The sequence below is a fragment of the Gordionus sp. m RMFG-2023 genome, chromosome 1 (genome assembly GCF_954871325.1).
Source record: "Gordionus sp. m RMFG-2023 chromosome 1, tfGorSpeb1-WG-v2, whole genome shotgun sequence".
Lineage (NCBI taxonomy): Eukaryota > Metazoa > Nematomorpha > Gordioida > Chordodea > Parachordodidae > Gordionus > Gordionus sp. m RMFG-2023.
Window position 1 is genome coordinate 92,696,561 of NC_088775.1, and position 72,089 is coordinate 92,768,649.

At 28.2% G+C, this 72,089-nt stretch overlaps 3 protein-coding genes across 3 annotated transcripts; 2 read left to right on the forward strand and 1 right to left on the reverse strand.

Moving 5' to 3' along the window:
• Nucleotides 1-8,110: 8,110 nt before the first annotated feature.
• On the forward strand, nt 8,111-9,870 carry LOC135930954 (uncharacterized). Its single transcript, XM_065467756.1, has 3 exons — nt 8,111-8,617; nt 8,821-8,980; nt 9,191-9,870. Exons 1-3 carry the CDS (start codon nt 8,111-8,113, stop codon nt 9,868-9,870), a joined length of 1,347 nt encoding a protein of 448 aa, XP_065323828.1.
• Nucleotides 9,871-23,895: 14,025 nt separating this feature from the next.
• Nucleotides 23,896-33,463, forward strand: LOC135922241 (uncharacterized). The gene is made up of 6 exons (XM_065456654.1): nt 23,896-23,980; nt 24,686-24,775; nt 28,257-28,335; nt 29,866-29,973; nt 32,598-32,658; nt 33,255-33,463. The coding sequence occupies exons 1-6, from the start codon at nt 23,966-23,968 to the stop codon at nt 33,379-33,381; spliced, it is 480 nt and encodes a 159-aa protein (XP_065312726.1). The 5' UTR covers nt 23,896-23,965; the 3' UTR covers nt 33,382-33,463.
• Nucleotides 33,464-37,540: 4,077 nt separating this feature from the next.
• On the reverse strand, nt 37,541-38,446 carry LOC135930955 (uncharacterized). The gene has a single exon (XM_065467758.1). It carries the CDS (start codon nt 38,444-38,446, stop codon nt 37,541-37,543), a length of 906 nt encoding a protein of 301 aa, XP_065323830.1.
• Nucleotides 38,447-72,089: the final 33,643 nt, after the last annotated feature.

Here is a 72,089-nt window from a genome sequence, read left to right on the forward strand (position 1 = left end):
GAGGAAGGTGCATCAAAATAATATAGGAATATAACTTATGGGGGTGTATCATTCCTTGACCTTACTTATTATTAAAAATGGACCAAATAAATTTTTTTTTATCAAACAAATTTAAACCAAAAAATATTAATCATATAAAATCTTATAAATATTAAATTTATATTGCTATATAAACGTTCTTAAAATATTATTAAAACATATGTCGTAATATATTTTTAAAGTACACTTGTTCAAAAATGATTGTAAAATATTTATTTCTATATATGTATGTATATTCAATATCCCATTATACCGTATTATAAATAAAATTGTGATTCATTGAAAAGTTAAAAGAATCTTATTTCAAATAGAAATTTTCAATTACCTTTTCTGCTTAACTCATACAAGTATAGTAAAAATAACCACTATACTTTTTTAAGTTACTTATCTAGATAGGTCTCATTCGCCATCCTACATGCCATAAAAATTTTCTTTATTTCTTTATATATAGAGAGAGAACACATTACTTTCAAATATATTATTAAAATATTTTGAATTAACAAATTATTAAATTTCTTTAAATTTACCCTTTTGTTTATCTCCCGAAATTAGATAGTTTGTAATATAAGTTTTTTCAAAAATTAATATACAAACTTAAAATTTGGGGGTTTTGTCCTTAGAAAACCATAATTATAATTAGCAATTTAAATTAAATGCTATTGAAACTGAAGCCTCGATTTTTTTTTATCATCAAAAACACCTTTTTTTTAAAAAAAAATTAAAAAACATTTACACATATTAATATGAATTTTTTTATTATCTTCAAACTTTTCGTTAAATTTTATGCCATTTATTCACAATTTTCATAAATATATATTACAATTAAGGGGGAAACTTATTGATATTGAACTGTTAAATTTCATGTATTTTTATGAATTTTTTTTTAATATAAAAATTGTTTAAACTATTATGAAATTGTTAATTTATATTACAGTATGTGACCATGCGGATTAGCCACATAGGGGCAAATGACCGAACCCACACGCCAATGTAAATTTTGACTTTAACGAAGGGATCAAACTGTCAACTCATTTGTTAAGGTAGGAATAGATGGTTTTAGTAATATATATATATATTTTTTTTAAATATGGGAAGAGGGGAAAAAAGGGGTTTTAAATTTTTTGTATATTAAAATTTAAAGTTATTTCTAACGGACACGTATTATCTTAAGCCCATACCAGACCACCTTGGGGTCAATTTAATTTACTTTACGCTACGTATGTGAATGGAAAAGGAAACGACTGGAAAGAAAAAACAACATTTTGTTTGTGTTAAATAAAATAATTCCTCTCAGGGTTGGGACTTTAGGCACAAGACATGAATTCCGATTCAAGACGTTATTAAAAGATTCGTTATAGGTTCTTGTTAAATAAGGTGTAGAGCGGTGTCGAACTACATAGCTTTAGTCAGCTATAAAACAACATAACCTTGTTTTTTAACCAAATATATTCCAATCATTCTTCAATTTGAGACTCAACTCAGAGACTTGATTCAATTTTTTTAGGGCTAAAATCTGGAGTAAGCCATAATCGTTAACAACACTAATAAGGTGTTCCTATAAAAAAAAAATAAGAATCGAATTATTCATATTTTTCTTCAATTTATTAATTGTTATAAAAACGGATTATTTTGTAAAAAAAAAAAATTATTTTTTTCTAAAAAAAAAAAAATATTGAATAAATAAGATAGGATAAATATATTTAAAAAAATTAAAGTTTCAAAGTTATTGTTGAATTTTGAACCGACCGGTTCCATCCGTCGGAGTGGGGAAAACCCGGTCCGAGATCGGAGGTCCGGGATGGTCGATAATGGGATCCGGGGGACCGGGTTTGGGTATCGATTTTGTCGTGGGATCACGCGGACAACGTAGTGTGACAAAGGTAACTCGAATTTATTTTTAAGAGTTAATCAAGAGTAAATACAACCGAACTAAGGTAAAACAAATTTATTTTTAATAGTTACAAAAAAAAAAGAAATTAATAAAATCATTCAATATTATTTACTATAAATTTATTTTGTCGTAAAAGAGAGATTAATTCCCTACAGCAAACTTCTTTGAACTGGATACTTAGATATTTGGGAAAAATATAATATTTCAATAATCTAAATTATTTTCCTAGAAAGTATTATTGGGCTATAATGATTTTAACCCTTAATATCCCTTGAAAGTGTTTAGTTATATTTTAGAGTGATTGTTTCAAATAAAATCACAATCGTGAATTTCATTTTTCGTGGTCTTTATATAGATAAATTAAATAATAATAAAAAAAGAATATTAATAATCCAGGCCCATCATCGAAAACTGGCTAGAAACCAGTTCTGAGGATGAAATTAAAACAAGCTTGGTTATACGTGAACAAAGAAAAAAATAGATATAAATGGTAATATAAAAACATGTCACTAGAACAAGGACATGATAAATATTATAAACTAGTTAAAACACAACAGTTATGAAAAACTTTAAAAGAATTAAATTTTAGAGATCCGTACAATACATTGGGATGAAATAGTAGCTTTATTACTAATGAGGCCTAGCTAAGCCTAACATGGTCTATAGTATATAGCACATATGGAATTTAATTAATAAAATTTATAATCTTAAGCATTCAAGGACACTTATTTTAAAAAAAATCTATTCTACCTTATATTCTGTTCTGTAGTTTTAAAAGTTACCACAGGGACACGCTATTACTCAAAAAAAATAAAATGGGCAAAATTAATTGATGGTACATATGATGTTTCGAAATTAGAAGCGATAACTTTGCTAGTACGATATATTGAAAAGAGTGAAACGCCTATGCCCGTTAAAGAAATGGATATATATTATATCGGTAACACGACTTGTCTTGATATTCATCTTGGATGGAACGAAATGTCTAAATGCGTTTGGGAGAATCTCGAACCAAAGATAACACAGGGTTTCCATTCAAAAAAGGAAAAGTGTCAATCGAAAAAGGAAAATTCCCAAAAGGAAAGGAAAAGTGTCAATCAAAAAAGGAAAATTCCCATTCAAAAAAGGAAAATCGTAATTTTTCTTAAATTTTTACTTATTTTTGTTATTCCTTTTTAATTTATTTCTAAATTTTTGCGATTTCTTTACGTTTTTTTTTCTTACTGATCTTTTCTCAATCTATTTCTAACTTTTTGCGATTTTCTTTACATCTATTTTTCTTACTATATCTTCTCTCAATTTATTTTTCTTCTCATTTTTAATAATTCTTTTGTATTTTTAAAAATAATTTATAAATTTAGGTTTATTTTTTTAACAATTCTTTACGTTTTTTTTTCATCATAAAAAATATTCTTTTTATGATTTTTTCATTGTAATCTTTTACATACATTTCTAACCTTTTCAATCTCTTTAAGTCATTTTTAATCTTTATTTTTTTGAGCATTTCTTAATTTTTTTCTTCTCATTTTTGATAATTATTTTTTAAAATTATATTTAATTTTTTTGGTAGACAATATAATTACAATTGCTAAATTAAATTAATCGTTTGGTTATAATGTACCTTTTAAAATAAAATTAGTTTGAACTGTAAAACCAAACGATATGTAAATTAATTAAATATAATCATTTAAATTCTTATTTGCAGTACATATATGCTCGGCAATTATCTTAGAATAATTTGTATATTTAAAATTATATTCTTAACGACATTTTTTTATAATTTGTTATATCCTTCTTCCTATTTTTATAGTCAAAAATTTGAAATAAAATCGTTTGTTACAAATATATTGTAACATGTGTTCTGCAATAGTATCATTAGATATACAAGCATAATTAAATATGCAAACTATAGTTTCAAGCCATAAATAGAATGGACAATGTTTTTATCGCTTTTTAATTTTGAATCTTTATAGGAAAAGTATAATTTGACAATTCTAATAATTAAAATATCTTCTTTAAGTTTTTACCGAAGTTCTGATGGTAGAAATTTTTACTTTTTATTACATTACAATTACAAATAGTATAACCTTAAAAATTTTTTGTTTATTTTATATCGAAAGTATATATTTTTTTTTGTTGGCAATTTTATTTTCTTATTAATTAGTATTATTTTTTCCCGTAAGTCGAGATTTTCACGTTTTTATAAATGTGATAAACAACATTTATAATCCATCGTATTATGTCTAAATTAATATTGTACTATTAATAAATATGAACTTTATAATAATTTTACCGTTTTATATGCGATATAATAAAGTTTATGATTAATCAATTGAATTACGTCTAAATAAATATTAATCACCGTAACAGTTAGTTCTATATCATTAAAAATCTATAATAAAATTGATAAAAATTATTAAAATATAATATTCCAATTTTTATAAAACACCACCTGATTAATTACCACGTGTGATTCCCTTATCATTTATGACGAGCTATGCTAATATTTACGTAAATATGAAATATATTTTTTGAAAATCAATGTTGTAATTTTCATTATTTATTTTGTCGTCTTAAATAAAATTTTAACTTTACCACTATTTCTTTTGTAATCGTTTACATAATGCTTTTAATTTTACTTTGAAATTTTAATATTAATTTTACTAGGTATTATCATTAACCCTAAACTAGAGAATAGTAAATAAAGAAAATATAACGTGCATATAATAAAATCTTTACATTCTATTTTTTTTACAAACAAATGAAAACTATATTCAAATTCATGTATTATGTGATACCCTTTATGGCTATTCATAACATTGTTGCCGAACCTCAGCAAGTAAAAAATGATTCCAATGAAGAACCGGTATTTTTTGATTCTTACAACTTTACGGGCTCAAAAATTAATCAATGCGAGTTCGTCAATGACATTCCATATTTCGGTATAAAATGCACTGATGCAGAATATTTTGATCAAATCGCTAACATCTCGAGATTAATTTTCAAAAATTTATTGAGGGCATTCCCAAATTTTACGTTAATTTTTATGGAAAGTGCTAAATCGTTCGAATTTTATAATCAATATCAGCTGTTGTACTGCATAAAATTCATTTTGGGCGCCCCGAGATTATTTCGACAATTGGTATGTCCTCTCCCCGACCTATTTCCGGACTTGGCCAGTTTAACTAGCTATAATTTTACTAATGGGACATTCTTGGAAGGGCTCCCTCTCACATTTCTCGACTTGTCATTTAGCGAGATCACGTACTTGTGTGACACCACCTTTATTTCACCCTTTTATTCCAAACTAAAAATGCTGATATTGAGCGATAACAAGCTCAAATTTTTGCCCTTGAATCTATTTTCCAGTCTGAACAACTTGGTGGCCCTGTACATTAATCGCAATTATATACAGAGTTTCGAATCTAACGTGATGCGGAAATTGGTTAACCTCGAGATTTTTAGCCTGAATACCAATCCCATCAAATTTATCAGCATGCGCAAAGAGGATCTTGGATCGATGAATAAATTTATTTCCTTATCTTTGTGCAACATAAGCCTGAAGGTGGAACAATTAGAGGCGCTGTACATTCCCCCATCGGTTAAATTGTTCAAATTTAGTCATAATAAGATTGCACTCGTACCAGAGCCACTACTCGCATTTCTGACTACACATGAAAATTCAACTATCCAATTACAGGGTAACCCCATCATGTGTTTAAACATGAATGGGAAGTATTTTGATTGGTTCGCCAAGAATAAGAATCGTCAATTACTTTTTTTGTTATTAGGAGACATCGGTTCTTTCACTAACGATGCCCGATGTTACATTCCGCAATTGTACAAAGGCGCGTTCTTAGTAAATATGTCTCTGGATAAGATTTCTAATAACGATGTATCTACGTGTTACGTAGAGATTCCTTGTGCTTGCTATGTCGATAACAATATCCCGGTTATTTACTGCGCCTTCGCTACTTACTCTTATTTAAGGAATAATTCGAAACTAAATAATGGAAGATGGAGTAATCCTATAATTTTAGGATCCTCCTGGCTTTTACATATAATTCAAATTTTTTTAAGATTAATTATGTGCAAGAAATAAACCTTTTTATCTTGTTATGAAACTTTATGATGAGTTTTTCTATTTATCTTGATTTATTTTTATAAAATTAATAATTAATATGATTTTGTGGATTATTGCTATTTCTAATAGGCTTTAAAAATTTTAAAGCAAGTGTGGTAGTCTTGCACTGATAATTGGTAGATAAAAGTCTTGGAATTTGTAGTTGATAATCTGAGATACAAAAACGACGATAATAGTAATTATTTAAAGAATAAGTTTTATTATTTCTAAAGAAAAAGTTTTTACTATCTCTTTTTTTTCATTAAAAAAATATATATATATATATAAACATAATTTAATTTAACTAAATGTCCAATTTACGTATCACGATCTACAATTATTGCCTTAAACAGTAAACATTTAAATGGACATGTATATTAATGCTTTAGACAATAATATATAAAGAAATATATTATAATATGACATTAACACATTTATAAACATTAAACTTTAAATTGAAATAAAACTGTTGAATAATATAAATTATAATGTGTATTATTCATATTCTATCTTTATTTTAGTTTTATAAATCGTAACGTGTGTTATTCATATTATATCTTTATTTTAGTTTTACTTTCAAATTATATTTTCAGTTTTACTTTAAGTTAACCTTTTTATGTATATTCTAATTTTATTTTTGTAAAAATGTTATATATATCATATGAAAAAGAGAAATAAAACAGATAAAAAATTAACAGTTTTACTTTTCTTCATGATGCCTCGGTTGAGGATGGCAAAAAAAAACTCGCCACTTTGCTATACATTTTTTAAAAAATTTTTCTCTTTCATATCTTTTTATGGTGTGATGTAACATGCAAAAACATTAAAGAAAATAAAAATAAAAAAAATCCTATATAAGGAAGACAATTTAAGGTAAATATAATTTTCGATGTTTTCTTTCAAATTAATAAATATATCATACGAAGTCTCGGTTTATAACATACTTTGGGAATTTACTTACGATTGTGACATCCAATATACAAGAGAACCTACCAATGGTGATGTCTCTTTTGAATTTTTTTCAGTCTAAAAGAGATGCTACATTATTTTAAACAATTGGACGGAAAATATTTCGCTTATAACGATTTAGAGTTCGTACAACTCCGATGTATATTTACAAAAATATAAACGTGTCATTTTTATTTTTAAATGCTTATGTGATATGTTATAAAAATTATCAATAAATGGACATAAAATTACCTGATTTCACACCTTATAAGTTTCCAAAACTTATCATTAGAGTATCAAAGTTGCATAAAAAATGTGATTTTTAGATGATAATCGAATAAAAGAAAAATTAAGAACATCCACCTTAAATGATAAAATAAAATATAAATTTTGTAAAAATACTAATTTAACCTTGAACGAAATGGTTGAGATAGGAAGTAGATTAGATAGAATTAATGTTAAACCAGATATTGATAATATAAGTTATATGAATAACAATAAAAAGTCTGATAAAGATAAAAACTTTAACAATAGAAATAGAAATGACATTAATAATTATTTTAGACCTGATAAAAATTTTAGAAATAATTTTAGAAATAATTTTAGAAATAATTTTAGAAATAATTTTAGAAATAATTATGATAATATGGATAATAATTATAATAGGAATAAAAATAGGAATTATGACAATAATAATAATTCTAGATACTAAGATAGGAATTACGGTAATAATAATTCTAGATATCAAGATAATTATAATAACTATAACTACAACAACTATCGCTATAACAATAATAATCAATCTAATTATGGTAGAAATAATACATGGCATGATAATAATCAAAGAAAACAGATCCAATATGGTGATGGAAATCGTAAAAATTACCAATCCTATAGCAACAATTCAAATAATTATAGAGGTAGCGACAACAGTAATAGAAAGCAAATACAATACAATAACAATGATTATAATATGAATATTGAAGAAATTATTGAAGAGAAAATCGACTCTACAAAGAACAAAGATGATAACGATTTTAATATTAACAACTTATCTGAGGACATGCTTAATGATAAAGATAATGCATTTATGACTACTTTAAAAGTGAATGATATTTTTACAACTATGCAAGTCGACACAAGACACAAGTTCCAAACATACTATCATACCTTATGGTCTGGCTAAAATACTTGGTATTAGAGATGTTAAGAAATCCGAGTTACAACTTCCCGCTTATGACGGAAATTTAATTAAGATCATCGGCATCACACAAGTTAAAGGGACTTATGAAGGTATCTCAAAATATTTACAAGCGGTAGTCGTTGAATCAAGGAAAAATACCTTGTTGGGACGTACATGGATCAACGCTTTCAAAAATATTTTAAATAAATTTATAGCAAATATTGACACTAATTACAAAGATGAAGTAAAAAGATTGATTATAGAGTGTGAATCCAAATTGACTAATGGGCCAATCAACAAAGCAAGTGTCAATTTACATTTAAGAAGAGATGCCCAACCTAAAATTATACCGCCTAGATGTATTCCTTATTCAAAAATTGATCTTGTGAGCAATGAACTTAAAAAATGGATACATGATAAAATTTTTGAGCCGGTGAATGATGTCCGATAGGTAAGTACTATTACCGCCGTCTACAAAGATGATGAGAGCATTAGGCTTTGTGCTGATTTTAAGGACACTATAAACCCAGTTTTAGAAGATTTCAGATACCCTCTACCACGAATCAATGATCTAATAGCTAAACTTTTAGAAGGAAAGAAATTTACGAAGATTAACTTTAAAAATGCTTCTTACAGGTTCCGATAGATAAAAGTTGCAGAAATATTTTAACTATATATACGCATTACCGATTTACTAGACTTCCTTTTGGGCTTACCTCATCTGCAATCTTCCAACAGATCATGGACCAAATCTTCGGTGACATGGAAGACGTCATATTTTATATTGATAATTTACGTATAACTGGGAAAAAAGATGAAGCTCACCTTAATAACATAAAAAAAGTGTTTGATAGAATATCATCGTTTGGGCAAGTACCTAACTTCAACAAAAATGTGTTCTTTAAAAATAAAGGGAGGTTCCTGGGTCATGATATTGACGCCAAGGGGATTCATGCTAATCACGACAAAATTGAAGCAATAATTAATATGCCATAACCAAAATCAGCTGCTGAATTATCAACATTTCTGGGAATGGCTGGCTACTATAGAAAATTTTTGAACAATTTTGCAGAAATAGCCGATCCTCTATATAGAATTGTCAACAACGAAAAATGGGCTTGGAACTTAGAACACTTTAAAAGTTTTAATGATCTTAAGAAGTTGATTAGTCTTCCACCTGCTTTGACATATTTTAACCCTGAATTACCTATAGGGATAGCCACTGACACATCTAAATGTGGTTTAGGAGCTGTATTATTTCATACTGAAAAAGACGGTAAAGAAAAACCTATAGCTTTCGCGTCAAGAATTTTATTAAAATCCGAAATGAACTATACCAATATTGAGCGTGAGGCTCTCGCTATTATGCTCGAAATAAAGAGGTTCCAGGAATATTTAATCGGCACAAAATTTACAATTATTACTGACCATAAACCTCTAGTTCACATCTTTACCAAGGGTCTTAAGGATAATAGTACCATGTCCTTAAGACTCCAGAAGTGGAATATAACCTTAGGAGGATATGATTTTAACATAAAGTATAAAGCCGGTAAATATAATGTTGTTCCTGATTGTCTCTCGAGATTGCCACAAGAATGTCATGATGAAGTTGTTGAAAATATCACTATAATAAATGACTATGGGGATTTACCTATCAATTTAATCAAATTCGTGATGAAACTTTGAAAGATATTGAATTAAAACAAGTCATAAATGATATTAAGAACGACAGGCTTATAATGAACAATTCTATAAAAACATTGAATTGGAATTAAGTATAATTAAGGATTGTCTTTCTTTACATAAGCAACAAAATCATAATTCCGTCTTCTATGAGAAAAAATATAGTACAGTCATTACATGAAGGTCACTTGGGAGCAGAAAAAATCAAATCCTTAGCCAAAGATTACATGTGGTGGTCTGGTATAAATAATGACATAGAAATGGAAGTGAAAAGTTGTGATGATTGTAACATATATCATGACAATCCTAAAAAGATACAAAAGCCATGGATTTCGGCAACTAAACCGGTTGAAAGGATACACATAGATTATGCGGGTCCGTTCTTCACAAGAAATTGGTTGATAATAGTCGATGCCTACAGTAAATTTTCAATTATTGTTCCTGTTAAAAATATTACGACCGATGTTACTTTAAAAGAAATTTTTAAAACTATTTCGCTATATGGAATACCTGAAACTATAGTTACTGATACCGGCCCTAACTTCACAAGTAATAATTTTGAAAAATTTTGCAATGATTATGTTTATGGTATCAAACATGTGCTCACATCTGCTTATCACCAGCAATCCAATGGCCAGGTAGAACGCATGGTGAGAATGTTCAAAACACATATGAAAAGGAATATCAAAATTGACTTAGACATCGCACTTGATAAATTTTATTTAATTACAGAAATACGCGTTCGTAATGATACTCATCGTCTACAGACAGGATTTTCACTGGATGCAAACCCCCTTCAAAAACCTTTGCCTACCCCCCTAAAAAATTCTCGCCTCTTTATCATTATTTTCACCTATTTATTTATTGATACTCATTTCAAAGAATTTATAAAGGATAACTTAAATTAATCTATCTCTACTACCAACTATCGATATTTTGTGAATATAAAGAATTTATTTTTTTAGATAATAAATTCAATTAAAACCTCCATTATTTACAATGATATTATTATGGCATTATGAGCTTGCTGAAATATCTAAATCTTTTAAATTACATTTAAAAGGATAGTTAATAACAATGTGTATGATTGTTTGCAATATATAGATTTTGTCGATGAATTGTATTATAATAATACTATGATAAAAATACTAATTTTTACAGCAATAAATTTTGTCCTATTTCATCTAAAAATTTAATAGATAACCCCCCAAAAAATTTATCTTACCCCCATTAAAGAAGCTTACCCCATACACCCTCAGAGAAAATAGGATGCAAACTGTTCCTACCCCTCCCGCTCATGTAGACGCTGATGATACTGCAGGAGTTACACCTTCTAAGAGAATGTTCAATCGAGATATTAGAGTTAAATGGGACTTATTAAAACCGTTGGAGGAGAAGCAGAACAAAATAAACGTTATACCACGAAATAGAACCTTTAACGTCGGAGATTTTGTTTGGTATAAAGTACAAGATGATGACAAATGGTGTAAAGGCATGGTCACACACAAAGAAAGTGACATGATGTTCCAAATTAAGACTGATTAAGGTATCTTGAGGAGACACTTATAGATTAATTAAGATTAAGAAACTGTTTTAACACACTTATTAATTATGACTCTAAGGATTCTTTTAAGGAGGGGGGTGTGGACAAAAATATAATAATTACTGATAAAAATGATATAACACCGATTTCTAGACTAGTGCAAATTAAACAAAAACCTGCTTAGATTACATAACTTAAAATATAAAAATAAAGTAAATTAAATATTAAACGCTTACACTAAAACGCAAAAAATGAAAAAACGCTAAAAATATTATATAACAATCTTATTGATTTATCATTCTTCATTTATTCTTATATCCAACTTGATGAACTATTATTTTATTCGTAACTTACTGATGATAATAACAATTTTGAAAATTGATAATAATAATGATTGTATATTACAAGCAAGCTACATGACAAATTCACAATTTATAAGGACAACTTACGATAAGGTAACAGGCTTACGATTTAAACAAACTAACGATTAGGACAAGCCAACGATTACTATGACTTATGAAACAACTTGATGGTCAAAACGATAAACCACTTGGACAACAAATTAACTATGACAGCTTAATTGAAATTATGAGAAGGCTTCTTTTAGAAGAAGGAGAATGTTGAATAAAGTAAATTATAATGTGTATTATTCATATTCTATCTTTATTTTAGTTTTATAAATCGTAACGTGTGTTATTCATATTCTATCTTTATTTTAGTTTTATAAATCGTAACGTGTGTTATTCATACTTTATTTCAGTTTTATAAATCGTAACGTGTGTTATTCATATTATATCTTTAATTTAGTTTTACTTTCATATATTTTCATTTTAGTTTTACTTTAAGTTAACCTTTTTATGTATATTCTAATTTTATTTTTGTAAAAATGTTATGTATATGATATGAAAAAGAGAAATAAAACAGATAAAAAAATAATAGTTTTACTTTTCTTCAATTATATAGAATTGGTTATAAAATATTAGGTAAAATGCCACTTTTACAGACATATTTGACAGTTATAGAATATATTAAAGACAATTGTTAAATAAATTTTACTAATTAATGCTTTTAATAATAAATATAAGTAACAATTTGCATTATCTAATTAATTTTAACAAAAAATATTAAAAATTGAATGCAAATTAACCAATATCTATTATTTGTATGACTATGTAATTTAAGATTATTACTCCTGCTATTGAGAGCATTTGATGGCATAATTTAGGTGAGCAATAATGGTCAATTGTCTAGTTGTTTATCATTAAAAGTGGAAGATAATCTTTTAGAAATTTAATATCTCACTTTTTCTCAATTACTTATCTAGCTTCCATAATGTCATCTAAGAGTAACCTCTAATCATCACAGCGTCTACATTACAGGATTTTCACTGGATGCAACTTCCTTCAAAAACCTATTCCTTAAGGGCCTTTAAATTTTAATTGAAGTAAATTAGATTACCGATTAAAATAACAATTATAAAATTGTTGCTTTTATTTTTAAATGAGTCAAAAAATATAATCTTATTTTTTGAAAGTGTTAAAAAAAATGACTAAACTGAAAATGGGCATCATAACTCTAAAAATAATTATATAAACTTCAAATTTTTTTCGTTTATGTTTATATAAATTAGTTTACACAAAATAAGTCAAAAATAATAATATATTTTTTTTTTTAAATTCAAGAATAACTAACATGAGAATGGATAATCATTATACAATTTCTTTATTTAGTATGTATATGTAAATCAAGTATTCTATCACATGACAAATATTATAAAACTGAATTATTGATTTGTATATGACATTTATAACATTAATAATATATATAATATATCTCATTTATAACATATCTCCACACATATGATCTTACAACTCCTCAATCAGCCGATTTGTAGGTTTCCTAGCTCTTTGTGATTTCCGCGTTTCTAGTTTTCCGTTATCTTTCACATTTTCTAAAATCTCAGCTATATCCGACTCTCTATTTTTTTCCTCTCTCTCTGACTCCATATTTTCTCCATTTTCTTCCTCTCTCTCTGACTCCATATTTTCTTTATTTTCTTCCATTGGCCCAGACTTCTCCATTTCTTTAGCTACCTCCCTTTTTCGAAGTTGATCCGCATGCTTTCGTAACATTCTATCCTTGCTTTTTACCAAATAAGAATATCTACCAGTTCTGAATTTTATAACTCCTTCTCTCCAACCTGTTCATTATGCACCCATATCGCTTATGCAATCTCAAATTCCCTCATTTGACTATGTTCATCATGCGCTGCTTTTTGTCGTATATTCGATCCTTCCATTTCATACCAAACATTTGGATGTAACCAATTTAATCCCGTTTTTAAATTTCGCCCCAATAATAACTTTGCCGGTGAACGTCCATTTGATTGATGTTCACCCATTCTATATGCTATCAAAACTTCTCCCATGGCTTCCTCAGGTTCCCTGATGTCTTTCCTAGTTGCAAAATATCGACTCTTGAGGGTTCGTATCATTCTTTCCGCTAAACCGTTCGTTTTTGGATGGTACGGTGTTGTATGTATCAATTTAATATTTTTCTCGAAACAAATTTTTCGAAATTCTCCAGAAATAAATTGAGGTCCATTATCTGATACAATTTATTTTGGTGTACCAAACCGTGCGAATCATTTCCTTAAAGCCCTGATTATTGTCAGGACGTGGTCTCTCTCATTAACTCAACCTCAACCCATTTAGTATGTGGATCAACTCCAATTAACCATGAATACGAATCAATAGGCCCCGCGAAATCCAAATGAATTCGTTCCCATGGAATATTAGATATGTTCTACGAATATAAAGGAACCTCTATAATATTCGACCGGTTACTTTGACATGGCATACATTGACGAACATATTGTTCAATGTCTTTATCGCAATTAGGCCCCCAACAATACATTCTAAAAATTGATTTCATAGCATTTATTCCTGGATGTCCTCTGTGTATAATCATTAATATTGATTTCCTCAAAACGGTTGGAATTACCAACTTCCCATTCCATTCAATAACATCATGATCTACTGACAATTCCTCTCTACGATTATAAAAACAAAGTAACCGCATCAAACTCCACCCATCCACGCTCAATGTTTTTAATTATTTTTTTAAACAAGCTATCATTCCTTGTTTCCTTTTGGAGTTCAACTTGACTAATATTTATTTCGTGATATTTATAGCTCTGATTTTTAACGCATTTTTTCGATCGTTATTTGATTCTATGCCCTCTACTGGCAGTCTAGATAATGTATCAGCTACTTTATTATCTTTTCCAGGAACATATTCAATATCAAAATCATATGCGGACATTTTACAAGCCCAGCGTGTTAATCGACTATTGGATATTTTTGGTAGTTCCCGTTTATCACCAACTAATTTTTCCAAAGGTTTATGATCTGTTCGCAATATAAATTTTCGACCAAAAATGAAAGTACGAAATTTTTCCATTCCAAGCAAAAGTTCTCGTGCCTCTTTATCTATTGGTGCATAATTCTTCTCTGACTCCAATAATGTTCGCGAGGCAAATGCGATAGTTGCTAATACCTTTTTTTTACTAAATGACACAACACAGTTCCAAAACCAATGTTGGAGGCGTCACATTCCAATATAATTGGCAAGTTTGGCGAATATGGAATTCTCGTTTTATTTGTTGACAAAAGCTGTTATTTTATCAAATACCTCTTGTTCCCTGTCCGACCAACCCCAGCAACATTTAATGCTTGTTAATTTATGCAATGGAGCGACAAATCCATGCAGATGTGGCAAAAATCTCTCGTGATAATTCACAAGTCCTAAAAAAGATTGTAATTGGTGTATATTAATAGGAGTTGGTATCCTTCGAATAGCATCTATTTTTTCTTTCGCTGGGTATATTCCATTTTTGTCTATTACAAAACCTAGAAAAGAAACTGATTCATTTAAAAATCGTATTTGGCCCATTTTGCTATCATACCCACCTGTTTTAATTTCATTAATACTTTTTTTACGTTATTCAAATGTTCTACATCATTTTTCCCCGTTATGATAATATCGTCAAGATATACTCCGGTCATTTGGCAGTCTTGTAATAAATTAACCATATCTTTGGAAAATGGTAGGCACACTAGAAAAACCGAAAGGCATACATTGATATTGGAAATAACCAATATGGGTTGATATGGTTAAGTATTCTTTTAAACTCTCTTTTATTGGTAATTGTAAATATGCATCTTTCAAATCTATTACCGTAAATTTCAGCCCATCTTTTAATTTGGTTAAAAGGTCATCCACCGTTGGTATAATATGATAATCGTATAAAATATATGGGTTTAATGTTACCTTAAAATCCGCATAAATCCTGATTTCTCCAGTTTTGCGTACGTTTACTGTTGCAGTAGCCCATGTCAAGCGTTTTTTTGTTGTGTCAATCTCCTTCAATATTCCCGATTTAACCAATCTATCGAGTTCCATTTCAATTGGTTTTCGTAATGGAAAAGGTACTCTACGAGCTGGCCATGATTTCGGCCTTGTTGCCTCACTCAGATGTATGCTAACTTCTATATCATTCACCCATCCTGGCTTGTCATCAAAAACAATGAAAAATTCTGTCGTCATGCCAGCAATTTGTTTATCGGTTGTCATAACCTCTTTACTTGTAATACTACGTATAGTAACTTGTCGTGGGATAAACATATTAAATGCCAGTATCCATAGTAGTCCAAATAATGGTATGTCATTTGAACGGGTCACCACAATCGGTAGTGATCTGCTTATCTTTTCAAGACGAACCCTCACCATAGTCTCACTAAGTACATCTACCGGTTGGTTACCACTTACCATATGACAAAGGTTGTTGGTCCAAGCTTGGGTCGGCCAATTTCATTACAATATTGTTTCCCAATCACCGATACCTGTGCCCCCGTATCATAGTCAAATTCTATAGGTACTCCTTTATCCTAACAGATATCTTCGCACTATTTCTACCAATTTGGGAAATATTATTAATTGAATCTGATGAGTCATTGGCTATAACTAAAATTTCCTTTTTCTTTATTATTTATATATGGATACTTTTGATTAGAAAAATTGATTATTCTCTATCTGCTCCTTAGGTTTATTGACCTTTTTTACCATCATATTTGTCACTTCATTATCAGCCTTTCCATTGCCAAAGCCATATTTAAAACCTGTTGAAAACTCACTCTTTCTATGTCATTTATTCCATATGGAAATCTGGTGCGAATATCTTTCTCCAATGCACCCATTTTGATTCCAGCCACCATCTGATCCCTCAATCTCCCATCCAGGTCATTTTCAAATTTACACTCTTGTGCCAATTTTTTAAGTCGGTTTTCAAACTCAGCAACTGCTTAACCATCCCCTCTTTCTATCCGAATAAACTTAATTCTCGAGCTGAATAACATTAAAATAGGCTTAAATACTCTTTTACCCACTTAAATTATCTCCTCATAATTAAGTCCTTTCAAAATTTTTGGATGTACAAAAGACCTCATCTCTGCCAAATTACTAATCTCCATATAAGCAAATAATATTTTTTTCTTGGTTTCATGATTTATTAATATATCTCTTACCTCCAACACATCATCTATATATTCAATATAATCTTGAAAGTTGTTTTCTTTATCATAATTTTCAAATTTCATTTGTATAATATTATTTACTTGATTAATATTATTCGTTTCGTTTGATATATTCAATTCACCACTAGTAATTGGTTTATCTTCTTTATTCATAATAAGAACGTCGCCAATATACAATTTCTTTATTTAGTATGTATATGTAAATCAAGTATTCTAATCACATGACAAATATTATAAAACTGTATGATTGATTTGTATATGACATTTATAACATTAATAATATATATAATATATCTCATTTACAACAATCATAACTCCAAAAATGATGATGAAAACTTCAAATTTTATATGTACCAAATAAATTAATCCAGAGCAAAGAATAAAGCTCCTTATAATTCATAAAAAAATTAATTTTAAATCTATTACGCCTTCTAACCGAAATTTATTTATGCTTTTATATTTTTTATTATGGGGTGTTCTAAACACTATACATATTTAAATCTATGGATGAACCTTTTATTCCATACTTAATTTCTATTTATTTGTTAATTTTGGACATAAATTTGATTTAAATGACAAAAATATTTTATTTATATTTTCTAAAAATACAGATAAGCTATTAAATAAAGATAAATTTGTACATATATGCATCATAAGCCACAAAAAACGTGTGGAGCATTGATATTAATTTGGCAAAATTTTATGTGATGGAAAATCTAAATCTCCATTTTCAATCAATTTAGATAAAAAGGATTTGAGTATATATATGATATCTCCATCTGATTTACTTACATATTTGATAGCAATAGCAAATTACTATAAATCTACCCTTACCATCTACTAATGCTTGTAATATAATTGGAGAAATATTGTATGTAATTGTATGTAGTGAATAGAGGTGGGCACGGGGGTGGCAATAAAAAATATTCACGCTGAGCTCTAAGTAATTTTCGACCCACGAAAGGCAATATTTTGATTCACGCCCGAAAATTCACAGTGTTTGTAAATTTTTCAAAACTTTAAATGCTAAAATTTTTTACACTTTTTTTGATTTTGAATTTATTCTATTCATTTCTTTAATTTCCATAATCCATAATAACAAAAAAATAAATAACATATTTATAAATCCAAATTTTTACTTAGAAAAAAAAAGAATGTCTATCTATTTTTTTTTTAATTTCAATTGTGTACGCCTTTCTTCTAATAGGCAATTGACTACAGAAAATAACCTTTCACTAGAAGTTGAATTTGCCAGGGCTGACAAAATTTTACTCTCTAATTTTCTCAAATAAATTTTCCTGCTTCCAAAACTTCAAAATATTGCCATTGTTATTTGTTTTATGGGAATCTTTTAAATTCACATAGCTTTCATCGGTAGATGTTTATGCTTCATCAGAATCATCTAAAAATATGTTTCATTTAGAATATATGAAATGTAGGATGAATTAGGAAAGTTATAAATGACAGTTGACATTTACTTATGCATATCATCTAATTTTATATCATTTCACACTTTTAAGATTGTTTTGTAAATATCTTCCTTTATATATGCATATATATATATAGATTTTTGAAATCCTCCAATATTAAAAAATAGGTTTATTTATTCCGAAGGAAATGAAAAATTAAATTTATACATACATATTTTTAAAAGTAACTAGTTACTCTTGGCAGTTACATTGGTAAAAATATGACTAGTTACAGTTACTAACAGTTATTTTTTAGCTAAAATGTAACTAACAACACTGATATATACTATCATTGTTATATTTTAAAATAAAAATCAGTTCTATTTTCAACATTTAAATATTTTTTAGCCACAATTTCTAAATTTGAATCATGTTAAGATTTATAAATTTGAAGATGGTATATAATAAGATAAATCCCAAATAATTGAATTTAAAAACATTTAAAGGAAAATTTAATGTAAACTAAAGAAAAGAAGAAAAAAAATGGAAGATGCAAACATTATTGAAATCGCTTCTTATAAGTAGAAAGATTTTATAATCTAAGATATCTGGGATTGATCACTTCAATTCCACTTACCATACAATTATATATTTTTTTTTTACTATTCCAAACCATAGCGACATCTAGCATTATTAAATAGATAAATCAGAGCCCATTTGTTAAAATGGCGTCGGAAAAATATTACGCAATTGAAAACATCTGTTAGCGAAAACTAGAGGCAGTGTACTACTGGCTAAAATATTGAGTTAGTTGGTTTTTTTTAAAAGTCTGTTTCAAAACTTGAGCCATTTAAGCAACACTAGAGTGACATCTTCTCCTTCTCTCCTATAAATAATTTCTTATCTCCTTAAATTATCGAGACTCACCAATAAAATTATGTATTCTTTTTTTAAATAACATATTCTTCCATATTTAAATAATGAATAGGGAATCTGTAAGAATGTCAATCAAACACGAAGAACGCCAATCATATTATTGAATACCTGAAATAAAAATGGGATAAAATTTAGAAGGATATTTAGGATGCAGCAGCTTCAGAATTCCCACTGACGCCTGTTAATAATCAATCGTAGTTTATAAATTATGGGGAATATTGGGAAAATTTTTTTTATATTAAAATAAAAAAATAAATATTATTATAATTTGAAGAGGATTCAATAATTATGGGGAAAATATTTCAGATTTCTAATAAAAATATAATGTGATTTTATTTATTTTATTTTTAACGAATTTCAAAAAATATTTAATTTTTTTTTAGCTTTCACCTTTTTCAGGTTGTAATCTCCTTCAATGACTCTCTCCACTTTATGTTATTCATGCTGGATCTTATATTTTAATTTATAATTTTTGTATCTTTCATATGGCTTTATTGGACAAGTATCCTAGCACCCAGCTGTCCCAAGCCTGTCGGTGGATAGGGTTGACATTTCTAAGCTCGGAAATTTATCTTATCACATGTCTTTACATGTCAGTCATCGAATCAAAACCTAAAATAATTTTACAGATCATTATCAGGATCGAATCTGATGTCTTCGACCTCCAAGCATACCTCATTAACCAACTAGACCACTCCGACATTTTATTTTATCATTATAAGAAGTGCAAAAAAAAATAAATACTCAATGAAACTCTTAAAATAATTTTTTTTAAATATATTATAGAGGGAAAGGAAGATACTAGGATATGGGCCGGGCCGGGTTGTACTTACAAATGGTATACATCTGCAGGTATCCGATTATTTTCTACTTCTCCGCTTATTTATTATTTTTTGAAAGTCCGAATCGGATTTGTTTTTTTTTGGTGGGATTTCGATCATTTAAACCCACTCCTCCGTCTAAGATCGATGATTTTACTCTAGAACTCTATATTATCTTCTGATACAGAAAATAGTTTTTTAATAATAATGGCCGTATCGGATATCTACGTGTTAACATTCTTCCCCCCCCCCCAAAAAAAAACACACACATTTCATAAGCGATAGCATAAATTTTATTTTTTCAGACATAAAAAAAACTATATTTATATAAAATTTTATTAAATATAATATATTATTTCCTGATTTTTTATTTTATTATTAAAAACGTGAAAAACATGTATTTTTTTTATTGCTTGGATCAACATTATATTTTAAAGAAATATCCTTAATTTAATATATTTTTTTTTCCCCATTAGTTTTGAAATAAAAATATTCTTAAAATTATATTAACTTTCTAATCTTAAATTTTTATAATTTTGAAGTCTAGAGGCATGCCAAACTTGTTGATATAATGTCTAGAAAATAAAAAGAGAGTGAGTGATGACAGGACCGACACTCTTTATTGGACAAGGTGGTATGTTCAACAGAGAGATGGATATGCCAGGTTATGGAGGTTTCTTTCAATCAGGCCTATCACGTTTTTAGCCTTCAATCATTAAGCGTATAGGTTTATTGGGCAAATATTAGAAATGATGAAAGACACGTATAATCTTTGGGAAGTGAGAAAATAAAGGCTGGTAAGCAGAACAATAGAAAATGTTTCAAGTGGACATAATTTTTGAGTCATAGCTGACAAATAAAAATTATTACCCCTTATTTAAAAATTTGTAAAAAAATTTTTTTTGTATATAATAAAAATTGTATCTGTATCTACGTAGCCTTGTTAAACGGGTCAATTAACTCGATATCTTATCCAGAATAATATTGCGCATGCCCAAAGATCGTGCTCATAGTTGGCACACATAGGATTGATGATCCAATTGGCGAAATCTCGACGCTTAGGCATTATTTTTTCCTGGCTAAAGTCATCCATTTTTAAAAATCGGCACAAATGGAACCGTTATAATAAACACTAGTATCTGGATAACTTTTTGATGTATCTAGATCCATTTTAAAAGTATCTTTTTAACAAAATCTCTGTAAAATAGATATTATTATTTTTATTTATTTTTTGATAATTTTTATTATTTTCCTAATTTATTTTAAACAACATTATATTATATTACACTCCCCCCCCCAATATATTTTTTCAAAGGGTTACTATAATATAACAATTTTTTAAAAAAAAAGAAAAAAATTTATATTATTTAAAATTATAAGGTTCTATCTACAATAAATTATTAAAACTAATATACTTTTGTTTTTGCCGACTATCCAACAAATTTTATAAACATTTTGTTGTTGTTTGTTTTTTTCCACCTCCTACTAACTTCCTTCCCTCCTCCATGTTTTATTTTTTTTTTAAATATTACAAAAAAAAATTAATAATTTTGAATCGGCCATATTTAATAAAAAAAAATTATTTTTGAATGTTTTTCGTTTTTTACTAATTTACCCTTTGGTACCATTTTGCACGGCTCGGGTATAATTTTTTTCTAAAAATTTTTTTCCCACCCAGCCCGGATTTTACATTTTTAGGCCCGGCCCGGTTTTCTAATTTTCAAGCTAAACCCGGATTTGACATTTTTAGGCCCGGCCCGGTTTTCTAATTTTCAAGCTAAACCCGGATTTTACATTTTTAGGCCCGGCCCGGTTTTCTAATTTTCAAGCTAAACCCGGATTTTACATTTTTAGGCCCGGCCCGGTTTTCTAATTTTCAAGCTAATTCCCGGATTTTACATTTTTAGGCCCGGCCCGGTTTTCTAATTTTCAAGCTAATTCCCGGATTTTACATTTTTAGGCCCGGCCCGGTTTTCTAATTTTCAAGCTAAACCCGGATTTTACACTTTTAGGCCCGGCCCGGTTTTCTAATTTTCAAGCTAAACCCGGATTTTACATTTTTAGGCCCGGCCCGGTTTTTCTAATTTTCAAGCTAAACCCGGATTTTACATTTTTAGGCCCGGCCCGGTTTTCTAATTTTCAAGCTAAACCCGGATTTTACATTTTTAGGCCCGGCCCGGTTTTCTAATTTTCAAGCTAAACCCGGATTTTACATTTTTAGGCCCGGCCCGGTTTTCTAATTTTCAAGCTAAACCCGGATTTTTTTTTAAAAAAAAAAAGATTATATTTATATTAGGTTTTAATATCCGGCCAGGCCAGGCTCGGCCCGTGTATATTTAAAAAAATTAAAATACGGCCCGACCCGTGTGCCAGGTTCTGGCCGGTTCGGTCCTGCGGTCTCTGATATATGTTAAATATCGAAATAGATATATCATAGGCAGAACTATTTTATTTTATTTTTTGTTGATAATTTTTTAAAAAAAACATTTTTTTTTGTAGCGCGTTGATCAACATTTTATTATATTCACCATCCTAAATTTTTTTGGGGGTGTTGGCCCAGTGGTTTATGTTGTTGTCCTTGGAAACCGAAGGTTTCAGGTTTAATTCCTGGCAAGAGAACTGCATATTCACCCCTCCCCTCCTCCTCACTAATATCACATTATTAAAAGATGAAATTTTGTTATTAAAATTATAAGGTTCTATCTAAAAAAAATCTTAAATAAAAATGGAACCAAGTTTTAGAGTTAGAAAGAAAGAAAAATACTTTTTTTTAAGGAGCTAATCATATCCGCTACTGAAAGCGCCGCGTTTTTAGCGGGAAAAAAACGTTCATAAATATATACTTTTACACTATTTAAAATAAGCTATTTGAAAAAAAAAACGCAAAAAAAAAAGATAACGCCTCGATTTAAGTGATCTGCATCGGGCCAAATTTATCAAACCGGCGATTTATTTTAAAATTCTCCCGGATGACCCGACCGGAAATGAAAATATTGTCAGCCCGACCCTAGACACCAATTAATTTAAAAATATAAAATTTTTTTTTTTAAAGTTTTTTTTTATCTTATTTTCCTTCTTTCGACTAATTGACCCTTCAATTTGACTCGATTTTTAAAAACGGCCAACTCGATATTTTATCCAGAAAAATATTGCGCATGCGTAAAGATCGTGTTCATAGTGGGCACACAGGATTGGTCATCTATTTGGCGAAATATCGACGCTTGTAGGCATCATTTTTTACCTGGCTATAATGTTTGAGTCAGCCATTGTTTTACAAACACTAGTATCTGGCTAACATTTTAGACGATGTATCAAGATCCATTTTAAAAGTATCTTTCTAACAAAATCTCTGATAATTTTATATTATTTTCTTAATTTTATTTTAAATGTAGAGATGGTCAACATTATATTATATTTCACCCCCCCCCCTAATATTTTTCCAAAGGGTTACTATAATATAACAATTTTTAAAAAAAGAAAAAAATTTATATTATTTAAAATTATAAGGTTCTATCTACAATATATTATTAAAACTAATATACTAATGTTTTTGCTGACTATCTAACAAATTTTATAAACATTTTGTTGTTGTTTGTTTTTTCCACCTCCTACTAACTTCCTTCCCTCCTCCATATTTTATTTTTTTTAAATATTACAAAAAAAAATAAATAATTTTGGATCGGCCATATTTAAAATTTTTTTATTTTCATTAAAATAATTTCGACATTTTCTAAGAAAAAAAATAATATTTAATTCGGATATTAGAACATATACATTTTTTTGGAAGGAAAAACAATGACCATGTTACAGGTTTAATATATCATTTAAATATTAAAAACTTATTCCCCCCCCCCTTTCTCAGTCGGAATTTATCCCGAAATTCGCAGCGAATTATACAAAAATACGCTCCAATGTTATTCTTTCACCGAAAATTCGCGTTAAACTGCGAATAAGGGGAGGTTTTAATCATCGGAACTTTAATTTGGCTTACAATTAATGTTGCTAAACGGCTCGAAACTCGATATTTTATCCAGAATTCTATTACTCAATCCCTAAAGATGGTGCTCATAAGTGGCACATAGGATTGAACATCTAAGTGGCTAGATCTTTACTCTTAGACCCTATTTTTTCCTGGCATCTTGAGTCAGCCATTTTTTTTAAAAACCGGCTCGAATCGACCCGGTTAACAACACTTTCTTTCAATTAAATTGCGATGTTCGCCCAATGTATCTTCCTCTTAAATGTCGGTAAATTCCCTAACCTTGACCATCTCTATTGTGTCTTAGAGTCAAGCTTTTAGCCTAAAAAATTGAATTTAAGCTTCTAAGTTGAGTGTCTCAACTTGAAGATTGATTAGAATATTTCTGGATAAGGATGTCTACGCTGTTTTAACAACACTAGTTCTCCCAATGTATCTTCCCCTAAAATTTTATATGATTTTTTTTATTTATTTACAAACCAAAGTATTATATAAAATTATCATTTTTTTAAAAAAAAAATAAATAAATAATAAAGACATTTTTCTATTTTTTGATTGCCATGGTGTCATTGGGACACGTCGAAAGTAAGTATGATTGCTGCACGCCTCGGAAAAATTCTGAAAACGTAAAAATATATTTATTTACTTTTTTGTGTTAAACCAAAATTTAATATTTCCTTCTTTCAAAAGTATACAATAAATTAATTATTAACCGAACAATTTACTCTCTTAAAAAAATTTGACTATTCACCAAATGACATATTAATAATAATAACCTCTAGACTGACGAAGTCATTCATAATAGGGCATTTAAAGGTGTCGGTTGAAATGCAAATCAGCTGGAGCCGCCATTTTGTAACCCATAATTATTCAAATTGATTTCCTTTGCTTTCTTACTATCTTCTAAGGATCAATCAATTCTTTAATAAAGTTTGCGTCAGGACATAGAAATAAATTGGCGCTATCGTTAAAAAAAATTTTCAACAATGATATGGGCAACCAAAAATGGCGTCCCCAGCTGTTTTCTATCGATGTACACTTTTAATAAATGCATCGCCAGTCTTGCTATTTTCATAGAATATGATTCGAGCAATTTTCTCCTACACTCCACTCTACCCCTCATCTCTTCAAACAGATAAATATAGTATGTCAATATATAAACTAAATGAAAATAAGTCAAAAAGTTAAATAATTTTTTTGTAAATAATTAGAAGCAAGCTTTTGATTAAACTCTTTTTAGGGACATTTTGTAAATATCCGTAACATAGACCTGCGGACCAAGACCTAAAGCCCGCTAAGGTCAACCCCAACCGGGTATGTGGCCCAGGTCTTTTTTTTAAATAAATCCGGGGCAAAACGGAATACTGCAAATCTCCTCCTATTATCGAATATATGTTAGCTACATTGTGTTGTATATTTTTTTTTATTCAAATTTAAATCGTTTTTTGGCGTTTTGTTTAAATTTTTAAAAATCTAACGGAAATGTATGCCGCCATGATAGGTATTCCAAACATGATGAAGTGTATTTCCGGTTAAAAATCTGATTTTTTTTTTTAAATTTAAAAAAAAAACGCGACCAAAAAAATGATTTTAAAGCTGAAATAAAATAACACATTGACGCTCTAACGTGATGTCGTATGGGGATTCGGAATCTCTTGGATTTTAAAAAATTTTAAAATCCCATATAACCGGAAATGTATTCTAGCATGTGCAGTATTTGCACCCTAGAAATTTGAGCCAATTTTGCAACGAACTTTAGAAACTACCTCTAATTTATATTAATTTTTATATAAATTAAAAAAATACTGAATTATAATTATAAAAATTGTTATTTTATCACATTCATTTAAAAACCCTTTGTATTTTCATATTTCATATTTAAAATTACAAAAATGATAAAATAAAATTAAATTAAATTAAAAACCTTTATATAGATTAATATTGATTGATTTTATTTAGCTGAAAAAACGAATCCCCTAAAATGTCCCATTAATTTTTTTAAAATTTATTTATGTAGCCCGGGCTAAGCTAAAATCTCTAACCAGACCTGAAAAAATGAAGGAAGAAGGAAGGAAGGAAGGAAGGAAGGAAGGAAGGAAGGAAGGAAGGAAGGAAGGAAGGAAGGAAGGAAGGAAGGAAGGAAGGAAGGAAGGAAGGAAGGAAGGAAGGAAGGAAGGAAGGAAGGAAGGAAGGAAGGAAGGAAGGAAGGAAGGAAGGAAGGAAGGAAGGAAGGAAGGAAGGAAGGAAGGAAGGAAGGAAGGAAGGAAGGAAAGGAAGGAAAGGAAGGAAGGAAAGGAAGGAAAGGAAGGAAGGAAGGAAGGAAGGAAGGAAAGGAAAGGAAAGGAAGGAAAGGAAGGAAAGGAAAGGAAAGGAAAGGAAAGGAAGAAAGAAAGAAAAAAACACAAACAAACAAACAATTCTCTTTTATCTAATTTATACTTTCTTCATTTTGGCTCTAACTCAATAGCCCCATTGAAGTTTTTGGCCTTCCTCTTTTACGTTTGCCCATCACTTCCAAACTCTCAACCTTATTTCCTATATAGTTCACATAGGTCTTCTCATTGCGTTGCCCGACCACTTAAGTCTGTTTACCATTATCTTAGTCTTAATGGGCACTACTACCTTTAAACTTCCTAGTATTCTTGTACTGCGCACTTTATCCTTTCATGTAACCCCAGCAATCATCCTCAGCATTCTCATCTCCAGAGTTTGTAGACTTCTCTCGTCTGATACTTTGGTTGGCCATGTTTCCGAACTATATAAGAATAGTTGGTTGTACTATGGAAAAAATAATAATCTTTATAAAAAAAAAAAATAGCTTAAATAATTAATATTTAAAAAAAAACACAAACGGAAGTCATGGCTGAGCAAAGGATTTATAAATTCCTCCAATCAATAAAAAAAAAGTAAATAATTCCTTCCACAAGTTCCAAGTAATTTACGCGCATGCGATTTACCTTTATCGATGACCCTATTTCTTTTTTAGATGATTTGACGAAATTATGATATTTTTTTTAAAAAGTTATATATTCATCCAATAGAATTCCTTTTACAAGTTCCAAAATAATTTTCACGCATGCGTTTTACCTTTTATCGATGACCAGAAACTCAATATTTTATGAGGAAAATAATTATGGCAGGTCTTAAGATTTTGCTCATAGATGGCACAAAGGTTTGAACATCTGTTAACAAAATCTCGGGGCTTAAAACAATATTTTTTCTGGCTAAAAATATTGAGTTTGCCGGTTTTTAAAAACCGGGTCTAATCGAGCCGGTCCGGTTTTTAAAAACCGGGTCTAATCGAGCCGGTTAACAACATTAACCATGACTTTCTTTTTATTTCAAAATTTTTTTTTAGGCTGCATTCAAAGTGGAGACGGACCCGTTTTTTTTTACATCCGTTACGTCAAACGTCAATCTCATTAAAAACCATATATATATATTGATTTTCATTTTTATAAAAATTTATAAGTATAAACGTTATAACGCTCTATAAAAAGTCAAAATTTGCCGGGTTTTTAAGTTAGGAAGGTATCGAAACGGACTCACTTTGAACATATATTTATCATTTTTAATGAGATAGACATTTGACGGAACGGGTGTAAATAACGTATCCGTCTCCTCTTTGAATGCAGCCTTAATAAGATCTAATTTTTAAAGTTTAGTTGCAAAAAAAAAAATTAATATTTCTTATTAAAAATGTTTCCTTTGAAAAATGAAAATCTGTTTCTAAAGAATGGTTTTTTAAAAAAAAAAGATGGCGGTGGCAGGAGGGGGGGGGGTCTAAGAAGGAATAAAATAATGTTGTGTTTAGATATTTTTTTGCTCTCATAATGTTAAAGTTTCTGGTTTGGGAACAAAGAAAACCAATATATGTTCTAATGAATCATTACATTCTTTTTATTTTGATTTACGATTGCGCATTATATTTAAATATCCCCCCCCCCCCCACTAACATTCAATTCCAATAATAGTTATAGATTTTTTATTCCACAAAACAAAATTATTTAGTTTTTTAAAAAATGAATATATTAATATCTATTTTCGAACTTATATGATATATATATTATATATTTTTATCGATTAAAAAAAATATTCCTAATATAGTATACCATGCAATGGAATTGTATAAGGGGGATGGAATACTATGGAGCCAGCGACGATCATGAATTCAATATGATATTCGGTAAATCCGTTCACTGACCATCACAATATCCCAATAATCATAAAAACAAAAATATATATTATTTGAAACACCAAAAAATTGCCCCATCATTATTATTGTATAATTTAAAATTAATACTTAAAAAAAAAATCTCACAAGACAGACCATTATATATTTTGTACTTAAATAGGCAAATTTTATAATTGTAATTATAAAATGGTATTGGTAAAAATTAAATAATAACATGGCGTTAGAAAAAGGGTGAACCTTAGTTTGTTTCTATCGATTTTTTCTACCGGATAATAAATGGAAGTGTTGTTAAACGACTCGCTTTGAGCCGGATATTTTGGCCAGAAAAATATTGCCCTTAGCTATGACATTTCGCCAATAGATGTCAAGACCTTAGTTCCTTCTACGAGTAAAATCTTCGGGCTTGCATAATATTATTCTGGATGAAACATTGGGTTGGCGGTTTTTGAAAATCGACTCAAACCGACCCGTTTAACAGCACCAATAGAGGGGAGTTAAAGTTTATTTTTTAAAGTAATTTTTTTTAATAATGATAAACAGAAAATTTAAATTTATAAATATATGTGTTAGCGTCAATGTGTGCGTTTTTTTTTCCCGGCAAATAGTTTTTTGAGCGCCATTTTTTTGAAATTTAAAATTTTGATTTTTTTTACCGGGAAGTGTGTTCCAGCATGTTTAGAATACGTGCCTAACCCTAACTCTAGAGGTCACGTATAAATATATATAAAAAAAATAACGGAAGAATTTTAGATAAAATTATATCTTCTTCGGGCGAAGGTGTCTGAAATTTATAGGGTGGGCATTCTAAACATGACGGTACACATGTTCGGTAAAATGATATTTTTAAATTTTTAAATTTAAAAAAAACGCGCTCAAAAAATTGAATTTAGAGTTAGAATAACACTTTGCCGGGAAAAAAACACATCGACGCTAACATAAATACGTATAATTATTTAACAGATTGGGTTAAATATAATTATTAAATTTGTGTTATACTTATTTTTAATTATATTGTTTTATCAGAACTCCAATCATTAGTACTAAGTTAATTCATTAGATTTCTAACAAAGCAAATAATTTAATTTATTTGTATTCTCTTTTTTTTTGGTTATTCGATATTCATTCCTGACTGGTACACGCATCAATTACTTTATCATTTCTATGAATACTACGAATCATCAAAATTTTTCGTTTAACATGTATAGATACATAAAATAAAATCTAAATAATATTAGGTCCGAATAGTTCAATTAGGTTTTTATATTGTAGTTTAAGGTTCGATCTTTGAAACCTTGTAAAAAAAATAATTGGTTATAACTCTTATAAAGAAAAAGATATATAAATTGTTAAGGAATTTTTCGAAACTCGTAAAGCCAGCATTTAAAAAATATTATTAATTAATTTTTTTGGGGGATTTAAAATGTTTAATATTACTATATTAATAAACAATATATATATTTTTTTTTATAAAAATATTTTTATATAATATAATTTTGAATATCAAAATAAAATGTTATAAAGAATTGAAAGACGATGTATATGGAAATTTAGTTACAGGACCGTTGATGATGATTTATCATAGGCACGATGAAAAAATGGTAGCAGTGAACATTCATGGATTATTACCTCGTAAAGTTATTTGTATAAAATAATATTTCCACATTTTAAACGAAACACAAAAATAAAACAAATTAATTTGTCATATACATATAGAAATTCAGCCCGTGGATTCATTCTAGATAAGAGTGAAATGCGAATCAAGTTTCCTGAAATAAAAATACACTTAATTTTTTTTTGTTTATTATTGATTAGAAACGTAAAATATTTTTTGATTATTTGTGGTGGGCATCACCCCCCCCCAACTTGTCAAGCGCCTAAGCAGGAATTAGCTGTGTGGGGGGGGGGGGGTGGTGGTAGTATAGTTTTTCTTAGATAATATTATTTGTCAAAATATCTTAAATTTCATATTATTTTTTTTATCAGGACTTGTAAATTATAGAAATTAAACATATATATATATATCTTGAACTTAGCCGGGGTCAAACAAAAAAAAACATATCTTGCAATGTGCTCCATTATCTTTAAGAATAGAGTATGCAAGCTTTTAACATCTTAGGTGATATAGACTAAGAGACAACTTATACTTTATTTAGAACTAGACGCTGGTACAACAATACAGTTTTTTCCATAAATATTTCCTCTTTTATTTTTTTTTTAGATTTCAAGCAAAATATTAAATAATAATAATCAGAGTTGTTAAAGTATCTAGATATAAAAATGTGGTATCTTATCTGTATCTAGATAGATTTTTGATTTAAATATCTGTATATAGATATTATTCTAGAAGATGTATCTGTATCTAGATCCATTTATTAGGTATCTTTTAACAACTCTGATAATAATCAAATCTTTAACGCCCAATATATATATATATATATATTGTCCTCTTAACTAAATATTAAAAATTGTATACTAAACTATAACAATCACGTGGGTTCATTTTTAATCTATTCCTCCATTTCATTTTGAATTTCTCTCGTCCCGTGACACAAGTCACTACCATCTGATAAAATAGCTGTTTCGAAAATTTTAACATTCTATTAGCCACAAAATAGTTTGTGATTGACAATCATTGAGTGGTAGAATATAAATCTATTATTATTATTAAATAAAATACTTCAAATCATACCTTTAAAACCTTTTTAAGAAGTATTTCTTCTAGGCTAATATCATCTTTGTCCAAAATATTGGCTATATTGATCATCTATTCTTCCATTTACCCCAATTAGTAGACATAGAATGATATGTTTAGGCTGTTATTAAATTGTGAAAAAATTGGTTATACTATCAAATAGGCTGAGTATACATGATCAAAAAAGGGGCTTAAACTTCTGTATTGAGTTAATTCGCGAGTGATTATCCTAAACCGCCTGGGCTTTGTGAGGCTCTACACACGGATTCCATTTAACTAGTTAAATATACGCGACTCCGGGTAAGACAGTATACCCGGATATCTAGAATTTTTTATATTACGGATATAAATCCAAGTAAGATTTTTGCGCAATCATTCATGCCCATTCTCTTAGTCAAATTTTCTAAATGATGCAGCCAGAATGAGGTACAGTTTGCAGCAGTTAATATTTCCTTACTAGTTAGTACATATATATGCTTCTTTCAATCCAGTCAAACGCGTTAGTTAATATTTCAAAAATAAATATTACAAATTGAAAGCCTAAACCTTAGAGTAATACTAGACGGGTAACCCAATCAGATTCTGTTAAACAAATCACATGACTTGACGAAGAATTGGTTAACGATAAATTTCTTCGCTGTCCCTTACAATAACACAAAACAAAAGATTATTATAGTAAACTGATTGGAAGTTCTAAAAGATTTTTCATCCGTCATAATTGATGCAATCAGAAATTTCCTAAATAAATCTATAAAAATCCTTGGAAGAGATGAAGTTTACTCAATGCTGATAAAAGTTAAAACATTGGCAGAGACGCCATAATTCAGCACTAATTACCCAATTATTTATATCACCTTTGTATTCTTTGTAGTTAGAGTCACACAAAAAAAGCACCCTTAATTAAATGAAAAGAGGAAAAAAAATTGTATTGCACTCCTTCTCTTTATGGCTTCTTAGCCTCCCCTACCTTTATGTAATCACTTGTTTATTCGTATTACTTCCATGTGAACCATCTTAAGACATATCTCTCTACAGTTCTCATTTAGAGAGAAAACAATGTAAACTCCGTACACTCTAGTGAACACTTTGAGAATCGTACTTAGAGAGCTGAAGTGCTTTTTATTAATTAATCAATTTGGTTTCTACATATCGCTAAGTATCACTCTACAATAGTAAAAGCCTGCTCTTCTTATGGAATCCACCATCTTTATTTTTTATATAAATTCAAATAATACCAGAATAAATCTTCTATATCTCATTACCTTCCATCCGACACACTTATTAGAGCCCTGCAAACTGTTTTTCACGGTCTGAGTCTGACCCTAGCTTCGAGGCTGGTGGAGCTTCGGATATCCCATGCTCTAACACACTTCTGCTATCAATGGAGGGAGATCTGATTTACTAATCTATTCCTTGCGTTTCTTCTATTTTTTGCCCATATTTTTTAGATGAAGGCTGGGTGTCGAGTTATTTTGGTTAATGGTACATCCTTTTTTCCTTTTCGCTTATTAAAATTTATATATATATATTTATTATATATAATTATAAAAAAAAAATATAGATAGGATATATATCAATCTTAAATTGAAAATGGATCGTGATGTCCCTAAAAGCGTTGTAGCGTAATATTTCACTTGATTTATACTTAGAATTTTATTTAGAAAACTAAGCTACAAATTAAGATAAAAACGGCAAAATTTAGTGCATTATTCCTATCCTAATAGAGTTTTTTTTTAAAAAATTAGTTTCTTTATTTGAGTAAAATATGGAGCCAATATTTTGAAAGAATTACTATATATATATAGGGGAAGACTGGGATTAGTAGAACCGATTTTTTGGGTCAGTTATAACTCTTGCGTATTTTTCTTTGCCCATTGATGAGTGCTAATAAAAGCTACATTGAGGATAAAATTTTTGAAAAAATGACTTTCTAGTCTATTTAATCTTAAAATGAAATTAAGTGGTTTGTTTTGCCCCCGGAGGTTTACCCGACCCCATGTCTCCTATATACATGTAAGAAAAATTAAATTTTAATTTGATAATATTAAATATAGTTTTTCGTAAAAGAAATAAATAATAATGTCAACACCACTAGAGTGACATCTTCTCCTCTCTCCAATATATAAATTTTCGTTACATGACCACCATTAAATTGTATATTTACTTTTAAATAACATATGTTTTCTTTTTTAAAAAAATATTTATAAAAAAAAAATAGCGAAATTAAAAGACTGGCAGACGCGATGGACCCCGATAAAATTATCGATTTCCTGACATCAAAAGGGATCGAGTTAGTAGCACCCTTAGGATGCAGCAGCTTCAGATTTCCCCATCGCGCCTGTTAATAATTAAACATAGTTTTAAAATTATTGGGAGAAAATTTGAGTGTTCAATTTTTTTTTCTTCCTTCTATTAAAATTGGGAAATATTGGGAAAAATTTTATATATATATATATATTAGAAAATTAAAATATAAAAATATTATATTATTTATACGTGATTCATGCTTTTGAGGAAATTATTTCAGTTCTAATAAAAATAATGCGATTTTTTTATTTTAAAGAATTCACTTTCACCTTTTTCTGGTTGTAAGAGGAGTGACGTTTCAATTATGACTTACATTTAGGATCAGCTGATTACACTGATTATAGTATACCCATTCATTCTTCTACGCCTTTCAATGGCCGACTTCTTTGTAAAATACACTTTTGATGCTTTTATAATGTATGAATTAACAGTCCTAGATTAGTGACAATGTTTATATATAGTGTAATAAGACTCTCTCCTCTTCGTGTTATTCGTGCTATCCCTTTCATTTCTAATTTAAAAATTTTTGTATCTTGATTTATTGGAACAAGTATCCTTAGCACCCAGCTGTCCCAAGTATGTCGGTGAATAGGGTTGACATTTCTAAGCTCGGATATTTATCTTGTTACATATCTTTACATGTCAGTCATCGAAGTAAAACTTAATTACAGTACCTTATCAGGATTTAACCTGGGACCTTAAGTTTCCAAGCATACTCTTAAAATAATTTTTTAAATATATTATAGGGGGAAGGGAAGATAATAGGAGATCGAGACTTCTAGAAGGGCTGCGGTCAGCTGATCGGACCGCCAAAATATTGTGCTACCCGTGTAGGACAATATGCGCCAATTATTTTTTACGGGCTTTCGGAATTTGGCAAACTTCTTTTAAGCTTAGGAATCAAAATTTAAGTCGTTTTTCTTTTAAAAAAAAATTATAACGGTCCGATCCGAAAAATATCTTAATAAAGTTTCACCATCCGGCTAACCTGAGCCAGTCAAGTTTTACTATCCCCCCCCCCTTTGAATAAAGAAAAAAAAAACATTTCTTTTCTTATTCCGATATATTTTTTATAAGAAAATTGGTGATTGGCTTCCATATTGAAAGTGACTTAAAATATTTATGATCCCTAATAATACGTAAGATAACTGGCTGGTGTAAAAAATAAATAAAAAGGCGAGGAGCTTAAATGACTAACTATTCGATACATTGCAGCATGTTAAACGGTTAGAATTATATTCAGAGACAATAGATCCTTAGGTATTATAGTATGAATTACATACTGCTCCGCGAGAGGTTAAAATCAGTGAAAATATGGTTAAAATTGAGCATCGGCCTTAGCCGGGGTGTTGTTAAACGGATCGCTCTGAGCCGATGTCTTAAAAACGTTTCTAAAACTTAATAAATTTATCCAGAAAAATCGCCTAAACCTCCAGATTTAGCTTCTAGATGTCTAAATTTTGTGTCATCTATGAACAAAATATTCGGGGCGTACTTAATAATTTTTTCCTGAATAAAATATTGAGTTTTAGCCGCTTTCAAAAAATTCGCTCAAATCGAGCCCTTCCTATAACCGCTATCCTGTCATTTGTCAGCATGAAGTGTATGTCCATCACCTTGATAAAATAGAATTTTTAGGTGAATAGGTTATATACTAATTTTTTAAAATTCAATCAATCAATAATGTTCTGGTATTTAAACCCCCCCCCCCTCGGCAAAACTGAAAATAAATATAATATTTTTATATTCATTATAATTGTGCTATTCAAGTCAAAAGGCTTTGTTAGAATTTAAGATATTTAACTACAAAATGTCATAAAAACACCATGCCAATAAATGTCAATTTATTTCTAATTAACTAGTTTTCTTCAATTTTGATTTTTTTTTACCTGTTTATCAAATAAAATATTCCCGCCAAAAATGGAAAGATTAGGATGAAAATCAACCTTATTAATATGTGTGTCCTAAATATCAAAAATACAAATAAATAAATTTATTAATTTTTGAAGAAAAAAAAATGTTATTTTTTGTATATTATTTTGTTTTTTTAATATTTTTTTTCGTTTTTCTTTATTTTAATTTTTTTACAATTAAGTTTTTTTTAAAATATATTTAAGATAACAGACCTAAGTTGATGTCACGAAAAAATAAATCATCATTTTTCTGAGTGGCAGGTGTTGCTCAGAGAGACTAGAGTAATGTGGGCTTGAGGAAGCAACCACTCGGGCCAGGGTTAAGGTGGTTAAGATTAAAAGTGATTTGCTAGAAAAGAAGTAATAAGATAAATAAACTTGCGTAGCTTTCTTTTTTTTAACGAATATCGAAGAATTTTTATTCAGGATTTTGTCTCTTACTTTATTTTATTTCCACATAATTTATGACTAAAAATATTTGTCCCGGGGTTTTATAGTCGCGATGCGGCTTATAGTAATAAATTTTCTATTTTTCCATTTTCTTAGAACACTTGAAGCTATTTAGCAATTTCTAGGAATAATTACATATTTTCGGTTCTATTGATGTTTCTTATCAGTTTGGAATAGATTTACTGCTTATGAGTTGTTGCATGTTATTTTATTACTTATATTTAAAATGTCAGTTATACTTAAATAATTATATTTAAAAGTTTAGTTATATATCTTAAGGCAACAGAATATATATATAAATACAGGTATCGCGTCATTACAGAGAAACCATTACAGAGAAAACATTTACAGAGAAACTTTTACAGAGAAAACAATTAAAGAGAATGTCGTTTAAATAGAATTTTTTTATAGAGAATTATTTAATAGAGAATGTATTTTACAGAGAAACTTTTACAGAGAAAACAATTAAAGAGAATGTCGTTTAAAGAGAATTTTTTTATAGAGAATTATTTTATAGAGAATGTAATTTACAGAGAAACTTTTACAGAGAAAACAATTAAAGAGAATGTCGTTTAAAGAGAATTATTTTATAGAGAAAACTATTATAGAGAATTTTTTATGTTTAAAGAGAATTATTTTATAGAGAAAACTATTATAGAGAATTTTTTATAAAGAATATGATTATTTTATAGAGAAAACTATTATAGAGAATTTTTTATAAAGAATATGATTATTTTTTAAAAAATTTGTGTAATTATTTCAAGGAAAAAATTTTTTAGTATTTGAAATAATATTAAATATTATAATTACCTTATATAATGTTGTTAAAAGTTACTTTGGAAATGTAACTGTAATTAGTTAAGTTAGTAGCTAAATTTGGAGAAATATAACTAGTTACAGTTACTAGTTTTCTTTTTTTTAATATAACTAGTCACTACTATTTTTCATAAATAACTAGCGAAATTTTTATAGAGAAAACTATAATTATTGAGCTTTTGGTGTAATTTATCGGTGATTTAATATCATAAACCTTAGATAATCTTAAAATGATGATAAATAAGAAAAAAATGTTATATAGAGCGCTTCTTATATTTTGTGAATTCCAAATTAGAGAATAGAATACCATTTGTATATGAAGTTATTATAAGCCTAGATAAAATACCAAATAAGAGGTTAGCAATGTTCATTTCGAAATATCAAATAAATTTTTATTCATAATAAATCCAAATAAACATAGTATAAATAATATACCAATATAAAAAAATACAATTATATTATTAAATTAAACATTTAAATTTAAATTGTGGGATAAAGCCCCTAAATAATCCATCATGGTTCTTGAATGGAAATCTTCAACAATTAGAAGAATCCTTTTGGATCTTTCTCGATATTCTTTCTTTGACACTGGAGCTAATAGTCCTAAAGAATATTGTTCCAATTTATAACTATTAAGGCTATCTTCGTCTTTGAGAGCTATAAATGAAAAGATTTTTAAAATTTAAAATACAATATAATTACTAACTCTTTATAAATTTCCAGATTGTTGGATGATGGGAACTTATATGAGACGAAAAACTCCGATGCCAGCCCTCTACAGAATTATTTGTATTCGGTTCACTAGCTAGTGTCGATTCATAACAATTCCATAGGGAAATACCAAATATCGGAGACCTCCTCTCCATCGCTATCATTTTCCCAATCCATGTCTCTTCAAAATATTCTATCAAGGGGGCGAGAATAGCCCTATTTTCTTGATAGAATATGGAGGCACATAATTCCTCAAATCCGTGAATTACGTCCCCAACTGGGACATATGCCAGTGACATTAGCATCTTTATATACATAGCAAAATTAGTTTCGCTTTTGTATGCATTGCAAATGCGGGGATTTTTCTGGACCGTGCGCCATATGCATTGCGACATATGGAACAGACACCCGCGCATGCAGTCATTGGAAATGACTGTTTAAAAGCAGATAAGGCTGCTAATTCAAAATCAATCATAATAACTTTTGGATTTAAAAAAATTTGGAAATTTTTAATTTGATTGAAAATATTAAGGTAATCTTGTTGGCGACCTGATGCCATCAGAACATAAATAGCGGGAATAATGGTTTTATGTTTCATCCCGTGGATGGTGTATATTTGCTGGAAGAGAGGGGGGCATGTTTTGAATGTGCCATCTGCATACCATTTATCGCATGTTGATAAAAATTGTAAATTTTTAATGGTAGAAAATATTATGCATCGGTGATCATGATGACCACTATCATAAAGTAAAAATTGTTCATTATTATTGGATAATTGATATTCGATTGGTATGACCAAGTCAATCAGGCTTACAGGAACGGCAGGCGCTCTTCCTACTTGGCGTCTTTTCCTTTGAATTGTCCTTTTAATTAAGGAACAACTGGGCATTTTACCAGTGGCGGCTATGGATATATTGCTAGATATATCGGCTATTATATTATTGGGCAGAGATTGGGAACTAGAAGCCACTTGTTTAATTCTATTTAGCTCTCTTCTTGCTTCAATATCTGCAATGTCTGGTACATGGTTATGTTTATGATTGTGGAATATAGGGATTCCGTTCTTAGTTCTTGCACGTCCACTGCATTCGTCCACATTGAATTGAATACATCTCCAATAGGTTGTTTGGTTAGATGTTTTTTCCTTTTGAAATAAGTAAAAATCAAGAAGTAGTAACTTATTGTTTCGACTACTTAAAATAAATTCAGCCATAATTTAAAAAAAATTTATCAAAATTTAAAAAGAAAATAATTAAATTATTACTTAAAAAAATAATTAAATTATTACTTAAAATATTCTAAAATGGTCTTTAGTGACAAACATTTACAAAATAAACAATTATAGAGAAACTTTTATCGAGAAAACAATTACGGAGAAACTTTTATAGAGAAAACACTGATAGAGAATGTCGTTTATATAGAATAACATAACATAGATTGTTTTCAATTGATAAACACTTTTACTGCCATAAAAATATTTTGATAACCACATAGAGGTGTACGATCGTGTGTCACATCTATAATTTAAAATTTGTAACCTTCGAAAATTTTATTTAAACATGATATAAGATTATAAAACTTTCTGAAATTCAAAAATAGAGTTTTGCATTGTGTCAATTTTACTCTATTTTAATGCTACCAAATATAATGATATAAAAAAATTAAATTTTATCTATTGGACTGATTTCTTTCAAAATTAGTATCTCTTTCTAAAAAACTCACTTTATTTCAAATGATGAACAAATTTAAGAAAGTTTAGCAAAAAGATAATTAAGATATTAATGTATTAAATAAATGATGGTAAATTGAGATGTAAGATTGGTCTTTTGTAAGTATTTCATACATATAGAAATATTTAATATTTATAATAAAAGTTAACACATAGTATATGGCCAGTAGAAAAACAATATGCACACCCTAAGTAATAATTACACAAATTTATACAAAAATGTTATATATTATATAGATTAACATTTTTTATAATATAATCATATTCTTTAAATAAAATTTTATAAAAAATTCTCTATAAAATCATTCTCTGTAAAAACATTCTCTATAAAATAATTCTCTATAAAATCATTCTCTGTAAAAACATTCTCTATAAAATAATTCTCTATAAGAAAATTCTCTTTAAACGACATTCTCTTTAATCGTTTTCTCTGTAAAAGTTTCTCTGTAAAATACATTCTCTATAAAATAATTCTCTATAAAAAAATTCTCTTTAAACAACATTCTCTTTAATTGTTTTCTCTTTAAACGACATTCTCTTTAATTGTTTTCTCTGTAAAAGTTTCTCCGTAATTGTTTTCTTTGTAATGGTTTCTCTGTAATGACGTGGAACCATAAATACATATATATTTTTATTTGAATTACTTGTTTTTTCTCATATATAATAACTTGCATTGTTTTTCATTTGTAAATTAAATTAATTATTCAAACGATATAAATAAATTATTCTATTGAACACTTCCCCCTGTTCAATATGAGTTAAATGAAAAAAAAATTAGTATATGGTTTATAAAGGCTACATATGCATTTAGTTTTCACGTGACTTATTAAAACGTTAAATAGTGAACAAACCATTATATATAAACATTGTCACTAATCTAGGACTGTTGATTCATACATTATAAAAGGATCAAAAGTGGATAATACATAGAAGTCGGCCATTGAAAGGCGTAGATGAATGAATGGGTATACTATAATCATTGTAATCAGCTGATCCTAAATGTAAGTCATAATTGAAACGTCACTCCTCTTCCCACCAGAAACTGAGATATCATATATATATATAGTTCCGAAAATATGAAGTTGTCATTTTCAAACTTTTAAGTATATCGTTTTTTAAAACTTTTATTTTACATTAATTTTTTTTTGGAATGATAATCCTAACGAAACTCTGATTGCAGATTTAGCTAAATGTATATTAAATTTTGAACCGCTCGTAAAATCTTGGTTGCACTTGACTAGAAACCATATTTTTTGCTTCTTTCTGGATTTGAATTCTCACATGTTTCGTTGTCCTAAACGGAAGGGTCAGAAACTTAAACGGTAAAAATACTGTCGCCATCTAGCGTATAAATATATGATTAAATTTTTGTTTTGACGTAAGCCATTCAATCAACAAATCTTACACATTTTCGATTGGTCGAAAATAAATAGAGTTTTAGGAAAGATACGCTTTCCTCCTGTTTCTCTTTCATAAAAAAAAACAAACCATTATCAAATAATATTGAGGAGAGGGGAGGATTAAATATAATGTACATGCTAATTAAATTGAGATCCTATAGATCCATTCTATTGAACGTTTCGCCCTCATGGATACATACAGGGGCTAGGGCTAAGCTAAGGATTCCTCATTTCAATCAAACTGGATAGTAAAAGGATTTGAGGGGTGGGGAGGGGTATTTAATACGATGAACCCTTTGAATGTATGTGGAGGCAAGCCTACTTATATTTTAAGCGCAGGCGCAACATGCTAATAAAACTGTCATTTAAACGTCCACTAAGGGCTGAAGATGGAAAGAGTTGAGGCAAAGGGAAAGACTACACCCGAGAATCGAACATATGTTTAATTTACTTTATGTGGTTAGGCAAAAGGAGTCATTTTAAATATGTCTCTTTATATAAAATAAAATATCTGTTGGTGTTGATGTTAGAGGTCTAGTTTTATTTGATCTCAAACATATATAAATTTATTTTGGCTATTCCGTCGAAATTACCAATTAATTATTTTATACCGGAAACACCGAATTCCACCATGATAACTGGAATATAGGATTAAATATATATTTTTAAGCTCAGGGGGAATTTGTATTTAAAAAAAATACAAACTTAAATATTTTAGATACAAATAATTCCCTTTTTTGTGGGTCTATAATTAATTTATTTTTTATTTTTCTATTATAAAGGAAGGAAGGAAGGAAAGAAGGAAAGTTTGTGCTATATTATTATTAGAAAGGAATCTATCAAGATCATTCATGATTTATCAATAATATCCAAATATTAATGCTTGAAAATCATTTATTTTTTTTATTGATTGATATTATATTGTACCCCATACAATAAATCCCATCATTAAATAACAAAATATTAATAAAATTAACTTAAATATTATTGTTTTTTATAAAATCGTGATAAACTTTTTAATGTAACCGATAATAAAAGGGTTTTTAAAATATTTAAGGTTTTAGGAAGACATAATTGTGGGCATAATATAAAAGTTCATTAACTACATCTATATGGTCATCGAAAAAAGCGCGTACAGATATTCTGTATTCTTTGCCTGTTACTAAATGTAACGGAAGTCTCGAATGGCTATAATAGATAAGAATAACATGTGTTATGGAAATTCTTAAGAATTAGGGACAGAATATTTAGTGACTGAAGAGAAATATTAAGAATGAGAATGATTACTTTTGATTTTGAGTGGTATATATATATATACTAAAGCGTCTTATTACTCCTCGACTAGATCATCTCTCTTTACTTCCAAATCTTAATATTTTATGAATACAAATATTGATAATATACATTTTGGATGGCGCGTTCTTGCCCCTGAAATCTTCGGTTGCTAGCGTGTCAAATCAATAATGAAACCGGTAAAACTACGATGCCATCAGATTCCCGAAATACGGTTATATTCAAATTTCCATTGTCCAAACCAATTTTACACACCTTATTGATCCATGGGTCAAGCTTCTTATCAACTTTAAAAAAAGAAGAAGTGTATATCAATATTACGTGTTCGAGGCCTCCGGCTTAATCAGGTTCGGGTTGTGTCTGAACGTACATTAGTAATGCGATATAATAAACTCAATTTTTTGTTCAATAATTATTAAAAAAACCCCTTTTTAAAATAATTTTATAAAGTTAAATGTCAATGATTCGGGGGGGAAGGGGGGGGATGGATTGAAAATGACGAACCAGCAATAAAAATCATCTACGTAAGATAAAATATATTTATTTATACCAGGTTTAATTCTTTTTAGGTTTTTTTCGATTATCCATAATTCCAATAAATAAAAAATAATAATTATTTATAAATTTATATGAAAATGATTATTTAAAATATTTTGTTTGATATACATGGGGAAAAAACATATTCTCATGCCATAATAGTTGACCTATAGAAAGTGCTATTTTGCATATAAATTTGGAAACCCTATGCGTTATGCCTTACAAAATTCTTACAACTGTTTAGATGACCTCATCATCGTTCTTGAAATTTGTCTTCCCAATTATCCCCACATATATATATTAATTAAAGTCAAAAAAACAACTTCTTAAGATATTCTCATTAAAATCCATTTCTGCTAGTTTGATTGGATGACGGACAAACTTAAAACCAATGAAGGTTGCGGGAGTTTAGAATGCAATGCAATACTTAGAAATAAACCAAAAATAGGCTGGATCGATCAAACACCTTTTTTAGTTCTATACTAAACAGCTGTTTAATAGCAAAATTAGACCGAATTAGGAAATGGATGAAGTTATTTTTAAGAATGAATTCAAATATTATATTCGAATATTTGCCTAGCTGTGCATATTCTGCTTACATTTTTATTTTACTCCAATAGGATGATAAAGATCGATTCTTGATGCTACACTTTGTGTCTTCATCTAAATTCCAAAATATCAATTCTCCTAGATTCCTTATTTGTGTTTTCTTTTTAACAAAAATATGTAAGATAATATTTTTAAATAATTAAAATTGAATAAATTTAATTAATTTAACATAGTAAGGGGGGTGAAAGGTTAGAAAATGATTGAACTGCTTGATTGACTTTTTCTAAAAATGGAGTATAATAATCTAAATGTTTTGTAATGGTATCGATTTCTCAACATTAAATTCTTTATTAAAAATCTGATTTTGTACCGGAAATGGATTCCATCATGTTTGGAATAACCTACCTTATGAATGTCACACAATTTTTTTTACCTTCAACCTTTTTTGAACTTAACTTAATTTATATTAAGTTTTTCCATTAGGTTTTTCCATAAGATTTTTTCATAAGATTTTTCCATACAAATTATAAATGATTTCAAAAGATAACGACAAAAATTTAATATCTTACAATTCATAAAATAAGTATATTCCTCAAACATGTTGAAATCCATTTCCGGTTCACTAATCCACTTGATTAACAATAAGGCGAAAAAAAAGATATATATGTGTGCCTATATCATTTTTCAAATAACACATTGCGGTTAACATATATAAAGTGTTGCGATGATTTGATGAAACGTGTTGAGATAAATGCTCTTTGATGAAAGAAAAAAAAGAAAGAAAGAAAGAAAGAAAGAAAGAAAGAAAGAAAGAAAGCCCCCTCTCTCTCCACTTGTCTAATCAATAGTGTTGTGCCGTTGAAAAAAAAGAAGAAATAAATTTAATATAATATACTAAATGTCACTCATTTCCTGATACGAGAACTAATTTTCCTGGGGAATAGGAGTGGAAAGGAGTGATCACGTGGGGTTTTGGTGAAGAACAACAGATGTTCCCATAGAAAATATAATTTAAAATTTTATTTTTTTGGTTTCATAGGTACAAGTAATGGAAAAAAATAATAACCTTGGTGTTGTCGTATTTGTTATGGTTAGAACTTTCCGATTGGATCTTAGTGGATCACAGATTATCTTTCATAAAAAATCCTAGAATAGGAGGTAAAATGTTCGTTTAGGTCTGACCCAGTTGCGACGCGAATACGTTATACTTTTATATTATAATTACCACCATTAGTATCATTTAATATTCCCACGTTAAATCTTCTTATATCGTTCACAGATTTTTCTTTCATTTCAACAATCTTGCAATTTGCTTTTAAAATTATCACCTTTATTCGAGTGAATAAACCGTCAAAATAAAAATTCATTTATAATATACATATTAGAACTCTGCAAAATTCGGGCCGGGCCGGTAAAACATTTTAGAAAATTTTCCGGTTCGGGTCGGGCCGGGTCAAATCGGGCCGGGCCTGGTCGGGTCGGGTCGGGTTGGCATAACTTTTTTTAAAAAAAATCGAACCGGTTCGGGCTTGAAAAATAAAGCCCGATGCAGATCACTAATATATATTAACAAAACTTATTTTATATAATGAATTAATTTTTAAAAAAAATTATATAAGAGAACATTTTTAGCGATTGCCGCCATGCTTGAATCCATTAAAAACCATGCCAGACTTAAGAATATACTGTAGGAACTATGCTCTAACATCATTCTTATTATGATTTTTAACCGTAAATTTATTTGAAAAATTATGTAAGGTTTATAATAAAATGAAATTATACGAGTTTTAAGAAAATATGTTAACTAAAACTTGTTTTGAAAAATTTTTTCTATTTCTACCTCGTATTTTGTCTAATTTTGCTAGAAATAGTAACGAGAATATTCCTATCTTAAAATTAAAACTAACGTATTTACAAAAAAAATATTATTTATTTTTTGATTTTTACGTAATAATAAAATATTATTCATTTTATCTTTTACATCTCTTTAAATTATACGTAACAAGATACAGTTAACTTAATAAATATCACCAGATAAGCTGTCGGTCCGGAGACCGAATCCAGGTCCGAATTAGCGGGTAAGACCGAAGTTCAAAAAATAAAATAAAAAATAAATAAACTCGGACCAAATTATTATAATTTTTTAAGAGAATAGAAAAAAAAATAAAAACACCGTTTAAACCTAGGCATTCTCTCACTCTGTTTACAGAGAGAAATACGATTCGTTGGCATAACACCCTAAACCTAAAAGAATGACTTTAGTTTTACTGTGGAAGAAAAAAAATACATATATTTAATCGGTAAATATTACTACCTTAAAATTCTGGAATTTGGATATAGATACATTTTGCGAGCTAGTTATTTTTGACGGAAATCGTGATATTATTTTTTTTTTAAGTTATTAGGGGAGGGGGGGGGGGTGTTTAAATTCACTTTAGAAATTATGATCCTGGATATTTAAACATCTGAAGGCTGGCTACCAGGAAAGAAAGGAGGCAAAGATTGCAAGCCTTCACCCGAGAAGCAATTATAAAAAAACGTTGGTTAAAAACAGATAGGGTGGTAGGGGGTTTATATTAAATTTTGATCGAATATGAAAGTTAAAAAAGGAAAAAATTTTTTTAAAATTAATAAACCTAATTAATTATGTGTATTTTAATGAGTATCAATATAAATAATTTTTTAAATTATACAATGGATCCCCCAGATTGAAAAAATTAATTTTTAAGATGCTAAATGTTTGGATGCACGTTAATTTATGAATGGAACCAACTAGAGTCAACTTAAGCTCCATTACAGATAGGTTCAAGGTTAAGGCCTTCGAGTCGAATCAGAACTCAGACAATTTAGCCTCATTCGATCATTAAGCTTTATTAGAGACAAAGGTTCAGTTAGGTTCAACTAATTATAAAGGTTTATAAACGGTTCATTACTGTCAGAAATTTTTTTTTATTAAAGCAACACCATTTTCAAATTTATTTATATTATAAGCATCTATGAATTATATATAAAAAAAAATATATAATGATTCAAAATAACTCATTTTTAAATGTATTGTTTGAACGTATAAGTAATATATTTTCTAATATAAAATTGATTCTTTTTTGTTCGTTGTGACGATAACACAAATTTTAGCGCCGAAAAAGCCCTTTCTACAGAGACTTGTGTTGCGGGAACCGCCAGTAATATAAGAGCAAGTTTATATAATTCTGGATATTCAAATCATTTCCATTTCTAAAATTTAAAAACTGAACCGGTTTAAACCGGTTTTACCGTTTATAACAAGTTATATTATATTGTAATATAAGGAAGTTTAAATATAAAAATGGTTAAATTTTAAACCATTGTAATATTTTCTCAAACATTTGATAAGCCAGAAATAACCTATTTTTACTTATATAATTTTTCCATTATACCGATTTTGAAATAATATTTTTTTACTCAAACGGCTTAAAACGTCCAGTAGTTATAACCGCTGTTTTTCTTAATATGATAATTAGGGTTAGGTGCAAGTATTATATATGATAAGGTGATAAGAAAACATTCGTGACTCTAAACGATATAACAAGAGTTATATTAATTAATTGTTTAATTTTATCCACGGAATAATAGATATGAATTTACGAAAAACTAAGATAAAGTTTAAGGAGAAGAGTGGTGGTTAGATAGGAAATGATATGAAACTTGTACGCATTAATTCTTAAAAATAAACGAATTCAAAAATTATATGAAAAAAGGATAAATTTTTAAAAATAATTTATAAAAACTTCTTCATTTTGTTTTCAATTCTTCACTTGAACCATAATAACTTTCCCTGGGGGAAAAATACCTCTGCAGATCTCTAATACAGTACTTTATATAATTTTTTGTTTTCCCATTTCCAAAGAAAGGATATATTATACTTTATTCGATAAATTATTGACAGTGTCACTCGAATCAATAAAATGACTTTAATTATTGCCAATTTTGTTATTGAATTATATCTCGTCTTCTGCTAACTTCTTATTTAGTGTATTTATCTTTTAATAAAAAAAATACGCGAACCTTTAAAATTTAAATATTCTATTAGTTTGTATTTTATTTATGTTTTCAAGGTTATTTTTTATAATTTTTCCTATATCAATTATCAATTATATTTTAGCTTTAATTTAGTTATTATTAAAAATTGCCAATATATTTTATCAGTTTATTAGATTTTTAACTAAAAAATTCTTTTTTCATTGTATCTCTTGCAAATTTATTGCGATATTTCCAGTGTATCTCCTACCGTTATAGAAGATCTTTCAAAACAGTTATTTTCCAAATATATCAATATATAATATTTAACTACAATTTTGAGTATTAATAACTAGGATGAGTGACATTCTTAAGTACATCCTCTCCTATAAAATTTAATTGGTAAACCCATAGCCGTGGCTTAGAATTAAAATATCTTAGGCATCAGTATTTTGGGATGAGGAATGTAGTAGTTATTCTCATTTTTATGTTTTAATTTTTGATTTATGGAAAAATTTCAAAATTTTTGAAGTATCTGCATTCGTTACATTTCAAAATGCTCGTTACATAAATTAGATGTAAATAAAAAAAAGGTTTGAACCTAGGGTTCGTTTTTAAGATCCTCGTGACCTGTAGATTTTTTCGGTTATTTATCCTTACCGGTTTTTGAGTTTTAGTTTCGAATAACGGATTACTTTAATTATTCAAGATGAACACTCGAATACTTTGTGAGCAGAATTAACGTAATCACACTATTACCACATTTTTAAACCAACTTCCGGTCAATATTTTTGTGTTTGTCTTTTTGTCAACGAATTTCGTTTCGTTTTCAATTTTATTTTCACTAAAATTAAAATAAAAAATGAGATTATATTTATAAACAATTTTAAAAATTATACCGAATGGTCGGGTGTTTATTCCAAACACTTTTATTCCTTCTATCCATGAGATTATTTTATTTTTCCCCGTGGAGTATTTTGGTCGAGTTTTTTTTATTTATTTTATCACAAGACCTTTTCCCGACATTTCAAATCCCATTATGACAAAGGTATATCAAACATAGTAATATTTAGTTTGAAAAAAAATAAAAATAAAGAAAATTCAAAAAATTATTAATGTAATAAAATGGAAAGAAAATAAAATGATTACAAAGAAGATTAATTTTTTTTTCTTTCTTAGTAAGATTGTATGTTCAAATAAATTCTTAGAAAATTATCTGAAAAATTTATTAAAGTTTATATTATTCGTATCAAAAAGGTTTAAATTTTAATTTATAAAATATGAACTATATACTATTATCGCTTAATATTTAGATAAATATATCTAGTATTTATTAGGAGGGGGGGTTTATAATATGTTGTTTATTTATTCTTAATGCTTATATTGGATTGGTTCTTTTTTCTTATTGGTTAATGAATATATTAAATATAAGTGTTTTTTTCTTCTAAAAAATGTGTACAGCCTTTATATATTGGAAGGTAGGGTGTGAGGGAGAGGGGAACGCAGTTTTATTCATTAAATCGAAATATAGTATCAAAATTTCGCAAACAGTTTTTGTAATTTTATATCCGCAATATGGATTTCCAGCAAGCAAATCCATAATTCCTGACGATTTTTCCTACATAAACATCTAAGTTGCTTCCTCATTTTGAGTATTACTTTAAAAAAAAAAAGAAGTAGTAAATAATAATAGGTTTGTAAAGGAATCATGTATATATAAATACTCTAATAATAATAGGAATTAAACAATTAGATCTTAACATATGTTAAAAAATTCAAAAAGCATCGAAAGTGATAATGTTTATATTTAGATATTGTCGAATATACGTGAAAAGTAATTGGCATCTTTAATCCTGGATCTTAATAATCAGGTGCGCGTTAAAACAAATATATTTTACAACTCCTAAACTCAGCCAATCAGAAAAAGAACCAATCAAAAAATATTAAAATAAAAAAGAATAGTAGCTATGGTCAAACAACTTCTTATTGGTTAATAAAATAATAACTTAATATTTTTTTTTCTTTTACGTAATTTAAATATAATATTATTACTAAATGATTTTATACAAATAATAATAACATATATAAATTATTATAACAAACCATCTTTTATTATAAGTAATATAAAATTTAAACATTATCCAATACCTGTTAATTTTCTAATCAATATATTTGTCAATTTATTTAAAGAAAATTTGATGTATATTCAGTGGTGGAGAGAGGGGGGGGGGGGGGTAACTGAAACATTTTTTTTCATTGTATCTCTTGCAATTTTTTTTAAAAATGATCTTTAATAGAACTTCTTAGAATGTTTTGCCTGTATATAAATGATTCAATTTATCGTCTTTTTATGATTTACGGGAGAATGTAGTCTAATTTCCTAACTAAAACAATTTTTTTTTTCAATATATGTATACACCCTTTTACTTTTTTTCGCAGTATTTACTCGGTATCCCCAATGTTGTAGAAGTTCCTGATGCAAGCAAGGAATTTTACAATCTTTGAAAGATGCCACTTCTAAATTATTTATCATACGATTTTTTTTCAAGCATTCACACATTTAGGGGGACATCCTACTACCAGTAATTTAATCAAAAATAAAAAAATATAGATTTTTACAAAATATATTGGCGGCGCTTGGAAATTGTATTCTAGGATGGAGAGTGTAGTAGCTATATCTCCTGGAAATATTTAAAATTAATATTTTATTTTACATCAATGTTGTTATTGTTATGACTGCTTTTTCGTTGAAAATTATTTTTAATAAAAGAAAAAAATATTTTTTTAACTTACAAAATAATATATAAATTTTTATATAATTATTTTCCCATTAATTTATTACAGGTAAAATATTTTAAATTTATCTATATCCGATATAGTGAAAGATATTTTAATATATGTGCACTCAATTTTTTTAAAAAAAAATTATTCATATTCTCCATAGATGGAGTTATTATCCTGAAAAGGTGAATACCAATCTTTTGAAATATTTGAAATACAAAAATTAATAGTTTCGGTAATATGCCAAAGAGTTTAGTAAGATGATAAAAATAATTAATTAATTTTATAAAATATTTCCGATTCCTTCTTCTTTTTCCTATCAACTATTTGCAATTTGATTATTCAACATAATAACTTTTCCTAGTGGAAAAGAACAGATTCAATATTGCACGAATGGATTCTATAGGAAAGTTTAAAAAAAATATAAAAATATCATCCAATAAATAATAAAAAATTTGGTCGAGGTGTAGACCCTCTCCATTTAATCCCTGTCGTTATTGAATTTGGACCGGGTTAGGGCTTTGATCTGTTCTGCGGTGCTATAAGAAAAAATGAAATTTTTATAATGACAAAAGGATGGGTGAAAAACTATCAAAATACAGTTACAAAAAGTGAACCTAAAGAGATGGGATGATAAAATTTATGGGGGGGGGGGGGTAGAACCATCCAATAGCGCTTTCCCATCTCTTAGCAAAAAATCCTAGTACATCTAAATAAATATAGAGACTAAATTTATTTGCTATTCAAACTATACAAATCATATTATATTTCTAAGCTCATTACTATAGGAAGCCAGAAAACTCCAGTTGGAAGGTATCAAATCGATGATGAATCCTTTAAAATAAATTAGTAACTTTTAACAAAATCTCAGTAGAAATAGATATTATTATATTCATTTATTTTATTTTATTTATATTTGGTAATTTTTTAAATATAATTTTTTTTATTTTCCTAAATGTAGCGATGGTCAACATTTAGTTATATTTCACCACCCCCCCCCCCCCCACCCCCTAATATTTTTCGTTATAGTAATTATTACAACAATTTTTTTTTAAAAAAGAAGAAATTATATTATTTAAAATTATAAGGTTCTATCTACAATAAAATATGAACTATATACTTTTGTTTTGCCGACTATCTAACAAATTTATAAATATTTTGATGTTTTTTACCCTCCCCCCCCCCTTACCTTATTTTTTTTCCACCATGTTTTTTTTTGGTAAAAAATATTATATAAAATTAATTTTGAATCGGCCATATTTAAAATTTTTTTTATTTTTATCAAAATAATTTCGACATTTTCTAGGAAAAAAATTTAGAAAATTCGGATATTAGAACATATACTTTTTTTTGGAAAGAAGAATAATGACCATGTTACAGGTTTTATATATCATTTATATATTAAAAATTTATTCACCCCCCCTCTCTTTTCACAGTCGGAATTTATCTCGAAATTCGCTGCGAATTATACAAAAATACGCTGTAATTTTTTCGTTATTCTTAACCGAAAATTCGCTCTAAATTGCGAATAAGGGAGGTTTCAATCATTGGAACAATTAGTGTTCTTAAACGGCTCAATTTGAGCAAACGGCTAACTCAATATTTTATCCAGTATTACGCAAGCCTGAAGATTTTCCTCGTAGGTGGCACACAGAGGATTGAACATCTATTGGCAAAATCTTGACTCTTAGGCAATATTTTTTCCTGGCTAATAATCTTTGAGTCAGCCATTTTTAAAAAACCAGCTCACATCGACCCTTTTAACAACAATACTTATACAATTAAATTGCGATGTTCTCCCATGTATCTTCCTCTAAAATTTTATACGCTTTTTTGTTTATTTACAAACCCAAAGTATTATATAAAATTATCATTTTTTTTAAAAAAAAACACAATAATAAAGACATTTTTCTATTTTTTGATTGCCATGGTGACATTGAGACACGTCGAAAGTCAGTATGATTGCTGCACGACGGAAAATTCTCAAAAGGTAAAAATATATTTATTTATTTTTTGTTTGCAACCAAAATCTAATAATTTTTTTTTTATAATTTCTTCTTTTTCTAAGTATAATAAATTAATTATAAACTGAACAATTTCCATCTTAGAAAAATTCGCCTATTCTCCAAATGGCACATAATAATACTTTAAAGAGTCGTTGGAATGCAAATCAGCTGGAGCCGCCATTTTGGTAACCCATAATATAGTAATTTATTATCATTGTTAATGAACTACTATTCAAATTGATTAACTTTGCTCCCTGATGATCAGGCGACTCTTTAATAAAGTTTGCGTCAGGACGCAGGAATAAATTTTTTTTAAATAATGCAATAGGGGGTTAACTAAAATGGCGTCCCCAGCTGTTTTTTTATCGATGTTACACACTTTTAATGGGTCAACCATCAGTCTAGGATTTATTGTATGTCATTGCTCTAAACCATCCACAGTTTATTTTCAGGCTTGCGTAAGGTTTTTTGGTTGAAATACCGGGTCAGCTGTTTTTAAAAACGAGCCGTTTAACAATATATGGTCGGTCATGTTAATTGAAATGAGTCTTATGAATACGAAATTCAGAGTGTGAGGTAATGAAAAATATTCTGGAAAACTTTAAGCATTGCAAAAAAAATATTCTAACACGAAGTTTTTGGTAGATTATCCTGGATTCTTTCACCTAGAAAAGGGTGATATAATGTGTTTTGGACAATTAGAAGATGAGTAATTTGTAAAAAGACAGTTTCAAAGCAATAAAACAACACTGGGAAAATCAAAAAGATGAGAAATAATTCTTAATATCTTTTATGATTTCAGAGACCTGCAGGCCTTAAAAAAAACAAACCCAGGTCCCGGGCCGGGCCGTCTAAATGGCAGGTCACGTATATATATATAAGATAAGGAATATTATTTTATTTTTTTTCTTAAAGAGTGAAATTTAAAAATGATAATTTTGTTTTAAATTATCATCAAATTTTAAGGAAATAAAGAAAGGAAAGAAAATAAAAATAAAAGAAAGAGAAAAATAAATCAAATACAAAACAAAATATGTAAACAACTTTTGATATACTCATAAAAAAAATAAATTAGAAAAAATGTCAATACCCTCACTACAGTGTTGAGATAATTTATTCAATATAAAATAATTACTATTTGTGCATCATTGGCTTTGTATAAAAAAATAAAAATTAATTAATAACTTTAAATAGTTAGTCTTAAATAATAACTAAACGGAAGTCGTGGCTGAGCCAAGGATTTATAAATTCTCTTTAATGAAATAATAAAATTATTTAATAAAAAGTTAAAATATTCATCCAATAAAAATTTCCTTATTCCACAAGTTCCCAAATAATTTGTGAGTATGCCATTTACTTTTATCAATGACAAAATTATCCTTTCTAAATGATTTGATTAAATTATGATATTTTTTAAAAAGAAGATAAATAAAAATAAATATATACTCATTTTAAAAGAATTTGATTTTAATTTTATATATCAAGTGCTTTTCAAATCTAAGCAAAATTTTTTTTAACTTTCTTTATTATTTTCAGAGAGATTAATAGGTTTGAATAAATTTTATAACTTTAAGTGCAGAAAAAAAGTTATATTTCTATTAAATAATCCTTTTAAAATGGGAATTTATTCTAAAGAATGGTAAAAACAAGGGGCGCGGGTATTTGCTGTATAATACATTATCATAGTTCATACATCATATATTACATTCCTTATTTTTGGATAATATCATGATGGATGATTAGCATATGTTCTTTTATGATTGACAGATTGTAGTATATTGTTCGTGATGTGGAATAAATGAACTGATAGATAGACATACATTTTTATTGCAAGTTAGAAATTGTAAAGAAAGGCACAAAATATTGTGCTCTCACAATATGAGTTTCTGAGCGAAAACAATGTGAACAAACTTTGTTCTAATGATTGTACATTCTTCTATTTTAATTACGATTTCATTTTTATTTAAATAATTTTCCCTTCTTTCTTTCTTTCTTTTAAAAAATTTAATCCCCCCCCCCCCCCCCCATTTTCCCGCCTCACATTTTAATTTCAAATAATAATTATTTGATATAATGCGAAATTGAATTTTTTTTTATAATAAAATTCTGATAATATCTATATATTTGTTTTTAGCGAAATCAGTGTTAATAAAAAAATTTTTTTGTATTTTACAAAATATTCGTTATATATAGTATAAGATGCAATGGATATGTCCAGGAAGTATGCAATACATTGGAGCCAGAGGAAAAAATGAACTCAATTTGATATTCGGTAAAACCATTTTCTGACCAATCACAAATATTCCCTGCGTTTTTTTTAAGGTAATTTCTTTCTTTCTTTCTTTCTTTTCTTTCTTTCTTTCTTTCTTTCTTTCTTTCTTTCTTTCTTTCTTTCTTTCTTTCTTTTCTTTCTTTCTTTCTTTCTTTCTTTTCTTTCTTTCTTTCTTTCTTTCTTTCTTTCTTTCTTTCTTTCTTTCTTTCTTTCTTTCTTTCTTTCTTTCTTTCTTTCTTTCTTTCTTTCTTTCTTTCTTTCTTTCTTTCTTTCTTTCTTTCTTTCTTTCTTTCTTTCTTTCTTTCTTTCTTTCTTTCTTTCTTTCTTTCTTTCTTTCTTTCTTTCTTTCTTTCTTTCTTTCTTTGGAAAAATAGTAATAATCTATTATAAAAACATTTTATACCTTTTATTTATATATATGTATTTATAAAGAATGGTTATCGATGTAAAAGTGTAAAAATTTTGGCGCCTAAAATACCTAACTTTGAACTCGTATTATGATATAATAAAATTATGATTTTGACAGATTAATGATAAAATACGAAATAATAAATATTGTTTTGTAAATTCATGCGTCTAAATAGCGGAGTTGTTAAAAGATACTTTTTAAATAGATCTAGATACAGATACATCATCTAAAATAATATACAGATATTTTAATCGAAAATCTATCTAGATACAGATACAGATACCACATTTTTATATCTAGATCCTTTAACAACTCTGCTAAATAGCAACCATTAGTTTTCTAAATATAAAAATTAATTGATTAAAAAATTTTGATGACGAATGATCTCGCTGGGCGCCAAAAGGATATATATATATAAATTATTTATATAGTATATAACGTCGGTCTAGAATTGGAATGTTCCACTAGACATTTCCAAAATTTTTGAGTTAGAAGTGGAACACTAGATTTTAAAAAAAAATATAAATTTTTGTCCAAAGTTATTTATCAAAATTGATCAATAATTTTTTCCTTTAATTAATTTTAAACCTTGATGTTGATTTTCTCTTTTAAAAACATTTACGCAAGTGGTCAACTCCAATTCTAGACCGACGATATTATGATTAATAATAATAGTTATATATATATTTTTAAAATGTATTTTTTTTTTAATATAAATTTTAATATCAAATAAAATTACTATTATAAAGAATTGAATGGAAATAAAACGGGAGACTTGATTATGATTTATTATGACAAATCTCATGAATTTGGACCCCAAGGCATTTATGTATCTAGTAAATTAAAAATATACAAGAATATTACGAAATTTCAAATCAAATTAATTTGTCTAATCTTATATTCATATATAAATTATTTATATAGTATACAACGTTGGTATAGAATTGAAGTGCTACACTGGACATTTTCAAAATTTTTGAGTTAGATGTGGAAAACAAGATTTAAAAAAAAAAAATATTAATTTTTGTCAAAAATAACTTTTTCCTATAATTAATTTTTAAATTTTAATGTTGATTTTCTCTTTTTAAAACATTTACGCAAGTGGTCAACTCCAATTCTAGACCGACGATATTATGATTAATAATAATAGTTATATATATATTTTTATAATGATAAATATTAATATCAAACAAAATTACTATACTATAAAGAAGTGAAAGTAAAAAATGACAAACCTGATGAATTAGAAGTCAAAAAAATTCGTGGATTTTTACCTAGTAAATTAAATATATACAAGAATATTTCGACATTTTTTAAACAAATTAATTTGACTTATCTTATAAATATATACATATAGAGCTATTTGAGCAAAAATGCTGGTTAATTTTCCCGAACTAAAAATTAACTTAAAATTTTGTTTATTAAATTAGAAACATAATTTTTTATTATTATTATTATTTGCCCATCCCACTCTACACAAACGCGTAATCAGCTGTAAGAAGGAATATGTTGTAGGGGTAAGGGGGAGGAGGGTGGTTAATAAAATATTTCTTCTCTCAGATAATATTCTTGCCATTTAAAAAAATATCTCCAAGTTTAATATTTATGTTAGGTTAGTTTAATTACTATTTTTTTAATAACGTAAATAGCAAATTAATGTGAATTATAGAAATTAAACACATTCATATATATATAACCAGCATGTGATAAATCACTATAAAATATATGGTCCTAAGAGTTTAAAATTTGTTAAAAGAGGGATTAAGAGTATTACAAATTTTATAATGCAAAATCCAAACTTCTTTTAGACCTAGCTATTAATCTCTTTCAGGTCTTTGGCGTCAAATGCTTAAAAAAACCAATTCTCTTTCATAATTTTTCCTCATTCTTCTCTTATGTAACAATGGTTAAATCACCTTGCAATGAACCACTAATAAAATTGTTACTATGATATTTCCCACTAACACCCCCACACCCATATGAACTTAAGGTTTGCTAGGATGCCATATGTAATCTTGGAATGCTTAATTCGCATATATATGAAGAGACTTGAAGAATGTTGCTTTTTTGCTGATTTCTACTACTAGGCGTGAAACTCTATTCATAGATCTTACCTAAGTGATAATGTTATGTTGTTAAAAGCTTAAAAGTATCGATTTAGCAGCCAGCTATCCTGGTCAGACCAAGAGTCCCTGCTTGAGCAAAACTTACCTACAGTAATATTTACCACTTCAAGAAGAATTAGTTATTCGATATCATTTCTTTAGTTGTCCCTTACAATAACAATATAAAAGATTACGAAATATCTATGAAATAAATATGAAATTTCAATTCATTTTGTACTTTAATACTATGTCGATTCTATGAGAAATAACCCTTAAATAGCGTTCCTAATAGGTGGGGGGGGGGGGGGGGTTTGAAGAGACCTCTCAAAATTTTGAAATATATTTAAGTTAGCTAAAAAATATTTTTCGAACCTCCTGAGATTGAAACGGCTAGTGAAGCTCCTTGTAAACTTTGTAAATGATTCGATATTCTATCCTTCATTATTGATGTAATAAAAAATTTCCAAAATACAGAAGCAATGAAGTAGACTCAATGCTAAAAGATTGGCGAAGCTGTCCATATTTTTGAACATCCTAATTTCCAAATCAGATCCTTTCTGGCACATTTATATTCGTTGTAGTTAGTGTCATAAAAAAACTCCAACCTCCCTCCCCCTAATTTTCTCTAAATGTAAAGGCTAAAAAAGAATTATCTTTTGGCGCTACGTCTCTTTACCGCTTCTTAGCCTCCCCTAACCTCCTATATAAAACTTCACTTATTTATTTGCATTACTTTCTATGTGAATCATCTTTTAAGCCACGTCTCTTTACAGTTCTCAATTCGATAGAAAGCAATTTAAACTCCGTACACTCTAATAAACACGGAATAGTTTAAGAGAAACATATTCGCACAGCTGAAGTGTTTTTTATTATTAATATCAGTTGTGTTTCTATATACTGCTATTGATCACTTTACAATCGTAAAAACCCGCTCTTCTTATAGAATCCATCTTTATATTTTTTTATATATCTCAATATTTCATTACCTACCACCAGCAGACACACTTGTTAGAAGCCGGGCAAAGTAATTTCAGCGACCTGAGCCTGACCCGAGCCTCGAGGCGGGTGGGGCTTCGTATAGCCGGTGCACTTTGAAGTAGTCAATGATACATGACAATAATACTTAGTAGAAGTGGCGATGCATTCATTAAATGTACATAAATAAAAACAGATGGCGACGCCATCTTGGTTACCCATATGATTATCAAAAATTTTTAAACGAGAAGCCAATCATTTCCTATGTCTGAAAGCAAACTTTATTAAAGAATTGTTCGATCATCGAGATAATAAAGGAAGCAAGTTAGTTAATTTAATTAGTAGCTTATTAACAATGAGAATAAATTACTATTATGGGTTACCAAAATGGCGCCTCCAGCTGACTTGCATTAAACGACCCTTTCAAATGCATTATTATGAATACATAATCAGTCTAGGTATTATTGTACGTCATTGTAACCAGTACATTTTTATTTTTTTAATTATTGCTTATTATTATTATAAATTTATATATATATATATATTTATTTTATATAATAAAAATAAAATATATATAGATAGGATATATATCAATTTCAAATTCGAAATGAATAAAGCTGTCACTGGATCCCTTGTATCGTAATATTTTACTTGATATTTATTTAGAACTTTATTAAGAAACTTGACTACAACATAAGATAAAATGGCCATATGCTTACTTAACTCACCATTCCCATTCTATTAGTTTTTTTTTGCCGTTCAATTTGTTTCTTTATTTGAGTATAGAGCTAATATTTTAAAATAATTACTATATATATAGCGGAAACTTGGGTTAGTAGGACAGATTTTTTTTGCTAGATCTGTTATATCTCCTGATTTTTTAAAAAAATTTATGATTTCGAAAGATTTTTATTGACTTATAGATGCATATTAATAAAAAGCTTTTATTACGATAAGATTTAAACATTAAGTGGTTTCTTTAGCCCCCAGAATTTACATTTATCCCAGGTTTCCCATATACGTAAGAAAAATAAAATTCATTATTTCGTTTATCGTAATCTAAATTGGAAATTCTTGAATATTAAATTTAAATTTGATAATTATCGTTTTACATAAGAGAATAAATAAAAATTATTATTTAAATAATTCCGAAAAAAAAATTATTATTTAAAAAAATCTTTCAATCTGCGATAATTTTATAAAAAAATTTTTTTAAAAAATAAACTAGACAAATTACGGTAAGAAAGAGATATACTAAGCAAATTATTCGATTTTTTTGAATAATTCGATTTATTTGATTAATTCAATATATTCGAATTCGATTTATTTAAATAATTCATTTATTCGAATCAGATCGTTGTCTATTTATTGGTACTATTCTGTTTTAAATATAATTATTTTTGAAAAATGAATATTTAACACGTTATTTAATAAGAGAGTGTAATTAAGACGTGTATAATAAGAGGATCAAAATTGTATCATTTTCTACTCTTATTTTTGAATAATGCAGAAATTTAAAACAATATCACTGATCCTAATATTCTAGAAATTTGAAAAAAAAAAAATAAATATAAATTTTCGGTAAAAAAAATAATATATACTTTAAAGTTGGGTAAGATTCCTAGATATTTCGACATATACAGAATATATCCACCATTGTAAAATCTTAGACGCTTTTGCCATCCTGTTACTCTTAATTTATATTTAGTCATTGTACATAAAATTTTTACCAACCGGGTTTAGTGTCGTTAAAATTACTTGATTTTGGGCGGATTTTTTAAGAACGGCTCACTCGATGCTTTATCCAGGAAAAGTCCTTAGATATTACAAAAGGTTTTAGACATCTGTTAGACAAAATCTTGACGCTTTAACAGTTTTTTAGATTCAATTCAAATCGAGTCCGCTTAACAAATCTAATGCGCTGATAAGGTAGCTACAGGCATTCTGCTGGGAAGCTAATTTTATATTTGCAAAAAAATAAGTAGCTAATTAATCGCGTCATTAGTTTCTTTAGAGTATGTAGCTAAAATACGGCTTCTTTTTTACTTTTAAAAACTATTTTAACTAATAGTATTTAATACATTTGAAACTTGATGTCTAAACAATCACATCTTATTCGTTGTCTCCTGAGTTTTTTCAAAGTTGATTTCAAATTATTTCAAACATCATTTTACATATAAAAGCAAAGAAAACGGAAACATACTAATTACCCTGTCAGACTTATTGTGATGTATTCAATCTGAAAAATTAAAAGAATTAGTGTTTAAAAACCAACTTCATCTTAACAATTCAAAGCTCCATTTTTGAGGTGGTGTTATAGAGATGGTTAAAATACGAATAATATTTAAATATTAATTTAAAATAAATTTAAATAAATAATTAAAATATTAATCATAATAAATTTATGTAAATTATGATAATAATAATCATATAAAATTAATACGAATAAATTCTATCCCTATTGTATTTCAGATAATCTTTTATGTACTTTCAAACTTAATATAAATTATATTTAATTTTCCATACATTTTTTATTATTAATTGTAAAAGGCTCAAATGTTTAAGGAAAAATTGTCTACAATTCATGAAATAGGTAATTCCAAACATAATAGAGTATATTTCCTGTAAAATCCGTATTTATAAATTTAAAAACAAGCTCAAAATATGATTTTATAGTCGTAAAAATAACCCATTGTCATAAAAATACATTGATATATGTATATAATCACAATGTAATTCTTCTTTTTCAATATAATAAAGTAATTTCCATAAATCTTAACTAGGCCTTCGGGTGCTTCTAACATAAGGTATTCGGTGAATATAAAAGATAAGCTAATTTATAATAATTGAATGAAGAGCTCAACATTTGAAAAGAAATCTTTTAAAGGATAATTGATTTAATGATTTAATCAAACTTATTCATATTATAATATGTAGATTTAAAAAATGTATTTAGATATTTTTCTAAACTGGAACCGAACAGGAATGGGAACTGCGTTCTAGTCTCTCTTAATTACTTATATGTTTAATATTTTTCTTATCAAAATATTTTATTTTGTTGTTAGAATTTATATGTTTTCAAAATTTTAATAAAGATTTTTATTTATTTATTATTAAAAAGCGTATATAAGCTTTCTAAGGCGCTATAATTCTTCGAAGAAAGTTAGCTATAATGTTGCATGTAAAACCACATTTGTTTGGGGGGGGGGGGGGGATTAGTTGTCAGCTAAAAGAAGAGGAAAGGGGCCGTTTTTAAAAGTATTCCAAAACAGTTCCATATTTTTTATATATAAATCTGAGGTAAAGATACAAATATGGCACAATCGTTACAAATTTTACAACTATAGCGTTTCCTGATATAGATATTAGTTGGGAAGATTTAAAAAAATCGAAGTAATTTAGGGGAAATCCCAACGGATTACCCTAGCCACTTATCAATCACGATTATATTTTTACCATTCCCAACCATAGTTATATCCAGGGTTGTTAAACGGCTTATCAAACATTTAGCTCGTAGATGGGAAACATCTATCAGCGAAATCTCTAAGCGATATACTCCTGGATAAAATATTGAGTTAGTCGTTTTCAGATCCAATAGAGCCATTTAACAGCACAACTTCTCTCTCTCTCTTTCCAAATCAATCAATTCTCGTTTATATTAATTGAGACCACCACCATATAAATTACACATTCTTTTAAATAATAATATTCTTCCCATAGAAATATTGTTATATGGACACAGACGATGAACGCTGATAAGATTATCGAGCAGCTGAAATATATAAATGGGAACAAAATAAAATATAATTTAGGTTGCTTCAGCTTCGTATTCGCTCATGATGCGTGTCAATAATCCAATTATAGTTTTAAAATTATGGGGACGAAATTTTTAGGTGTTCAATTTTTCTTTCTCTTTCTTCTTTTAAAAATTGGGAATATTTGGGAAATAAAATTTTTTTTTTATTTTTATATTAAATCAAAAAAAAATAAATATTATTTTATATGTGATTTATAATTTCGGGGAATAAATAATTAGGGGTAAAATATTTCAGTTTTAATAAAAACATTGATTTTATTTATTTTATTACGAATATAATTCTAATTTTTGATGATCTGTTCTTGCCTCGGAAACCGTAATTTGTTAGGTATCAAATCAAATAATAAAACCGGCAAAACCCGTTTCAGCGATGTGATTATATTCCCCAAAATACGGATTACCGTCTTTTTGGTTCATTTTTTTTAAAATATATATATATATTCGTTAGACATAATGACATTTACCGATTAAAGATATTATAGCAAAATACGAGGCAACTCTGTGGCAATTTTAATATTCGGAATAGGAATTTATATATCATAAATAAATTTGGGAAAATGTTAAGGTAATAAATATATAATTTTTTTTATTTTTAAAATAAAATAAAGAAGATGGTTATATTATATGTAAAAGATTATTTTTAGAAAATAGGGGGATTAAATTTGTACTTTTTATACTTATTTTTAGTAAATGAGGGTTTAGTTATATATAATTTATTTTTTACTTTGAATCTTAATTTTAAAAAAAATATAATGCAAACATCTGCAATAGGCTATTTAGTTTATCGTTTTTATTAAACGAAAAATCTAATATAAAGATGTTAGAGTCTAATATACTACTACATCCTAGTTCCGATATCTTGAAAGAGATCATTATTTTTTTTTATAGGAATCGGTGTTGTAGAGGAAATGGAATTGAACTCGGATCCCGGCAAGATTTTAAAATTATAAATAAGTAGAAGAACTTTTAGCTTTTCTTTCAAATTTTAAAGAAAACAGTTGAATTTCTATCCTCACGAAAAGGCCTATACCAAAAAATTGGAATCGTCTTTTAGAAGTGAAATTGAAACAAATTTAATAGTAAATAGTTTGAATAGTTCGTAAATCATTTCCTTAAAAATGGAAATATGTTAAAAATAAAACTTGCCGATTATTTGTAAGTAATAATATAATCTAATAGTTGGCTTATCTTCTAGACCCAAGATTTCAAAAATTGAAAATTTTATCAAAGTATTTAATTGAGCAAGAATAACTTAGCGTTGGAATTTATTGCGATATAAGGGTAGCAAATATAGCTATTTAGAATCAAGGGTAAATATTAAATTTTAAAATTATTTTAACAAAATTGTAAACTAAACATTCTACAAGTAAAAGTTATGATGATTTGTAACAAGAATGCCACATTCTTCAAACGGCATTCCACAAGATATGGATGTTCTAAATTTTTGGAGGGAAAAGAAAATCTAACTATATAATCTTTCTTCGCTAGCTAAAATAAAATTATTTATATTCAGGCAACTATCAATCAAACATAGTGAAAGAGTTTTCCCTACAGCTGGAATGACGTTAAATTCGAGTGAATCATCATGCTGGGGAAATTTAAATAAATTTATATATTTTTATACATATAATAATTATCAAAATTACAAAAATCCAATTTTTAATTTATAAATAAGTTTTCTCTTCAATATAAGGATTCAAAAATGTGCCGAGATATCTGTAATGTAGTGTATATTATAAATTTAATTTTTCTTTTATATCGCTTTTAAATTATACAAGAAACTTAACTGTAAGATTTAGTTTTGCTGTAGTGGAAAACATTATATTCTAATCAATAAATATATTATTTTAGCCCCTAGAATTTTGAGATAGATAGTGGGCAGAAATCGTGATGATTTTTATAGTGATCTCGGCTTTAAATTCACTTTAGAAAATTTTTTTTTTCCACGGTTATATTAAGAAATGAATTATATAAAAAACAAAAAAAAACTGATTAATTATTTAAAAAAAACAACAAAAAAAAGATAAAATTTAGAAGAGAAGAGGGGGGGGGGGGGGTTAAGATAGATAAATGATATGAATCCTTGTGTGTTTGTTTTAAGTCTTAAAATAAACCGAATACAAAATTATAATAGATAAGAAAGGATAAAATTTTTTTTAAAATAATTATAAGCTTCATTTCGTTATTCCTTATGCTAATTATATAAATGATACTTTATATATATACATTTTTTTTTCTCTTTTCTTCTCTTCTCTTCTCTTCTCTTCTCTTCTCTTCTCGCGAACCCTCTTAAATTTATATATTTTATTTTTTGGGACATTTTTATTTAATTTTTTTTCGAGGTTATTTTTGGAATTTATAATTTTTCCTAAATCAATATCATTAAATGTTTGGCAATATATCTATATTTGTCAATTTATTTAAAGAAAAATTTGACATATGATCGGTGGTGGTGATGGGGGGGGGGGGGAAGCGAGTGAAGGATAACTAAAACATTTTTTTCAATGTATCTCTTGCCAATTATCGCGATATTTCCAGTAATCTAATGTAAATATTTAATATTATTTTTTTTTTTAAAAAACATGTTTGTTTTTATTTCTCAACTATTTTGGCAAAGGAAATAATTTTCGTAGTATTTCTAAGAAATTAGAACAAATAAGATTCAAAATAACTTTTATTTAATATATTTGAAGACTAATATAATATATTCTATTTCATTTTTATTGCCTGTAAAATTTTTTCAATAAATTTTACGATTTAAATCATCATCTACTAATCATGTTAATGTATAATTTCTACAACATATTCTTATGCCTGATATGCTGCTTATTATTGGATTCAAACACGGCAATTGGTAAATCTAATTATTTTATATATAAAACAAAACAAAAAATGTTGTAAATTTTATATTTATAATGAATTTTTTTGTTTATTTTAATTTTTCATACTTCAAAATAAAGGTCTTAATTTAAAAGCTAATTGCAAGAATATTAGAATCAAAAAAAAGTCGGATAATGATATAAGAAAATTTAAGATCGGAGTGATAAAGGATTCTAATGGTAGCACTAATGATATAAAAGCGACATATTCGCCTCCCATATGGATGAAATTTGACAATAAAACCTTCTTTGCTTATAGACTAATGTATTTCAAAAAAGATAACCTTTGGGCCAGAGAAATCCCTTTGATAAATGAGACACTTAAAAGATATCTCAACATCAAGGTTAGTATCTTTTTTTTTCAAAATCATTCATATTGGATCTTATGAAACCAAAAAAAAATAAAATTTTTCAAATTATATTCTCTATAAAGGCTTCTTATCGTGAAAGGCTAAAAAAAAATGATTTATCTTTCACATTTAGAAGCAGAAAAAAAAGTTTATTAAACAAAGTTTGGGGGTCTCTTTTACCCCATATTTTACATTATACCTAATAGAGATATGCAAATTTAGGGCCGGCAAATACCCGGCCCAAATCCGGCTTAAAATAATTTTTTTTTTAAATTTCGGGCCGGGCCGGGTTTGAAAAATTAGGCCCGATGCAGATAACGAATACCTATATCAAATAGCATTTTAAAAATTTTAATGATATTTTCAATACATTTTTTTTTTCAAATTTTTTATTTATATATTTTATTATAATTATTATTTAGTAAAAATAAAAATAATATATTGAATTAAAAATTGCAAACTAAATTTCTACTAGTTTTCCTCATACATTTTGGATAAGTAAATATTACTTTTTTTTGTGGCCCAGTACATTAGTTTCTTTGATTGCTTATTATTTCTTATTAAATCGTTATCAAAAATACTAGAAAAATTTTTTTTTTTTTTCTCTTTAGCTTTCACCTTTTCTGGTGGTAAGCTCCTTCAACATCTCTCTCCACTTTATGTTATTCGTACAATCTCTTTTATCTATTTTATACTTCTTTATATTGGCTCTAACTTTATGGCCCCATTGAAGTTTTGGCCTTCCTCTTTTACGTTTGCCCATCACTTCCAATCTTTCAACTTTATTTCCTATGTAGTTCATAGGCCTTCTCATTGTGTGCCCATACCACCTAAGTCTGTTTACCATTAACTTAGTCTTAATGGGCACTACCTTTAAACTATTTAGTGTTCTTGTACTGCGCACCTTATCCTTTCTTGTTACCCCAGCAATCATCCTCAGCATTCTCATCTCCATAGTTTGTAGACTTCTCTCGTCTGATTCTTTGGTTGGCCATGTTTCCGAACTATATAGAATAGTTGGTTGTACTATGGAACTGTAAATTTTTCCCTTTAATTTGTGTGGGATTCTTTTGTCAAATAGCACTCCAGATAAAGATCTCCACTTTAACCACCCTTGATTAATCTTATTCTTTATCTCTTTTTCTATTGTGCCGTTTGTTTGTATAGTGGAGCCCAAATATTTGCAGCTTTCAATTGCGGATATCTGCCAATCATTTATATCAATACTCTCCGTTTCATCTCCTCCTATCACCATATACTCCGTCTTTTCTCTATTTACTTTTAATCCGTGCGTTTCTAGGATATTTATCCAATTCACTAACCTTTCTTTCATTTCATCCTTGGATTCGGCAAGTATCACAATATCATCTGCAAATATCATATTCCACGGGACTGTTTGAGGTATAGACTGTGCTAATACATCTATTACTGTAATGAAGAGAAGTGGGCTGAGAGCCGACCCTTGATGAACTCCTTCGGCTATTGTGAAGCCTGCTGAAGTACCTGTTGTGCTACGGACCATTGTTGTATGTCCCATATACATATCCTCTATTATTCTTATATATTTTTCGGGAACTTTTTTGTGGCGTAGCGCCCACCAGATAAGTTTTCTTGGGATTCTATCGAAGGCCTTTTCTAGATCGAGAAAGACCATGTGTAGCTTTTTGTTCTTTTCCCTGTATTTTTCACTCATTTGCTAATTGCATGGATAGCATCGGTTGTTGATCTTCCAGGCATAAAGCCAAACTGTGTCTCTCCTATTTCGATTATATCTCTTAATCTTTTTTCTATTATTTTTTCGTATAGTTTTAGACAGTGTGACATTAGTTTTATGCCCCTGTAATTTTGAAAATTGTGTGGATCCCCTTTATTTTTGAAGATAGGAACTAGATAGCTCTGCCTCCATTTTTGGGGGACCTCTTCATTTCCAAGTATTTTATTGTATAGATTTGTGAGGAGATGTATTCCATCATCTCCTAATGCTTTAAGGCTTTCTATTGGAATATCGTCTGGACCCCTAGCTTTGTTGTTTTTCATATGCTTGAGGCATGTGATTATTTCTTGTTCCGTTATAGGTTGTACAAGGTTTTGACAAGGGGAGTGTTCATCGAGATGCAATATGTGGGAATTAAAGTTGAGAAGCTCCTGAAAATATTCTTTCCATCTATTCATTATTTCTTTTTCCTTTATTATCAATTTCCCATCTTTATTTTTGATTACTTTCGGAGCTCCGTTTATATCCCTAGAGTTCTTTTCTCGCTGTTTGGCTAATCTGTATATTTTATTTTGCCCTTCTTTGGTATGTAGATCTTCGTACATGTCATCGTATGCCATAGATTTGGCCCTAGCCACCGCCTTTGTAGCTAATCTCTTGGATTTTTTGTATCTTGACTTGTCATCTGCATTTTTGGATTTGTACCATATTTTATAAAGGGTTTTTTTCTCCTGTATAGTGGTTTGTACCTCTTGATTCCACCACCATAGTTCTTTGTTTGATTTGTTGCCTCCTCTTGTCAAGCCTAGCGTCGATTTTGCAGTGTCTATTAATCTGGATGAAAGGTCTGTCCAGATTTTTTCACTGACTTGTGAGCAATTTATTGTTTCAATGTTTGCATTGATTGCAAAGGCATCTGTCATTGTTTTTAATTTGCCCCATTTGATGCATGGTTCCAGTTTTATCTTATTTTGAGTGGATTTATTTGAGATTTGTAAATCCATGATTAGTAGCTTGTGTTGCTCGGCGATAACTTCTCCTGGGATGACTTTGCAGTCTATTACATCTTTTAATCTTCTGCGAGAGATTAGCATGTAATCTATCTGTGTTTTCCTAGTACCACTTTCATATGTTATTAAATGACTGTCTTTTTTCCTATAGTAGGTGTTGGTTAAGGCAAGGTCGAAGGCTTGCGCAAATTTCAGTACGTGCTCTCCTTCATCATTTCTTTCTCCGTATCCAAAACCACCATGATGCCTTTTGTAGCTATCTCTTGCTTTCCCCACATGCGCATTTAAGTCACCACCAATTATGACTAGGTCATCCTTAGGGATTTCCATTACGGCTTCATCAAGGATAGCTCTAAAGTCATCTTTCTCTTCTTCCTTGCAACCCGTTTGAGGAGCATATACTGATAGGATGTGTAGTATTGATTGACCAATGCAGAGTTTTATCCTCATTAGTCTATCAGAGATCCTGTTGACTTCTACAACTGAGGAGGTTAGATCTTGACTGAGGATGATGCCGACACCGTTCCTATTGCTAACAAGTCCATTATAGTACAATTTATACCCATCTCCAATCATCAAAGTCTTCTGTCCTTTCCATTTCGTCTCTTGTATGCACGCTATATCAACTTTTCTCCTGTTCAACATTGATGCCAATTCTCTCGTCTTACCTTTAAGCGTCCCAATATTCAAACTTGCCAGTCTTGTCTTCTTTGCTTTGACCTTTACTTTATTTTTCACAGGATGGAGGTCTACACCCTGCGCGTCGCATGGAGGGAACACCCTAGCTTTCATATTCATATTTTCATTTGTGTCCTTCATTTTGTTTATTGGACAGGTATCCTTAGCACCCGGCTGTCCAGGCCTGTCGGTGACCGGGGTGTCATCTCTAAGCTCCGAAATTCATCATACCATATGTCTTTACACATCAGTTATCGAAGAAAAACTTGAAAGTTTTTATGGTTCTTACCAGGATTGAACCCGCGTCCTTGTTCATACTCGTGTTTCCAAGCCTACATCTTACCCATTAGGCCAATTTAATTAAAAAAAATAAATAAATACCTTTAAGGACCTTAATTATTTTTATAATTTCTTTATCAAAAACTTATCTTCCACTGATGGAACATCAACTTGATTTTCTCCTTAGAAATAACGAATTTTTTCTTTCTCGTCTAAAGATCTTAAAGATTAATACTAAAGTCTTCAATTCCATTTCACACTTTACATCCTGGAGTTCCTATTTTTTCTCCTCCAGCTGTATAGATTTATAAGTATTTTGATCCTTTTTATTTAAATTTACAAAAATGGTGTCTTATAATTAATTTTTTATAGAAAGATTATCTGGAATTCATAAGGTAGATATTCCCAAGCAATTACTGAATCCATTTCCGGTAAAATTTTAAATTTAAAAAAAAAACGCCCTCAAAAAAGAATTCATGGTTGAAAAAGAAAACACATTGTCGCTAACATAATATCAATGACTCATATAATACCTAGACTGACGATTCATTCATTCATTTAAAATGCATTTTTTGAGCGTCGGTTAAAAGCAAATCAGCTGGACCCGCCATTTTGGTAAGACATATAGTAATTATTCTCATGTTTAAAAGCTACTATTAAATTGATAACTTGCCTCCTTATTATCTCGTTGATCCGGTAAATCTTTCAATAAAGTTTGCATCAGATTATAGGAATAAATTAGGCTCTCGTTTAAAATTTTAATAATGATTTCAGTGTAACCAAGATGGCGTCTCCAGCTGATTTGCATTGATGTTACACTTTTAAATGAATGAATCGTCAGTTTAACTATTACATATGTGATTCCATAATATATATATTAAATGTAAAAAAAAATTTTTTCAAAAATTTCTTAAAAATTACAAAATATTTATATTATTATACTCCATTTTTAGAAAAACCAATCAATTTTTGCAGTTAAATCATTTTTTTTAGCCTATTATTCCAATTTTAAATTATTTTTTTAAAAATAAATATATATATCTCACATATTTTTGTTCAAATACAATAGGAATCTAGGAGAATTGATATTTTGAATTTGGATAAAAACACAACGTATAACGTGCAAATTGAGCTTTATCATCCTCTTAAAGCAAGTAAAGTAGCAGGTTATGCACGGTTGGTCAAGTATTCAAATGTATAATATTTATTCATTCTTATTATTATTTTTTTAAAAATATCGCTTAGACCGTGTCCAAGATCAGCTTAATTTGGATACTTAGTTGCTATTTAGTATATGCTAAAAATGTATTTGATGGCGGACATGCTATTTTGGTTTTATTTCAATTGTTTGGTGGCACCACTATTCTTGTTTTTTTCATTTTTTTTTCTATTCCTTTCTTTTGGCTAGTTAACCGGTATACTTAAAAGAACGGCTAAATAACCGGCTATTAAGTATTAAACTGACCTAGGAGACAGCAGCCCTAATCTGGAAAAGATTTTCTTAGTAGATAATGGCAATATTAATTATTCGGGACTTCTCTTTAGTATAAGTAGAACAGTAATAAAAATTATTTGGTGTAATGTGTATTTTAAATATTTGGAACGGTTTTGACTACACTGCCTATATCTATTTAATTGTAAATTCTGTGGGATAAAATTAATTTTGATAAACCAAGCCATAAAAATTAACAATCGTAGTTATATTTAATTTAATAATAAATATTTTAGTAATCAAATAGTATAGTTTATAGAAGTCTATCCCGTTTTAGATTTCTTAGTCATAATAATATTAGGTAATTCCCGACCTGAGATTCGGAAAATAGCGGTTATAAACGTTTCTCTCAATTTTGAGCGAAAATCTTTAGGCTTTCTTTGTATTATTTTGGGCTAAAAACAGTGAAAACAAACGCTTAGTTTATCAAATAAATTTAAATTTATGTTCAAAAAATATATATACATATAGAAAAGTTAAATTATTGCATTTTTTTTATTATAGAATATATTATCGAACATATTAAATATGTGTTAAATTAAAGAGACTAAATCTAATAAAATATAAAAAGCAGTAAAATTATACCCTCACATAGACTAAATGAATCCGTAAATTGATTAGAAATTTGAAACGAGAAATTTCTAACATAATATTATGGCAAATATCTAAGTATTCTTTAGGGATCTACATTGAGATGGGTAATTTTTCTTCCTTACTCCTTCAACGGGTAAAGGGTCTTGTGACCGAATTATCTGTGGGTTGTTTAATCTAAATATTCATTTCCGAAAGATGAGTTTTCTTAAGAAAACAAGAAATCGATACTATTTTATTTTTAAAAGTATCTCCAGATAAGGTGAAGAATTGATATAGTTTTATAAAAAAAAAAAAATTATTTATTTAAAGTGGTCTTTTTTTTTAGTAATTTTTGAGTCAGCAGAGATTGTAATGAACCTTTTAACGTTTTTGATTAGCAATTTAAAACGTCAATTATATATAATAAATGTCAATCTTGGAGTTTAAAATAACATAATTTTTTTTTATTCCAATTATTTTGTATGTAATTAAAGTTACATTTAATATTGTTAAACGGCCCGACCCACTTCTTAACGGCCGGCCAGATTTTTAACTGCCCGACTAAGATTCTCGAAAAAATAATATTATATAAACCTAGAGATTTTCACTAATAATATAAGGTAGATATGTTTGAATCTATATTAAATTTGGTGGTGGAAGATTTTTGTGCCATTTTTAGTCTTTTATTGGATAATTTAGAGGTATTTAGACAGAAGTGTTCTCTAACCTAAAAGATTTTTTAAGGCTTACATATTATTTTAAAATAATTTATTAACGTACTTATTATTTTGTTTGTTCTTTTTTTTAAAAAAAATAACGTTTATAAGACATAAAGGATAGGGTAAGAACGGGGGGGGGGGAATATGAATGATAATTTTTTTTATTCGCTTAAAATGATATTTATAAGAACTAAACATCATTGAAAATAATCATTTTCGAAATAAATTTATAAATTATTAATTATATTTTTAAAAAAATTTTTTTTTTTTATTGTGGAATTATAGATCGAAAAAATTCCAAAGAAATTGAACCTGGTATAAATAATATCATTAATTTTATGTATATTTCTATATTGTTAATTACCATTTTCAATCATATTAAATCTCCGAATCATTGATATTTACTTGTAAAATTATTTAAAATAAAAATAAATTGAGTGATTACCATATATTAATGTATATATATACTCTTTTTTTTTTAAAAAAAGTTGATAAGAAGCTTGCTCCAAAGATTAATAAAGTATGTAGTACTCGTTTGAACAATGGAAATTTGAATATAACTGTACATTGGGAATCTAATCATCTCGAAACAAGTTTTAGCGGTTTCTTTATCCATTTCGTACCAACCAACTGGAATTTTCTGGGACAAGAACTAACCATCAAAAATGTAAATGACAATATTGGGTATTTATGAGATATTTAAGATGATTTGCAGGTAAGGAAGATGGTTAGTCGAGATGTAATTAGGCGCTATAAACAATCAAAATCATTCTCATTCATATTTTTTATTCTTAACCCTCGATATTTGTATCTATTCCTAAAATTTCCTCAGCATGCATATATATTCTAAGAACAATAATAGACTTATATATATATATTTTTATATATATATATATTAGCCATTAGAGACTTCTGTTATATTTAGCGATGTGAAACCAAACCAAGAATACAGGATATCGATACGAGCTTTATACAATGAATATATAGATGGAGTTATTTATTTTAAAAATTATTTCCACCATTATGTCTTCGTAGATCTTTAAATATTTAAACCTTTATTACATTAGATAATAAACAGTTTTTTACGGATTTATAAAACATATGTTATAAATTGGTTGTTTTTTTTTAAAATGTATTCATTCATATTTTCATTATTTGATGATGGGGATTTATTATGGGGTATAATACAATACAATATAATATAAATAAAAAAAATAAAGGATTTTTTTAGCATTATTATGACATTATTGATAAATGATGATTTTGATAGATATACCCTTCCTATAGTATTGG

Excerpts from the sequence above, each read along its gene's own strand:
- LOC135922241 (XM_065456654.1), top strand. Across the intron at positions 24,776-28,256 it reads CTCGGAAAAATTCTGAAAAC|TATACCATGCAATGGAATTG; the intron begins GTAAAAATATAT and ends TTCCTAATATAG. Across the intron at positions 28,336-29,865 it reads TGAATTCAATATGATATTCG|AATTGAAAGACGATGTATAT; the intron begins GTAAATCCGTTC and ends AATGTTATAAAG.
- LOC135930955 (XM_065467758.1), bottom strand. The coding sequence starts at position 38,446 with ATGGCTGAATTTATTTTAAGTAGTCGAAACAATAAGTTACTACTTCTT.
- LOC135930954 (XM_065467756.1), top strand. The coding sequence starts at position 8,111 with ATGATATTTTTACAACTATGCAAGTCGACACAAGACACAAGTTCCAAA. Across the intron at positions 8,618-8,820 it reads ATGATAAAATTTTTGAGCCG|GTTCCGATAGATAAAAGTTG; the intron begins GTGAATGATGTC and ends TGCTTCTTACAG. Across the intron at positions 8,981-9,190 it reads ATTTTATATTGATAATTTAC|CTGCTGAATTATCAACATTT; the intron begins GTATAACTGGGA and ends AACCAAAATCAG.